Genomic DNA, 71,135 nt, shown 5'->3' on the forward strand with positions numbered 1-71,135 from the left:
AAAACCTATCGCAAAGTGTGATGGGCATACGGCTGTGAAATTCTTAAAAGATGTGATCTTGCGGTATGGATACCCGTATAGCATCATCACTGACAATGGCACAAACTTTGCTCAAGGTGAGTTCAAAAGGTTTTCTGAGGATAACAATATCCGGTTGGACTTGTGCTCCGTTGCACACCCGCAAGGCAATGGTCAGGTTGAAAGGACAAACGCTCTGGTGCTTTCCGGTATCAAGCCAAGGCTGATTGAACCGCTTGAAAAGTCACCAGGATGTTGGCTAGATGAGCTACCATCTGCGCTGTGGAGCATCCGGACGACACCGAATCGGTCTACCGGATACACTCCATTTTTCATGGTTTATGGGGCAGAAGCTGTAATCCCAACCGATATCATTCATGATTCACCAAGGGTTCAACTCTATACCGAAGAAGAGGTAAAAGAGGCCCGAGAAAATGATGTGGACTTGCTAGAGGAAGCAAGAGAGCTGGCTTTGGCAAGAACAACCATATACCAGCAGAACCTCAGACGCTATCATAGCCGGAAGGTTAACCCAAGGGTGTTCCGGGAGGGAGATCTGGTGTTACGCCTAGTGCAGCGCACTAAGGGACGCCACAAGCTCTCATCCCCATAGGAAGGACCTTTCATTGTGAGCAAGGCTCTGCACAATGATGCCTACTACTTAATCGATGCACAGGAATCGAATAAAGGCAAGGCGGATAGGTCTGGAGAAGAAACCAAGCGCCCATGGTACATAGCACTACTCCGTCCTTTCTATTCCTGAAATTGTGCTGTAAGAAGTTCCTTTTTGTACCTTAAGTACTATGAATAAAGATGCTGGCACCTTGAATGAATCTCGGGGACTGCCTCTACCGAAAATTGCATGTAATGTGTTTATTTTTTCAGTTTACCGGTTGCTTGGTGAACATTTTTTCATTTCGGTTTAGTAATGTGCTAAACCTACCGAAGTCTTCGACTATACTGTTGTCCGCAGACCGGCTTCATGGCAAGCAAGATAAACCGGTAGGAACTAAGCACGTGAAACACGAAGAGGATGAATGGGAACAATCAATCCGAAAAAAAAAATTAACTAACCCCGCTTATACCGGTTATTTGTGCAAAATTTTGAATTTTTTCTAAGTTCAAGAAAATGCTTGCTTGGCAAAAGAACTGTGCGACTCGTACGCCAAAAAACCCAGAGAGGTAGGCAGAGGCAAAGCAAAGAACCAAGTGTGCATCGGATTGGATGCCGAAAAATTCCGGAATCTTCACAGTGCAAGATCAAAGCAAACGATATGCAAAATGCTAAGTTAGCACATAGAACTTAACTTAAAAGCTTACCGGTAAACAGCTACCGGCATAAGCATAATTTTTGTACCACACGCAAAAGAGATGCTTAGTTTTATCTTACACCATAAACCCCGGCATACCGGGGTAGAATTTAACGAGTTTGAGACTCTAAGGCAACAGGCAGGAAGGACAAGATAGCAAGTTCAGGCGGAAGGAGGCTGCTCATCAGCCGCAGGAGCTTCCGGAGGAGCGTCACCTTCTTCCGGATGTGCTACGCCCTCTTCAGCGTCCTCATCCTCCTCGTCCTCGACGATCTCCTCGTCATCCGAAATAGCATCCTTGACGTCGGGAGGAGGAGGGATGAAGGTGCGCATGTGAGCATATTCGGCGATGTGATAGGCGCAGTCTTGACGCTTGGCAACGCGGACCGGATCTTTCTCGGAAGGCGCGTCGCCACGTAGGGCGTGGAAGGCATCCAACTCCAGGCCGTCATACCAAGAGCATGCGATGCGCAGCGCCGCATCCGCTCTGGCACGAGCAGCAGAGCACTTCCACTCACGGATCCTGCGGCCTGCGTCCTTCAGGCGCTTAGCAACCAGCGTGACGTTGTCGGGCACTGGCTCCCCGGGCCACAGCACCTTGAAGATTTGGAGCGCAGCATCCGGGAGGTCCTTCATATGCCGGTCGATGGAGCGCGCGTGCCGGATCCGAGCGGAGAGCGCGACCAGATAGTCGTAGCCATCCCAGGGCGCGTCCGGGCTTGGCAAAGTTTGCTTGGCCCTGTGCTCCGTGACCTTGGCAATCGCGTGCCTCTGGGAGTCCAGGAAGCTCTCTGCAGAAAGAACGAAAAGCAACCGGCATAAGAACCTACCGGTATGAACTAACAGTTCTAAACAAGAGAAAAAAGGGAAGATATCACTTACTGCAGGCAAGGGCATCAATCTGCATCACCATCTTATTATAATCGGCTTGATCAGAGGTGAGTTGGGTGATCTTGTCCTGCGCAGCCTTCCGCGCGGCAGCTTCCTCCTCCAGTTTCTTCCGCAGCCCAGCAGTGGAGTCAGTATACTCCTTCAAAGTTTCATCCAATTTGGCTTCTGTTGTGGCTTTGGCCTCTTGAAGCTCGCGCACATGCCGCAGCTCAGCATTCACGGCATGCTCCTTCATCTCGTGATGCGCGGTGGTGAGCTGCTCCTTTTCGGCTAAAATCCGGAAGAGCATTATTAACAAAGAGAAATCCGGTAGGATGAAACATGCAAAGGAAGTAAAAGCAAGAAACGGTACCCTTGAGCGCGGCAAGCTCGGCAGAGAGAGCCTCGAGCGAGACTTCCGGAATCGCTGGAGTGCAAAAAGTTAGCAAATGCTGAAAAGGAAAACCAACCGGGAAAAAGAAACTGGATGAGCAAGGACTAACCTTGGCACTTGCTGTGCGCTTCGGACAGCTTCTGGTGCTCCCACAGAAGCTCCTCAAAGAGCTCCTTCCGGACATCCGCCGTGCTCTGTTCAAGATGAAAGGACTTTCGGTAAGAAAGATGCCGGCAAGAAGAAGAGTTTCGCGCTAAGTGATGTGCTCTCAACCCGAAACTCGGGGACTGGCTATGTAGGTTTTTCATGTTTTTAGCAAAGTTTCGCGCGGAGAGCTGCGCTCTCAACCCGAAACTCGGGGACTGGGAGGATATACACAATCTTCAGATTTTGGAAAGAAAAGGCTTGGGCAAAAATGAAAGAAAGTTGAGGTTGGAAAGAAAAGGCTTGGGCAAAAATGAACTCTATTATCAGGCCAAGTTGGGCGGAGGCCGCCTCGGAGGCCACCACGGCGGCACGCCCGGTGTGCAGAACCATCGTCCGCGAACCGGAAGATGGATCTGCGGCCGCAGTTTCTGGCGGTGTGGACTTGGCAGAAGCCGGCATCCCGATGGAGGTTGCCGGAGGAGGAGTTGGCGTGGACTTGGCAGGCTCAGGAGCTTCCGAAGCGTCCTTCGCCGAAGACCTGGCTGGTCCGGAAGATTCCGGCACGGCCTTGGAGGGGGAGGAAGAGTCCTTCTGCTTCGAGGCGGGCGGAACCTCTGGTTCCGCCCGCCCGGCCTCTTGGGTTCCAGCGCCGGTGTTGCTGGCGCCGGTATCTTGGGTTTCTGGAGGGGAGACGAAGTCCTCCTCCACGCGGTGATCAGGAGATTTTGGGGCCGCGCGCCCCGAACTTGTGTTGCCCCCCACGAGGGAGGCGAAAAGCTTGGCAGCACCAGATGGTACCGGCCCTTGTTGAGGAGGAGGGGAGCCCTTGGCGGCGTCCCCTGAGGCCTCCGGCTTCATGCTAGAGCCGCTCTTGGAGATCTTCAAGGGAGGCCTGGAATGATGAAAAAGGAGGAAAGTTCAGAAAGGCAACCAGAAAAGGAGAATCCGAAAAAGAAAAGAAAATCTGGAAGCAAGAAAGCTCCAGAGTCAAAAGAAGTGAAAGCAGAAACTCACCCAGTAGCCACCGGCATCTCCCGTTTCCGGTAGCGCTTGACGGTCACCGGCTTCCCAGCGATCTCAACCCGGGAGCGCTTGGCCGGAGGGATCTCGCTGGAGCCGGACTCAGGCGTGGGCACCTTCTTCTTGCGGCTCTCAGAGGCGAGCTTCTCCATAAACTCGGCCCCGCACTCGGCCTGAAGCGGGGTGGCGCGCTCCACGACCTGTGGGTTGGTGTCGGTTGAGGGAAAGATACCTCCAGTATGGTAACCTCATCGTCAGAACCGGAGTCCTTGCCAGGAAAGTTACCGGGACGCGAGGCCTGGGAGCGGCTCATTTTGCTCTTGGTCTAGATCACGTAGGGATCCGGATCAACCTTGTCCAGATCGCGCCTCTGGAAAGGAGCGCGTACCTCCTCAGCGATGCGAGGGAAACGTTCGCAGACCTGAAAATGAGAAGAGTCGGTTAACTATGCGATGAGAAGTTACCGGAAAACAACCCGGATTACTTGAGTTCTTACTTCAGCTATTGGAGGATTCATGGCACAAAGAGGAACGAGGCCCCATTTCCAGTCCAAGGGCATGTCCGTATTATAGATTTGCCTGGCCTTGAGCGCTACATCCTCAGTGCTCAAGGTCAAGCCGGTGATTTTAGTAGGGTCGCGGGGGCCGCACATTTGGCTCATCTTATGAGCTCGGCGCTGGAGAGGAAGCACCCGGCTTGAGATAAACGCGCGGATGATATCGTTGGAGCAGATCCTCGTGTCCTTCTTGAGGCTCTCCAGGAACCGGACTATCCGGTTAGTCTCGATATGGTTGGTCCCCGGATGGAAGCCCCAGTTGGTCTTGGTGGGCGTCGCCGGATTAAAAGCCGGCAAGTGAGGAACCTTTGTTCCTCACATAGAAGAAAGTCTCCTGCAGGCCCGGCAAGAATCCAGGCCGGAGAACTTGAAGAAGGGGCTCCCTTGGCGGGCACCCACGATGCAGGACCGGCACCGCACTACAGGTTTGGGCTTGGGGATGTTTTTGCCTTGGACCGAGTTGATCCGAAGGCAGAAGAAGCGAGCGAAAGCTTCTTTGGTGGGAAGGAGGCCAACATAGGCCTCCATGAAAGAAACGTAGCAAGAGAGATAGAAGATGGCGTTGCCAGGAAGATGTTGGGTTGGAGTTTGTAAAAGTCAAGGAACTGACGGAAAAAATCGGAGGCAGGAAGGCCGAAGCCGCGCTCAAAGTGAGAAACGAAAACAACGAACTCTCCGGGTTCGGGCTCGGGTTCCACCTCATCGCATGGAATCCGGCAAGATACCTGTGCCGGTATCCTCCGGGAGCGGTACAACCAATCTATATCTTTCTGAGTCACATCGGAGCCTTTCCAAGCTCCCCGAGTAATGTTGGTCAGGTCCACGCCAGAGTCTTGGCGGGGGCTGCTAGCTTCTTGGCCTTGCTTAGAGCTAGAATCCGGAACGGATGAGGAAGCTCCCATCCGGTCTGGCTCAGCTTCAAGCCTACCGGAAGACAGATTCTGGCGGCTGCTGCCGGAAGATTCGGTAAGGTAGAGCTCGGTTGACATCTAAAAAAAAATGTCGGATGCTACTCGCAAACAACTTTCCCAAATCCTAGCCTCGTGCGAAGATCTACGAAAAGGGGAAAACCAAGAAAAAACAGAGATAAATATCCTAGCGCCCCAAGAACTGAAATGCCAAGAGAAACAAGAAGATACTGGGATCTAGAGACTAACCAGAGGCGGCGGAGACGCTGGCGAAGTTGATTGCCGTAGGAGCGACGGGCTGGAGGTCGTCGGAGAAGGTCGGCGGCTAAGGCGTGCAGAGGGCGCATGCGGGAACCCGAGGCTACGGCAGGCGAAGATCTTCGAGGAACCTCGCTACGGCGGAGGGTCCCCTGTGTGGCACGAGCAGCGGCTGGACTTCGCCGGAGTAGTGCTTCGGCGGAGAACGGCGACAGCGGAAGCACGGGAGGCAAGAAGCTGAGAGCGCAAAGAGAATGGGGGCAAGTGCGAGAAGAAGAAGAAAGTGGAACCGCTCCCCCCTTAAATAGGGAGAGCGCGTAGTGGGCCGAAAACCGCTGGGCCGCGGCGGTTCGTTTCTTGGGCCGCCACATGGCGCACGGATACATGCGCGGAAAATAGAAAACACGGGGAAGGCCACACGGATTCGGAACGGCCGCGCGGATCCAGTGCGGCGCCATAAATGTTGGCACAGAAGACGAACCGAAGTGACCACTGACACTGTCGCGCGCCAGGCACAGTGCGCATGTCACTGACAGGCGCGATACTCGAGATATTCTCGACTTCGTCGAGGAGAGGATTAATGACAAGAGATGCCGGAGAAAACCGGTATAGATACACAAGTTCGGCAAGGACGCCGAAGAGTTCGATCCGGATTCCGGAAGGGTTAAACCGGTACCTTGAGAGAGGAAAACCTGGCATGGTCCGTTGGATAGGATCCACCGGACTATACCAGCTTCGGGGACTAATGTTGGGGGGATGACCCCCGGTATGCCAAAGGCATGCCAAAACCGGATGGTTTAGGCCATCAAAGTACCGGTTTAAAGCTTATTCTGGATAGCAGAAGTTGATTCAGAGAATCATACCGGTATCCCAAGGAGGGGATACCGGAACTTGCTGAGAGCGTACCGGAATAACCGGAACAGGCTACACTGTAGCACGTCGGCAGAGACCAATCAAAGATGCTCTCCAGAGCTAGAAGACAAAGATGAGCGAAGCACTTCAGCTTTAATCGAAGCCATGACGCCAAAGGCAGGGGATGACGTAAAAGGTGCCGGAGGATGTCACAGCTCCTGATTAAAGACATACCGGCATCACCGGTAGCTAAAGTAGCTTTGTAAAGTATTTTGTCCAGTCAACGATTCCATTTCTAGGGTTTCTTCCCTTGTAAGCCACCCTCTCCCCTATATAAGGAGAGGGGGCACAGCCCTTCGCGGGCACGTTACAATACTCTAGGTTACAAAGCTTGTACACAGAAACTTGTAAGCACTTGTGATGAAGAAATAGAGATATCTAGTGCTGTTCTTGTTCTTGTGTTCATCATCTTCTTCCTTCGGCCATGGCCAAGTTCTTGAGGAATCCATCCGGAAACCTCTCCAACCATAACACAAACCCTCCCCCGAATCCACTAGCGTCCATTCGGCCCCAACTTAAGCCATCCCATGGCATCTGTCTGTTCACCACGATGACAGCGTGTGCTCTTGAAAAAAAAAGTTGCATGAACGGTACGGGACAACCCTGTCCTGGGCAAGGCAGTGTTGTCATCGTGGCCCAGTTAAGCAGTAGTAAAAGTCCACAGTAGTTTAGTGCTAAAAAATTATCATGCATGTTTGCTGACTATTTTGTGGCATCATGACGCTAGTTTATATCCGCAACTTAGCGTTTGAGCCCACCCTGCATTTTCATCCTAGAATTGCTACTGGTCCAAACCATGCATACTGATCTACCACCAATTTTAGCTCGTGGCTCGTTCTGAATATAAAATTATGCTTATACTGCTGCGCCAGTGAGACCTGTTAGATGTATATATCTGTATATTGTAGTTTCCCCATATGTTAGGGGCTTTCTGCATATGTGCACCTGTACATGTACTATATTTTGTGGCCTTTGGCCCCCTGGTAATACAACAAGCATATTACCTAACATGGTATCAGAGCCGAAATTGGTTCTCTAAATTTTCCCGACGTTGCTTGTCCGTCGCCCTTCTTCTCTCCGCTCCCGTCGCCTTCGTCTCTCCGCTGCTTCCCTGTGCCGGCCCGCGCCGGATCTCCTACTTTTGGCCCGACGCTGATACGTCTCCAACGTATCGATAATTTCTTATGTTCCATGCTACTTTTACGATGATACTCACATGTTTTATACATACTTTATGTCATATTTATGCATTTTCCGGCACTAACCTATTAACGAGATGCCGAAGAGCCAGTTGTTGTTTTCTGCTGTTTTTGGTTTCAGAAATCCTAGTAAGGAAATATTCTCGGAATTGGACGAAATCAACGCCCAGGGGCCTATTTTTCCACGAAGCTTCCAGAACACCGAAAGGGAACCGAAGTGGGGCGACGAGGCGCCGCCACACTAGGGCGGCGCGGCCCAGGAGGGTCCCGCGCGGCCCTATCGTGTGGGGCCCTCGTCAGCCCTCCGACTCCGCCCTTCCGCCTACTTAAAGTCTTCTTCGCGAATACCCCAGTACCGAGAGCCACGATACAGAAAACCTTCCAGAGACGCCGCCGCCAATCCCATCTCGGGGGATTCAGGAGATCGCCTCCGGCACCCTACCGGAGAGGGCAATCATCTCCCGGAGGACTCTTCACCGCCATGGTCGCCTCTGGAGTGATGTGTGAGTAGTTCACCCCTGGACTATGGGTCCATAGCAGTAGCTAGATGGTCGTCTTCTCCTAATTGTGCTATCATTGTTGGATCTTGTGAGCTGCCTAACATGATCAAGATCATCTATTTGTAATGCTACATGTTGCGTTTGTTGGGATCCGATGAATAATGAATGCTATGTTATGTTGATTATCAATCTATTATCTATGTGTTGTTTATGATCTTGCATGCTCTCCGTTATTAGTAGAGGCTCTGGCCAAGTCGTTACTTGTAACTCCAAGAGGGAGTATTTATGCTCGATAGTGGGTTCATGCCTCCATTAAATCTGCAGTGACAGAAAGTTCTAAGGTTGTGGATGTGCTGTTGCCACTAGGGATAAAACATCAATGCTATGTCTAAGGATGTATTTGTTGATTACATTACGCATCATACTTAATGCAATTGTCTGTTGTTTGCAACTTAATACTGGAGGGGGTTCGGATGATAACCTGAAGGTGGACTTTTTAGGCATAGATGCATGCTGGATAGCGGTCTATGTACTTTGTCGTAATGCCCAATTAAATCTCACACTACTCATCATAACATGTATGTGCATGGTCATGCCCTCTTTATTTGTCAATTGCCCAACTGTAATTTGTTCACCCAACATGTTATTTCTTATGGGAGAGACACCACTAGTGAACTGTGGACCCCGGTCCATTCCTTTACATCGAATACAATCAACTGCAATACTTGTTCTACTGTTCTCTGCAAACATTCAACATCCACACTATACATATAATCCTTTGTTACAGCAAGCCGGTGAGATTGACAACCTCACTGTCACGTTGGGGCAAAGTAATTTGGTTGTGTTGTGCAGGTTCAACGTTGGTGCCGGAATCCCTGGTGTTGCGCCGCACTACACTCCGCCGCCATCAACCTTCAACGTGCTTCTTGGCTCCTACTGGTTCGATAAACCTTGGTTTCTTACTGAGGGAAAACTTGCAGCTATACGCACGCACCTTCCTCTTGGGGTTCCCAACGGACGCGTGATGTACGCGTATCAAGCTCTTTTTCTGGCGCCTTTGCCGGGGAGATCAAGACACGCTGCAAGGGGAGTCTCCACTTCCAATCTCTTTACTTTGTTTGTGTCTTGCTTTAGTTTTATTTACTACTTTGTTTGCTGCACTAAAACAAAATACAAAAAAATTAGTTGCTAGTTTTACTTTACTTACTGTCTTGTTCTCCATATTAAAAACACACAAAAATTAGTTACTTGCATTTACTTTATATAGTTTGTTTTATTTACTACTGCTAAAATGAGTAATCCTGAAGTTGAAGTTCGTTCGTTTAAGCAACAAGGGGGAGAATGTTTAAAAGATGCTTGGTATAGAATTAGTGATGCTCATAATAGATGCACTAAGAAACACTCCACCACTATCCTACTCAGGAATTTTGATGTTGGTATCTCTAGCTGGAATAGGTATGTTCTTGATTGTCTCGCGGGAGGTAATTTCCTAGGCACTCCTGTCTTAGAAGCTAGTTGCATAATTGAGAGTTTATTTGGAATACCACCTGTTAATAAAGTTAAAATTGAAATCTCTCTTGAAGATGTCATGAAAAAGTTGGAGACCATAGAGCACTTCCAAGTATTGAGACTAATTTGGGAGTATTACTTGATAGCACTAATAAACTTGATAAATCTCTAGGAGGAATTAATGAGAGAATTACCATCTTAGAAGCTTGTGCTATTCATGATAATCAAACCCAAAGGATTAGTGAACTTGAAGAGGCTATGGGAACCTTGGGTTCAACTTTTTCTTCTATTAAGTTTAAGGAGAAAGCTTATGTGGGTAAGGAGCAAAAGTTCATGTATGTCTCTAAGGTGTCTAAACCAAAAAACCATTATAGGCCTAAAATTGATAAAGCTCTTAATACCACTACAGATAACGGAGCATCTAAGATACCTAATGTGACAAATTATGATGTTAATGCTTCGTCTCTTGATAATACTTGATACACACTTTCTGCGCCTAGCTGAAAGGCGTTAAAGAAAAGCGCTTATGGGAGACAACCCATGATTTTACTACAGCACTTTTGTTTTATATTTGAGTCTTGGAAGTTGTTTCTACTGTAGCAACCTCTTCCTATCTTAATTTTTTTGCATTGTTGTGCCAACTAAAGTCTTTGATAGTAAGGTTCATACTAGATTTGGATTGCTGCGCAGAAACAGATTTCTTGCTGTCACGAATTTGAGCAGTAGTCTTTGTAGGTAACTCAGAAAATTCTGCCAATTTACGTGAGTGATCCCCAGATATGTACGAAACTTTCATTCAATTTGAGCATTTTCATCTGAGCAAGTCTGGTGCACCTAAAAAATTCCTCTTTACGGACTGTTCTGTTTTGACAGATTCTGCCTTTTATTTCACATTGCCTGTTTTGATATGCTTGGTGGATTTCTTTATTCCATTAACTTTCAGTAGCTTTGTGCAATGTCCAGAAGTGTTAAGAATGAATATGTCACCTCTGAACATGTGAATTTTGATTATGCACTAACCCTCTAATGAGTTGTTTTGAGTTTGGTGTGGAGGAAGTTTTCAAGGATCAAGAGAGGAGGATGATACAATATGATCAAGGAGAGTGAAAGCTCTAAGCTTGGGGATGCCCCGGTGGTTCATCCCTGCATATTTCAAGAAGACTCAAGCATCTAAGCTTGGTGATGCCCAAGGCATCCCCTTCTTCATCGACAACATTACCAGGTTCCTCTAGTGAAACTATATTTTTATTCCATCACATCTTATGTGCTTTACTTGGAGCGTCTGTTTGTTTTTATTTTTATTTTGTTTGAATAAAGTTGGTTCCTAGCATTCATTGTGTGGGAGAGAGACACGCTCCGTTGTTGCATATGGACAAATATGTCCTTAGCTTTACTCATAATGTTCATGGCGAAGGTTGAACTGCTTCGTTAAATTGTTATATGGTTGGAAACGGGAAATGCTACATGTGGTAATTGGTATAATATCTTGAATAATGTGATACTTGGCAATTGTAGTGCTCATGTTTAAGCTCTTGCATCATATACTTTGCACCTATTAATGAAGAAATACATAGAGTTTGCTAAAATTTGGTTTGCATTATTGGTCTCTCTAAGGTCTAGATATTTTCTAGTAAGGGTCGAACAACAAGGAAGACGGTGTAGAGTCTTATAATGCTTACAATATGTCTTTTATGTGAGATTTGCTGTACCGGTTCATACTTGTGTTTGTTTCAAATAACCTTGCTAGCCTAAGCCTTGTATTGAGAGGGATTACTTCTCATGCATCCAAAATCCTTGAGCCAAACACTATGCCATTTGTGTCCACCATACCTACCTACTACATGGTATTTCTCCGCCATTCCAAAGTAAATTGCTTGAGTGCTACTTTTAAATTTCCATTCTTTGTCTTTGCAATATATAGCTCATGGGACAGATAGACTAAAAACTATTGTGGTATTGAATATGTACTTATCCATCTTATCTCTTATAAGTTGCTTGTTGAGCGATAACCATGTTCCTGGGGACGCCATCAACACCTTTGTTGAATATCATGTGAGTTGCTATGCATGTTCGTCTTGTCTGAAGTAAGGGCGATTTACCATGAGTTGAATGGTTTGAGTATGCATATTGTTAGAGAAGAACATTGGGCCGCTAACTAAAGCCATGATCCATGGTGGAAGTTTCAGTTTTGGACAACAATCCTCAATCTCTTATGAGAATATTATTTGTTGTTGAATGCTTATGTATTAAAGAGGAGTCCATTATCTGTTGTCTATGTTGTCCCGGTATGGATGTCTAAGTTGAGAATAATCAAAAGCGAGAAATCCAATGCGAGTTTTCTCCTTAGACCTTTGTACAGGCGGCATAGAGGTACCCCTTTGTGATACTTGGTTAAAACATATGTATTGCGATGATAATCCAGGTAATCCGAGCTAATTAGGACAAGGTGCGGGCACTATTGGTATACTATGCATGAGGCTTGCAACTTGTAGGATATAATTTACATAATGCATATGCTTTATTACTACCGTTGAGAAAATTGTTTCTTGTTTTCAAAATAAAAGCTCTAGCACAAATATAGCAATCAATGCTTCCCTCTGCGAAGGGCCATTCTTTTACTTTTATGTTGAGTCAGTTTACCTACTTCCTTCTATCTTAGAAGCAAACACTTGTGTTAACTGTGCATTGATTCTTACATAATTGCATATTGCACTTATTATATTACTTTATGTTGACAATATCCATGAGATATACATGTTACAAGTTGAAAGCAACCGCTGAAACTTAATCTTCCTTTGTGTTGCTTCAATACCTTTACTTTGAATTTATTGCTTTATGAGTTAACTCTTATGCAAGACTTATTGATGCTTGTCTTGAAAGTACTATTCATGAAAAGTCTTTGCTATATGATTCAGTTCTTTACTCATTGTATTTACCATTGCTTCGAATCGCTGCATTCATTACATGTGCTTACAATAGTATTGATCAAGATTATGATGGCATGTCACTTCAGAAATTATCTTTGTTATCGTTTACCTACTCGGGACGAGTAGGAACTAAGCTTGGGGATGCTGATACGTCTCCAACGTATCGATAATTTCTTATGTTCCATGCTACTTTTACGATGATACTCACATGTTTTATACATACTTTATGTCATATTTATGCATTTTTCGGCACTAACCTATTAACGAGATGCCGAAGAGCCAGTTACTGTTTTCTGCTGTTTTTGGTTTCAGAAATCCCAGTAAGGAAATATTCTCGGAATTGGACGAAATCAACGCCCAGGGGCCTATTTTTCCACGAAGCTTCCAGAACACCGAAAGGGAACCGAAGTGGGGTGACGAGGCGCCGCCACACTAGGGCGGCGCGGCCCAGGAGGGGCCCGCGCGGCCCTATCGTGTGGGGCCCTCGTCAGCCCTCCGACTCCGCCCTTCCGCCTACTTAAAGTCTTCGTCGTGAATACCCCAGTACCGAGAGCCACGATACGGAAAACCTTCCAGAGACGCTGCCGCTGCCAATCCCATCTCGGGGGATTCAGGAGATCGCCTCCGGCACCCTGCCGGAGAGGGGAATCATCTCCCGGAGGACTCTTCACCGCCATGGTCGCCTCCGGAGTGATGTGTGAGTAGTTCACCCCTGGACTATGGGTCTATATCAGTAGCTAGATGGTCGTCTTCTCCTAATTGTGCTATCATTGTTGGATCTTATGAGCTACCTAATATGATCAAGATCATCTATTTGTAATGCTACATGTTGCGTTTGTTGGGATCCGATGAATAATGAATGTTATGTTATGTTGATTATCAATCTATTATCTATGTGTTGTTTATGATCTTGCATGCTCTCCGTTATTAGTAGAGGCTCTGGCCAAGTCGTTACTTGTAACTCCAAGAGGGAGTATTTATGCTCGATAGTGTGTTCATGCCTCCATTAAATCTGGGACAGTGACAGAAAGTTCTAAGGTTGTGGATGTGCTGTTGCCACTAGGCATAAAACAACAATGCTATGTCTAAGGATGTATTTATTGATTACATTACGCACCATACTTAATGCAATTGTCTGTTGTTTGCAACTTAATACTGGAGGGGGTTCGGATGATAACCTGAAGGTGGACTTTTTAGGCATAGATGCATGCTGGATAGCGGTCTATGTACTTTGTCGTAATGCCCAATTAAATCTCACACTACTCATCATAACATGTATGTGCATGGTCATGCCCTCTTTATTTTTCAATTGCCCAACTGTAATTTGTTCACCCAACATGCTATTTCTTATGGGAGAGACACCACTAGTGAACTGTGGACCCCGGTCCATTCCTTTACATCAAATACAATCAACTGCAATACTTGTTCTACTGTTCTCTGCAAACAATCATCATCCACACTATACATCTAATCCTTTGTTACAGCAAGCCGGTGAGATTGACAACCTCACTTGAAAGTGCATGGAGCCCCCATGTGTGGTTTTGGTAATTAATGACAATCCCTATGGACTAATGTTTGCATTGAGTTATATTTGTAGGAGTTGTCCATAGGCAATGCTTGAACCATATGTTGGCTTCAAGGTTGCAATAAGAAGAAATTGATGAAGGATATCAAGTGTCAAGTATGTCTTGAAGATGAAGATGAAGATGAAGTGAGCCCTCAAGTTATCTCAAGACATCAACATGATGAAGAATGAAGAAATGAAGTGCAAGTTCAAGATGAGCCAACTCGAAGAGACCATATGCTTGAAGCTTGCCATCCATATGGTGTTCATGGATTTGTGAAGATGTGCCGAAGAAGAAGCTCTCCCATGGTGGATTATGGGGGAGCAATCCACAAGACTTCATCAAGCAAGCACAATCAAGAAAGGCGTTCCATCTTGTTGAGGTCAAGATCGTCATCATCGAGCTCAAGTGGAATGCGCAAGTATAAGGTTTGCTCTTGATAGGGTTTCTTTCTCACCGGTCTCATAGTGTAGTTGGAGACCGGTTTATAGGTTAGTTGCCGTACTATCAAGAGGGCTCTCGAGTGAGTAACTCGATCGTATCGTTTGGAGAGAGCTCAAACCTTTGCATCCTTGCATCACCTTTCTTGGTTGTTATTTGGTTTTTATCCATGTGATGTTTTAGAGCTTGTGCGTATTCTCATGACAAGCTCTAGTTCTTCGAAAACGGATTTCGCATAGATCACTTGTTGCGTTTTCGAGTTTGGTGATTTTCTCGGTTCCTCATGTTGAGGTGCTGCACCTTTTTGTAGGGATAGCTCTTGTCGACCTCTTTCCAACAAAATTGGTTTCATCTCGTTTGGATTCTCCAATCTCAAGATATTTGCATTTCATATTTGGGTTTAAAAGAAAGAAAAGTAAAAGAAAGGAAAAGGAGAGGAGGGGCAGCCGCCGGAGGCACGGGCGGTACCACCGGCCTCACCATGGCCGGAGCCTCCGGGCTCGGTACCGCCCGCGGTACTGCTAAGGCGCCGAGTCCCATAGAGAAGCTCCAGAGCTATGGGGAGGTTCGGCGGTACCCCGGCTGGTACCATGGCCGGAGGCTCCGGCCTCCCCCTCCCTGCCCGCAGCTCGCCTCCTCCGCCGCCTCCTGCCATCACTGGCCGGTAGTACCGGCCACCAAGGGCCGGTACTACCGGTCCCCTTCTCCCCCGCGCGAGCAAGTCTCCAACGGGCAGAAAATTTGGGGCATCCTTTTTAAGCCCCCTCTCTCTCCTGGTTTTTTACTGCTTGCTCCTTCTTCTTCCTCCCCTCTCTCTCAAGCTCACCACCATTGTTGATTGACTTTTTGTGAGCTTGATCTCTCTTTCCCCAACCAATGATTCTTGCATCTTTTTGAGAGAAAGATTGAGGGGATCTAGATCCACACTTTGACCAAACCAAATCACCTCTTTGTGAGTGAATCTTTGGGATCTAGATCTTGGAGAATTGTGTGTTCTCCTCTTTGTTCTTCCTCTCTTATTCCCCCAATAGCTTTTGTAGCTTTTTTGGAATTTGAGAGAGAAGGACTTGAGCATCTTTGTGGTGTTCTTGCCATTGCATTTGGTGCATCGGTTTGAGTTCTCCACGGTGATTCGTGGTGGTGAAAGCAAGAAGGTTGTTACTCTTGGGTTCTTGGAACCCTAGACGGATTCTAGACCTTTGTGGTGATTTGTTGGGAGCCTCCGATTAAGTTGTGGATGTGTGCCCCAACCTTTGTGTAAGGCCCGGTTTCCGCCTCGAAGGAAATCCCTTAGTGGAACCGTGACCTAGGCCTTTGTGGCGAGGGTCACCGGAGATTTAGGTGAGGCGCCTTCGTGGCGTTCGGTGTGTGGTGTGAGTACCGCATCTTGGGGTGAGGCCTTTGTGGCGTTGGTGTGCATCGAGCAACCACACCTCAAGGTGAGCCTCTTGTGCCGTTTGGGAGCACTAAGCCACCGCACCTCTCCAACGGAGATTAGCACTCGCAAGAGTGTGAACTTCGGGATAAATCTTCGTCTCCCGCGTGCCTCGGTTATCTCTATACCCGAGCTCTTTACTTATGCACTTTACCTTGTGATAGCCATCGTGCTTGAAGCTATATATATCTTGCTATCACATGCTTGCTTGTATTGTTTAGCATAAATTGTTGGTGCACATTGGTGAACCTTTGCTTAGAATAAGTTGTTGGTGAACATAGGTGAACCATAGTATATAGGCTTTGGGCTTGACAAAGTAAACGCTAGTTTTATTCCGCATTTGTTAAGCCCATCTCGTAAAAGTTTTAAACCGCCTATTCACCCCCCCCCCCCCCCTCTAGGCGGCATCCGTGTCCTTTCATCACTGTCACGTTGGGGCAAAGTAATTTGGTTGTGTTGTGCAGGTTCCACGTTGGCGCCGGAATCCCTGGTGTTGCGCGCACTACACTCCGCCGCCATCAACCTTCAACGTACTTCTTGGCTCCTACTGGTTCGATAAACCTTGGTTTCTTACTGAGGGAAAACTTGCAGCTATACGCATCACACCTTCCTCTTGGGGTTCCCAACGGACGCGTGCTGTACGCGTATCAGACGCCTGCTCGCCCCCGCTCCCCGCTCGGAAGATATTGGCCCGACGCCTCCTGCTCCGCTCCGCTCGATCCGATCCAGGCGCCAGGCCCGACGCCCTCCATCGATCCGGCCGCCCGACGCCCTGCATCGATCGCTGCCCGCCCGCCCGTGCGTGCTGCCGAGCCGCTGCATCGATCGCTGCCCGCCCCGCCCGCCCGTGCGTGATGCCGAGCCGCTGCATCGATCGCTGCCCGCCCTCCCGCGCGTGCTGCCGAGCCGCTTTCCCTTGCTGGTCCTGCTTCGATTGCTCCCTGGCTGCCGCCCGATTTCCCTTCTCCCTGGCTGTCGCGTCCTCCTGCTCTCCGATCGACCCGAGATCGATCTCCTTGCGTGGCCGTGCAGTTGACTTCCGGCTGAGGTAAAAAAAAACCAAAAAAAAAGAAAGAAAAAAAAAGAGCTATGTCTTCCTCGGGCTATGTTGCGATCCCTCGCTGCCCGGTGATTTTCGATGGCGCGAATTACCCTGATTTCGCTGCCTTTATGCGCGTCCACATGCACGGTCTTCATCTTTAGGGTGTTCTTTCTGGCGAGGTCTCCTGTCCGCCGCGCCCTGTTGCTCCTACGGTGCCTGTTGCACCGCCACCTGTTGCCCTTGCCCCTGATGCTACTCAGGCGGATAAGGATGCAGCCAAGAGTGTTGATGACACTGCTCTGGCTGATTATGACCGGAAGGTCCAGGACCACTCTACTGTCGTTGCGACTTACCGGCTGGATCTGACTGAGTACACTCAGTGGATTGATGAGGATGCTCGTGATGCTGTTGTTTTCACCTCCAGTGTTCTGCCTCAGTATGCTGCTGAGTTTATGGGTCTTCCCACCGCTGCTGCTCAGTGGGCTTTTCTTCGTCAGCGCTATCAGCCGTCTGGGGATGCTCTCTACCTGTCTGTGGTCTGCCAGGAACATGCCCTTCAGCAGGGTGATTCTACTATTGATGAGTTCTACACTCAGAGTGCTGCTATTTGGCGCCAGCTTGATTCTCTCCGTACAGCTGTGTGTGCCACCTGTCCCTGCTGTCTGACTGTGCGCGCGGATCTGGAGTTTCAGCGCGTTTTTGAGTTCTTGTCGCGGCTCCGTAAGGAGTTTGAGCCGCGCCGGGCCCAGCTGCTTGCCCGTGGTCGTGTTCCGCTCTCTGAGGTCCTTGCTGAGCTTCGTGCTGAGGAGACTCGTCTTCGTGGTGCTGGTCTTCTTGAGGTTCCCTCTGTTCTTGCTGCTCGTGGTCCTTCTGTGCCGTCTGCTCGTGGACCTCCTATGCCGCCGGCTTCGTTGCGGCCTCCGGCACAGCCGATACTTCCTACTCCTCCGTTCCAGGGTCAGCGTCAGCCCCAGCAGCCTCGTGGCTCGACATCACCTTCTTGCACCTACTGTGGCAGGCCTGGCCACACTATCTCTACTTGCTGGCAGAGGGATCCCAGCTTACGCCCGCCACATCTTACTCGTCGTCAGGCTGGTTCTTCAGGATCTTCTAATGTTGCGCTATCTGATCAGGACATTATCCGTGGTCTTCGTGGTCTGCTCGCTGGTACAGGCTCTTCCTCGACGGGTACTGCTGGTTCTGTGCCTGGCTCTTCTGGCATCGCGCGACCACCACCTTCCACACAGTCAGGTACGTCATCCCCGTGGTATCTGGATACTGGAGCTTCTTTTCATATGACCTCTGCGTCTTCTATTCTTTCTGCTCTTCGCTCTCTTGTTTCGCATGTTCGTGTTATCACGACTGATGGTACCTCTCTCCCTATTTCCAGTCGAGGCACCCTTTCTACTACCTCTTTCTCTGTTCCTCATGTTTCTCATGTTTCTAGTCTTAAGATGAACCTGTTTTCCGCTAGTCAGCTTACTGATTCTGGTTGTCGCGTCATTCTTGACGCTGATTCTTGTGCTGTTCAGGACCGCCGTACACAGGCCCTGGTTGGAGCTGGCCCTCGCAGCCTTGAGTCCCCGGGGCTCTGGGAGTTAGACTGGCTTCGCGTTCCTTCTGCTGCCACTTCATCTGCCAGTTCTCCTGCGGTTGCTGCTTCTGTCACTGGATCTTTTCAGCAGTGGCATCATCGGCTGGGTCACCTCTGTGGCTCCCGTTTATCGTCATTAGTTCGTCGTGGTCTTCTGGGGTCTGTCTCAGGAGATGTGTCTTTGCATTCGTGTCAGGGTTGTAGGCTAGGCAAACAGATTCAGCTTCCCTATCCTACTAGTGCGTCTGTATCTCAGCGACCTTTTGATTTAGTTCATTCGGATGTTTGGGGTCCGGCTCCCTTTCCTTCGAAAGGGGGTCATCGATACTATATTTTGTTTACTGATGATTTTTTCGCGATACACCTGGTTGTTTCTTATGCACTCTCGCAGTGAGGTGCTTTCTATTTATCAGCGTTTTGCAGCCATGGTTCGTACTCAGTATTCCACGCCTATTCGTGTGTTTCGTGCTGACTCTGCAGGAGAGTATATCTCCCAGCACCTGCGTGTTGTTCTTGCTGAGCAGGGCACCCTTGCCCAGTTCTCATGTCCCGGCGCCCAAGCTCAAAATGGTGTCGCCGAGCGTAAGCATCGTCATATTCTTGAGACTACCCGTGCTATGATGATTGATTCCTCTCTTCCGCCGCATTTCTGGGCTGAGGCTGTCGCTACGTCAACTTACCTCATTAACATTCAGCCTTCTGCTGCCCTTCAAGGTGGCATTCCTCTCGAGCGTCTTTCTGGTTGCTCTCCAGATTACTCGACACTTCGTTTATTTGGTTGCGTTGCTATGTTCTTCTCCCTCCTCGTGATTGGACCAAGCTGACCGCTCAGTCTGTTGAGTGTGTTTTTCTCGGGTACAGTGATGAGCATAAGGGCTATCGCTGTTGGGACCCCGTTGGTCGTCGGATGCGCATCTCTCGTGATGTCACGTTTGATGAGACGCGTCCCTTCTATCCTCGTCCCACCTCGGCTACTTACCCGGTGGATGATATCTCTTTTCTTATTTTTCCGGATGCACCCCCTGCTATCCCGTCTCCTCCCCCTCCTAGTCCTGATGCGCCCCCTTCGGCACCATCCTCTCCTCCGTCTAGTCCACCTAGTACTCCTCGTTCTCCGGCTTTGGATCCTTCTGATGCTGTCCCTTCTTCCGCTTCTTCTGATGAGTTGTCCTCTGCTGATGACCTTCCCCCTTCACGGCCTGTCCGTCAGCGTCGTGCTCCAGCTCGTTACTCTCATAGTCAGTATGGTCTCTCTGTCGTTTCCGAGCCGATTTCTTATCGGGATGCCGAGCGTCATCCTGAATGGAAGCTTGCCATGGCTAAGGAGATCGCTGCGCTTGAGCACACTGGCACTTGGGATCTTGTTTCTCCACCTTCTGGTGTTCGTCCTATCACGTGTAAGTGGGTCTATAAAATTAAGACTCGCTCTGATGGATCTCTTGAGCGCTATAAAGCGCGTCTTGTGGCTCGTGGCTTTCAGCAGGAGCACGGCTGTGACTATGATGAGACTTTTGCCCCTGTGGCTCATATGACTACTGTGCGTACCCTTCTTGCTGTTGCTTCTGTTCGTCGTTGGTCTGTCTCCCAGCTTGATGTTCAGAATGCTTTTCTTAATGGCGAGTTGAGTGAGGAGGTTTACATGCAGCCTCCTCCTGGGTATTCTGTTCCCGATGGGATGGTTTGTCGTCTTCGACGTTCTCTCTATGGTCTCAAACAGGCCCCTCGTGCCTGGTTTGAGCACTTCGCCTCTGTGGTGACTGCTGCTGGTTTCTCTCCTAGTCTTCATGATCCAGCACTTTTCGTTCACACTTCTCCTCGTGGACGTACTCTTCTTCTTCTCTATGTTGATGATATGATCATTACTGGTGATGATCCTGAGTATATTGCCTTCGTCAAGGCTCGTCTTCGTGATCAGTTTCTTATGACTGATCTTGGTCCTCTTCGCTATTTTCTTGGCATTGAGGTTTCCTCCACTTCTGATGGCTTTTCTATCTCTCAGGAAAAGTACATTCAGGATCTTCTTACTCGTGCTGCTCTTGGGGATGAGCGCACAGTCGATACTCCTATGGAGCTTAATGTTAAGCTTCGTCCTACTGATGGTGATCCTCTTCCTGATCCCACCCGTTATCGCCATCTTGTTGGGAGTCTTGTTTATCTTGCTGTCACTCTTCCTGATATTTCTTATCTTGTTCATATTCTGAGTCAGTTTGTCTCATCTCCTACCACTGTTCACTATAGTCATCTCCTCCGTGTTCTTCGTTATCTTCGTGGCACGATCACTCGTCGCCTTTTCTTTCCCCGTTCCAGCTCTCTCCAGCTCCAGTGCTATTCGGATGCTACGTGGGCGAGTGATCCTACGGATCGTCGTTCGCTTTCTGCTTACTGTGTGTTTCTTGGTGGTTCGCTTGTTGCTTGGAAGACGAAGAAACAGGTCGCAGTTTCCCGTTCGAGTGTTGAGGCTGAGTTGCGGGCTATGGCTTTGTTGATTGCTGAGGTGACTTGGTTACGGTGGTTGCTTGCAGATTTTGGGGTCTCTGTTACAACACCCACTCCACTTTTATCTGACAGTACATGTGCCATCAGTATTGCACGTGATCCGGTCAAGCATGAGCTGACCAAGCATATCGGTGTTGATGCTTTTTACACACGTGCACGGGTACAGGATGATGTTGTTGCGGTTCATTATGTGCCTTCAGATTTGCAGTTGGCGGATTTCTTTATGAAGGGGCACAGACTCGAGCGCAGCATGATTTCTTACTCTCCAAACTCAGTGTTGTGGATCCACCATGAGTTTGAGGGGGGTGTTAGATGTATATATCTGTATATTGTAGTTTCCCCATATGTTAGGGGGCTTTCTGCATATGTGCACCTGTATATGTACTATATATTGTAGCCTTTGGCCGCCTGGTAATACAACAAGCATATTACCTAACAACACCAAAATTAGCCCAGTATACCAAACACATCCCATGTGTTCTTAGCGCCATGTGTCATGTGAATTTCGCAAGACAGGATATGAATACCAACAAAACAAAGTGGACATGTATTTTGTTCGATCACTGAACTTATAGCGGCATGCCAACAGTTGGTCAATAGTCGTCTGACAAAAGTTGTACTGATCCTCGAGATCTGTCGCGGTTCGGTGGCGGCCGGCCGGAGGTCTGAGCGCGGGAAGTTGAGTGGTAGAGAGTTGAGAGCCAAGGAGGTAGAAATTTTAAGTCAAATCCTGCTAGCACCGAGTGCTCACTTGGCGCATGACACCATCCACAGATTGGTGCCTCATAGCTTCGTCGAACTTTCCGGAAGAAACTAGTTCACTCCTAAATTAAGTTTGCCGTCCAGCCCATAGACTCAGAGGTCCATTTCACAAATCCCCGACCGGGCCGACCGCTGATCCGCCGCGACGACGACGGCAAAGCCATATCGCCTGCACCGGTGAAAACCGCCTCGCTTGTCTGGTATACCACCCTGTCATTGGCTATATATACTACCATCCGCTACACCAAAGACCACTCTCAGAAATAACAATCATCTGCATATTAAAGCTTTCCCCTGTGTTTAATCAGCCATGAACACCGCCAGCTCTAGTTCCACCACTCTGGGTCTTGGATGCACGAGCTACGGCGCCGGCTTTGGCCAGAGTAGCGGCCACCGCCGTTGCACTGTCAAGGCGGCGGCGACGGCCACGGCGAGCAGGAGCACCGACTACTACAAGGTGTTGTCGCTGGACCACTCGGCGAACCTGTGCGAGGAGGATGTCAAGCGCGCGTACCGGCGTCTGGCGCTGCAGTACCACCCGGACGTCTGCCCGCCGTCGCGCCGTGCCGAGTCCACGGAGCTCTTCGTCGAGCTCCGGCGCGCATACGAGACGCTCTCCGACCCTGCTACGAGGATCCAGTACGATGACGAGCTGAGGACTGGCACGGCGGCGAGGCGACCGGCCGACGGGTTTCCGAAAGACGTGTGGGAGGCGCAGCTGTCCGTGCTGTGGGCGCGTTCTGAGCGGCGCCAGAGCGCGGCGGGCAGTTGCGGCGGCAACCGGTTCTAGGCATGGGCGCGCGCATGACCGTTCTGATTTCTGAACTTGCCGTCGACTCGAGGCATTGGTTTCTACTGGTGTTTATAAGATGTATGTATGTATGTATAAAGTGTAGATCGATTGATATAGTGCACTAGTAGAGAATGAATTACTAACTTTTTGAAAGTTTTATTGGTTATTTTAATATGGAATGCATTTTTCATTCCACCCCATACCAGTTTATTAGCCCATTACGTATTTAAGAAAACATTAACCAATAGTTTGACCAAAAATTATGAGATATATGACATAAAAAATTATGGCATTGAACTAGTGTTTAAAAGTGGTTTTTCAGTGGTATATATCTCATATTTTATTAACTAAATTAACGATGAAAGTTTTCTCGAAGTACATGGTGATCTAATAAACCGGTATTATAAGGGAGTAATGTTAAATATGCCCTTAGGTTTATTAGTCATGCGTGTTTAACTATATCATCAATATAATACACTTAGTATAAGACGCATGATTTTAAAAATCATTAGAAACATAAGACGTTGTATTCTCTAATATAACTTTATGTTATATAATTGATATTACGTAGCACAAATTGATGATCTAGAGATATGTGCGGCCGATACTAATAAACCCGATTCGGACGGAGCACAATGGAGAATACAATGTAAACACAAGTTCAAATGCACACTATTAAATCCACATACTTACACCTCATCTATTGGAGATTAAACACGTTGAACCAGTTCAAAAGGTCACCATACATAAGAAAACTATGCATTATATTATGTCAACACATAGTGACCTTCACCTAACTACATGATTAGCCTAGTTCTTAACTACTGATCATTTTTAATGACAATAAGGTTAGTCGTTGTTAAAGATAAATTAAGTCATTATCAGCTCACGATTGTTGTTATTAGCACTACTAGGAAAAAGCCTAGCCGTAAGATGGGTGTTAGTGGCGCACCAGGAGGGCAGTGCGCCACTACTACTTAGCAGTGGCGCACCGGAAAGTGGTGGGCCACTATTAAAAATGTAGTAGTGGCGCACCTCTCCTGCGGTGCGCCACCACTAAGTTGGACCATGGGTTTGACCCAACCTTATACATAGCAATGGCGCACCGTGCAGAGGTGCGCCACAGCTATTTTTTGTAGCAGTGGCGCACCTCTACATGGTGCGCCATTACTATGTAAAGGGGAGGATGGACATGTTTGGGCATCACTTAGCAGTGGCGCACCAAGCACCACCCACCCACCCCCCCCCCCCCCTGATCGCCTTTTCGAGTTTGGAAAAAATAAAAGAAATAGATAGAAAATTCAAAAAATTAAATCCTTTGAAATGCCCATGTAATATGTCATCTAGGTTTAGTGAAAATTGAAAAAAATGAATTTTGATATATTATGCAAAATGGCGTCATCTTTCGGTAAAACGGGTTTTCTGGTTGCATACGACCTCCGATGAAAAACTTTTTTATATCAAAATCGATCTACGCGAATTTCCTATTCGAATTCAACGGCCTACGGCCGTTTGGAAAAAAAATGGATTCGTCAAATTCAAAATAGAAACAGGACTTTTTTCAGGTTTTAGATTTTGGGCAAAAAATAGAAAAAAAAATAGCAGAGGAGCCGGCCACTTAACCCCTCCTCTCTCCTCCTCCACACATTCTCCTGCTTTCATTCTCCTCTCCTCCTCCTGCTCTCCTCCTCTCTTCTCCTCCTTTCACTCCGGCGACCTCCTCCTCTCCTCTCCTCCTTTCAATCCGGCGACCTCCTCCTCTCCTCTCCTCCTTTCACTCCGGCGAACTCGTCCACTATGTCGAGCTCCGGTGACCTTACTTTCCGGCGAGCTCCTCCACTATGGTGACCTCCGGTGACCTTACTCTCCGACGACCCTCCGGCGACCCTCTAGCCTCCATTACCTCTGGCCTTCGTCCTCTTGTTCATCCTCTCCTACATCTCCTCACCTCTCTTCACCTCTCCTACGTCCCTCATCCATCATCACCGGCGGCTAGGCTAAGAAAAATGAGAATGAACATTGCACAAATAATTCTAGCAACAAGAACGAGAAAAAATAACGAGCCAAAAAAATTCGAAACAAAATGTGCCAGATCCAGATCCAGATCCCGATCCAGATCCAGATCCAGATCCCGATCCAGATCCAGATCTAGAAATTTCAAATTTTAGTAGTGGCGCACCTTTTTTCTATCCAGTGGCGCACCTCAGACGTTTAGGAGTGGCGCACCATGAAGCTAGTAGTGGCGCACTAGCTGGTGCGCCACTGCTAAGCCAAATAGCAATGGCGCACCACTAGTGCGCCACTACTAAAAGTTAGCAGTGGCGTGATAGCAGTGGCGCACCACTAGTGCGCCACTGATTGCCCTTTTCCTAGTAGTGTAGGGTTATGTAGACTATGTTTACTGTTACAGTGAGATATGATATTTGTACTTTTTCTGCCAACTTTCATCTATATATTATCATATAGCTAACTAATTGGTTACTTGTTTCAAAACTATTTTTTCACAAAAGATTGTAACATCATCTCACCGCAACATAGTTCTTTAACCACAAATAACAGTGAAACGACGCATATTATCATTTTATCCAAGTTTCATTACAATAAAAAAAAATGGGTGGCATTATTGTTGTTTTATACCCCTCTTACAGACTGATTGACACCCCTCATTTCATTTTGTAGAAACAAAATAAAATGAAAGCAATGGAATGAAATGATGTCGGTGCTTTCAGTTCATTGTTAATTTGAAATTCAAGCTGAAAAATCATGTTTGGATGCCAGGATGATTTATGAAATGAAATTTTGTCCACAAGAACAACAGGGTTAGGGACATGAATTGACTTAACATACAATACCAATTCTTAGAATTTTGAATTGAAATGACAGATCAATTTCCATGGTAGCCAAACACATCGGATGTGGAATCTGGATCGGATTTCAAGATTTAGCCACTAAATGATGAGTGTGAAATGAGCTCCTACATGGGTGCCTCGCCTTCCTCGACCAAACAAGTACTTTCTTTCCATGTATCTTTTTTCTTACAATGCAGAACATATGAATCCAATTAGATGAAAAAAATATGTCTATCTAGGATGCCCTGTGGTAGCCTAAGGTTACAAATTAATAATATAGATAGAGATGTGAATGGTCCAATTTGGACCGAGTTACATTTATAGTGACTTTTACCACATTATATGTATAGAATTGACGACCGGGTTATTTTTTCCTTTTAATGAGAGAGACCCTGAGAGGAAATCAAGGGATGCAAAATAAGGAAATGATTATGACATGTCAACCATATCTTAGAATTCCTAGATCAAGTACACACCTAATGCGTAGACTCTGCGTGCACTGCTAGAATAAAGGTGTGCACATGCAACTTATCGATTAGGATAAGATTGGGTTGAATATAATCATGTATTTATTTTGATTTTGTCTTATGTATTGATATCATCTCATACAAATAAGGGTAAATTGGTTTTATGCCACTCTCTATTCCACAGATTGCACATATGCCATTACAAAAATTTGACTTGAGGATATGCCACTCTAACTATCCAATACTTTTACTTATGCCATTTTTGTCCAATACATAAATGTATACCGTGTGCTGTACGTAGGATACTGTATACAGACCTTTTTTTTTAACAGAGCTCAGTCAATTTGGAGGCCAACCACCCCGCTCGTGACCCAAATTGTGCCCGCTCGTCCCCAAATTGTGCCTGCTCGTCCCGCCCCCGACGAACCCTAAAGAAAGTGGAGGAGTGGAGGGCGGCAAGGCTGGCCGGCGTGGCAGTGGAAGGCGCCACCGACCTCCGCCCGGGAGCCCCGCCGCCGACCTCCGCCTGCGAGCTGCGCCGTCGACCTCCGCCCGGGAGCCCCGCCGCCGACCTCCGCCTGCGAGCTGCGCCGTCGACCTCCGCCCGGGAGCCGCGCCGCCGACCTCCGCCTGCGAGCCGCGCCGCCGACCTGCGCCCGGGAGCCGCGCCGCCGACCTCCGCCTGCGAGCCGCGCCGCCAACCTGCGCCCGGGAGCCGCGCCGCCGACCCGCGCCCCAGAGCCGCGGCCAGCGCTGCTGCTGTTTGGGGCGGCGCCGCTCGTCGTCCCCTGCACTCGCCCGCCGCTCGCCTAGTCGCACGCCCAGCACAGGCCCGCCTCTCGTCCGTGTGCAGGATGAATTCGGCTCCGGACTGCCCTTACGAGTGAGTCAAAATCATCTCTACACCTGTGCTTGAATGTGCACATAGTTTTACATTCTTTAATTTCGTTTTCCCATTGTTTGTAGGCTTGAATTGACGAATACATTTAGCTTAGATATTGTTGTTCAAGGATTTGTGCTCAAAGAACCGACCGGTAGGAAATCATATGTGAAGGGGAAAACAATTAGGTGGAATGTGAACTCAGATAATTTCACAATGGATGTGCTCATGGATGGGTTAAGTTCTGAGTTGAGAGTTGGCAGGGATCAGAGTATCACCGTGTGGTATTTTAACATGATAATGGCTCAAGATGTTAAACTAACTCAGTCCGATGATTTTCATCTGATGTTTGATATGTATAGAGCAGAGAGGCGGCTTGCACTTGTTGTTGTTGTCGTTGACAACTCATGTTCTGAAACTTTAGACCCTATGCTTGACAATGCTGATTATGTCCCTGAGGCAACAATTCCTGATAATGATGTTCTTCTGCTGGGTCTCCAAGGCTGTCCTCTAACTCCTAGTAAAAATGGAGCATCTTATTCAACCTCGCCATTAAAACAATCTGCTCAAGTGGTTCCATCTACCTCAACTATAGAAACTGATCCATTTGACATGTTTGTGAAACTATGTAGCTTGTTGCTTTTGGTACTTCTTCCGCATTCCAACATGTTTAAAGTCTTATGTGAACTTATTAAACTGTGCTTGTGAGACTATCTACGATTTTATTTCAGTTCTGATTGCTAATTTGTGACAAATTGAGGGAAAGTGCTGCTGAATTTTTCTGTATTTGCTGTTGAAGTTTCTGGACAGAACTTCGCACCTCAGTTTGCTGGACCATATGTGCCCAGAAATGACTCGAATTATAACAGTACAATCATATTGATGTTTATGATTTTCTGTAATTTTTTCAGATTTTTCTGAGAAGATTTTTTTTCGGCCAAAATTTGACAAATTTCAAACAGAAAATGTTTGTTTAACGATGCAAATCTGCCCAGAAATTTCTCAAAATGGAACAATAGACTCGTTTTAATGGTTTTGATTTTCTGAAATTTTTCCAGATTTTTCTGAGAAGTTTGAATTTTTTCCAAAATTTGAATTTTTTGAATTTTTCGGGTGCCCAGACCTGAAAGTGCTACCTTCCTTTTGAAACCAGGGCTATTATGGTAAATACTACCGTATACACTGAAATACATATAATTCTTGAACAGTTATCCTTTGAGGTGTACAAAGTGGCATGGATGAAGGTATTGGATAGTTAGAGTGGCATATCCTCAAGTCAAATTTTTGTAATGGCATATGTGCAATCTGTGGAATAGAGAGTGGCATAAAACCAATTTACCCTACAAATAATGGCAACCCTTCAAAAAAAGGGAGTTTGAACATTGTATGTCTATGTAGATTTATAGTTTTAATTGTATATAGATTCATGGAATCATGGAAACTTCGACCCTTACTAGAAAATCTAGTATGCCTAACCTATGATAGACGACCGGAGGTTGCTGGCCCTCACTGTCACGAACTCAAGACGCAGCCATGGGACCTTATAATATACTCAAGACGCTTTCGGCCGGCGGCGATTTGGTGCGGCGGTGTGGTTCCCGCGCACCGGGTGGTGCGGAGATGCGGTGGCGCCGCTGTTAGCGGCGGATCAGCGCGGTCGGGAGGGACGGCGGCTCTAGCTCGACCCAGATCTGGGCCCCTTTGGGCCCGGTCTTGGCTAGGGCGGGCCGGAGCTTCCCTGCTCGACGGTGGTGTTCCCTGGGCGCCGAGTTGGTGAGTTGGCGATGGCAGGGTGGTGGCGGTGCTATGGCCGGCTGCTGCAGCACGCCGGCGGGGACTTAGCGGGCCAGTGTGGGCTCGGCCGAGCCAGTAGGGGCCTGGTTTGTCCCTGCTGCCATGTCCGGTCGGCAACCGAGCTCGCGGTTGGAGGCAGTTCCCTCCCCTGGCTGTGGTGTTGCGATCCCTGGCCAAGTTGGCTCCCTCCTCCTCTTCTAGGCCTTGCGTCGATGACCACAGGGAGACGGCGAGGATGACGTCAAGACCGTGGTGGCGTGTGCTGGTGGGTGGAAGGCTGGTCGGGGCACTTCGGATCGACCGGGATGGTGGTGGTGGGGTTGGGAGAAATCCATGTCGGCTTGTCTGACACCGACACGGTGACGCCTGTGGGTGCCACCTTACCTTCCTGAAGGGTGTCGGGTGTACCCCCCTCCCCAATCCCTTCCGCGTACCGGGGGAAACCCTAGGATTAGTCCGGACAATAGCGGCGTCATCGTCGTTCCCCTTGCTGAAGGTGTTGTTTGGTATGCGGTGATTCGAAGTGCTAGGTGTGTGGTAGGACTTCTCCGGAGGGCGCAACGGTTGCGGGTCATTCTCGTTTTGTCGATCTGTCGGTGTCGGCATTCCTTTTCTCTTTCCTTTCTTTGTAGTTTCGTTTGGGCTTGGTTGTGCTGCGGCCCCAGCATGCTTCTTGTATCATGTGGTTGCTATATTAATATAGCGGGGCGAAAGCCTATTTCGAGGAAATTTTGTCAAAAAGGACCACCTGCCCCACTGAAATGTCAAAAGAGACCACCTGTGAACGGAAATGCCAAAACTGCCGTGGCGGCAGCACGGCCAGGCGACGCGTGGCGCCTGCCGCCGTCAGTCCTGGCGGCACGTCGCCGTCCCACGGCCGGCCGTCAACGGTGCGCATCCTGCCGCCCTAGCTGGTGGCGGCACGCTGACGTGGCGGGCCTGCCGGTGGTGGCATGTGCTGCTGGCCGACAACCTCCACAGCGCGCTCACGGCGCTGACTCCGACGCTGATGGCGCTGATTCCCACGCAAACTTTGTCAGATTCGCGCTGTCTCTGATTTTGAGGCTGTTTGCTCCGGTTTGAGTCTATTTGGCACTAGTTTTTGCACTTTCAGCTATATTAGAGACTGTAGTTGTACAGAAAATTGATTGTATGATTCTCCGACATGAGTTGATGTCCGCCGCTGATACAGGAACGTGACCACCGAAAGTGGTAGTTTCACGTCCTTTAAAAGGAGCAGCTGGGCAGGCCACTTCTCATACGTGCACATGCTATTCTCATCGCGTACAAGAGCTCACAGAAGACAAGCTCAAAGCACTACAGCCAGGCCATTGTTTTTAGTGATTGATTAGCTGATTGAGTCACTGATTGAGCCGCTAATTGAGTGCACGAAGCAGTAGAAGAAGAAAATTAAGGTGAGTTCTTGTAGATCGCTAAATATTGATGTCTATTACTTACAACTAAATTTTTTTACGCAGCAATCTTTTGATTCTGCTTAGCCCAACATGATAGCTGGTTTCGGCCACAATATGGCCCCGCCACAGGGTACTGAGCATATGCAAGAAGAATACTATCCCGGAACTTCTAGTCAACCTGAGAATCAAGGGATATTTAATGAATTCTTTGGAGCTGACATTATAAGCACACAAGGCAGTTTAATTCCTCCGACGACACAATCTCAACATGTATTACAAACTCCACCACAGAACTATGAGGCCCACACTGATGAGGAGAACGAGCAGTACGGTCGAGGTTTGCACCAACATCGTATACCACATCCTTGGTCGCCTTCTGGTGCTAAGAAGAGACCACCACGCCGTCGTCGACAAGGGTGATATGTTGACGACTCTGCCATATTACTATTATTTCTAACTATGTATGACCTATGTATGAGACATATTTCTATAATTTTGAATAATTATTCAACCAGTTTTTCGAAATAAGATACATGAACATGCAAAAATACAACATAAAATTAAGTTACTATCTGACGAAATAAATATGAAAACATAACTTAAATTTAAATACGGCTAATCACTACTAAGGAATTTAAGATACAACGATAAAGCAAAACACAAATTAACATAAGTAGTTACTACAACAGATAACTCTACTTGCCCTGCGTCCAGCGTGGCCATTTTTCAGTCTTGTCGCCGCGTTCTTCTGCTGCCCGCGCCTCATCAGCCCTTTCTCTTAATCTCTTCCTTTCCGCTTCACGGGCCTCCCTGCGCACCACTTCCTCCGCATACCTACGTGTAGCCTCATCATCCATCCGCTTCTGATTTACCTCGCGATTTCGAGCTTGCTCTTCCCTTAATTTTTGTACCTGTCTCTCTCTTTCTGCTTTATCATTAGCAATAGCCTTTTCGAAACGCTCCTCCTCGTGGAACCTTGCCCATGCACGCCTCTGTTTTTCCTCCACCTCACGGCGCGCCCAATTCGGCTGCTCCTGGTCTATCCAGTGAAATCAGTTGCAAAGGGGCGGAGGAGACTGCAACAACAATAAGACGGTTAATAAACGAAAATTAATGACATACAAATATGATTTTTAATCATGTTGTTACAACATACCGCAGGTCTCGAGGACGATGAACTTGTATGTGCGGGTGGATCATGATCGTAGTATGCGCACATGAAATATTTCATGCCGAACTTATCCGAAAAATCCACCACCTCCTTCACCTTCGCAAGGCGGCCGCACCAACACCTCTCTGCTCTAACCCCCGGCGGCAAAGTTGCATACTTTCCCTTCATCGGTCTAAAATCCTGGTCTGAGCAAGACACACTCATATTGGCTAAGGTATGAGCACTTGTGTACCAAATAATATCGGCGAACTGAGCGAGAGAATTAGGCACACTCGACGACGGCTCTTATAGCGAACTGAGCGAGAGAATTAGGCGGGAAAATTTAGCGGGAACATGCCTCAATCAGTGCAATCAGCCAAAAAGCAGTACAATAATTCGAAAAAATACGTGCGAGACAGGTTGTCGGAGGTGCCGACGCATGCCGCCACCGGCGCCGGCGGCAGGCCCGTCACGTCACTGTGCCGTCACCAGCTAGGGCGGCAGGCTGCGCTCCGTTGACGGCCGGCCGTGGGACGGCGACGTGCCACCAGGACTGACGGCGGCAGGCCCTACCGCCACCGGCTGCGGCGGCAGGCGCCACGCGTCGCCTGGCCGTGCTGCCGCCACGGCAGTTTTGGCATTTCCGTTCACAGGTGGTCTCTTTTGACATTTCAGTGGGGCATGTGGTCCTTTTTGACAAAATTTCGGAGGAGTAATAAAAACTAACCACATCTTGCTCCCTTTCCTACCAGCCCAAAATTTGTTCCCTAGTGTACACCAAAGGGTATTTTTGTTACTCAAATAATAAATATAACAACATCTGCGAATCCACTCGCAAGAATGGAACCACGGGTATAGCTTACCTTGCATTTGATTTGCATGGAAAGTAAAAGTGAGAGTTGTCATCTTCATTTTTTTTCGAGGTTGAGAATTGTCATCTTTACTCTATGTGTCATGTGAATTTTACAAGACCGAATCAAAACACACAAGTAGAAAAAGCCTTATAGATGAGATCTTATTTCTGTAGCGCACCAACTCCCTGTGCATCACAGAAACAATATCTGTGGCGCACGAGTCACAGTGCGTCATAAAAATAGCTTAGTTTTGTGGTGCACTACTAGTCCATACACCACAGAAATAAGATGGGGCCCACATCCTGCCACCACCAATAATTGGCGTCGTTATTTTTGTGGCACAGGGCTAGCAGTGCGCCACAGTAATTAGTTGTTCTGTGGTGCACCGCTTCGGGTGCGCCACAAAAATATTGGATTCTGTGGCGCACGTGTGCTGGTGCGCCACAGAAATTGTGCGATTATATATCTGCCGTACCCCCTCCCTCGCCCGTACGCCTGCACTCTCTTCCTCTCCCTACCACCGCGTGCCGCCGCCTTCCATGGTGAGCATCGCCATCGTCATCGCCGTCGTCATCGCCGCCGCCTTCCTCCGCGAGGGCCGCATGCCACCACGCTCCACCCATCCCCGCCACCAGAAGATAAGCCGATGCGGCATGGAGGAGGAGGGGCCGCCACCGCATCAAGGAGGAGGGGCCGGCGCCGCGTCAAGGAGGATGAGGAGCCGCCGCGTCCTCCACCCCTGCCGTCGTCGTCAACCTCCTCCTGCACCCCTATCGTCGGTGAGGTCTCTCCCCTCCCCTCCCTCTTCTTCTCTCGCGCGAGCACAAAGTGCTCGACAAAATGCTTCTATGCCATCTGAGAGAAATAGTCATGCAAATATAAGAACAGCTGCCTGATCTAGTTGGTTTATACCTGTGGCTTGCTTGCTCCTCACTGCTTTATCAATTCCCTACTGATCCTAAGTACCCATGAATATTTGGTGGTGTTCTTGTGTTGTTTAGTTACTGTCAACACATGTGAAATTTGCATGTGTGTGTGGGCTGCTTGTAGTGTCACTTGACTGTTCAAGTTTCAATGTTGGTTACTTTTCCTCTAGTGCAAGACATGGTTGAGCTGATGTTTATCCACTGTTGGCCTTTATTCTTGGTAGCTCAAAGTGTCATGCACATGTGGCTTTACCTTATGGGTGTACTATTATTCCGGGCCTCTCCTATTTAATTATATGGTTAAATTATCTTTTTGTCTTTTGTTAATCTCTCAGTGGCTGACAGTAACTAAATAAGCTTATGCTTAATTAGTCAGATGTTGAATTAGTAAGGTCAAGTAGTGGCTTGAGTTCCTGTTGAGCTACTTTATTTTAAGTAGAATTTCTTTTAAGGACTCTAGCTAGATTAGAGGGGAAAAAGATTGCTGCTTTGTTTCCTATGATAATGGATCATCAAATGTTTCCCTTTGTCCCTGGTTGCCTCCTTAATTGATGCCTTATGATCCAAATGACCCAAGTCCCTTGCATGATCCCATTTGTCTCTAATGTTGCTTAAGATGAATAAATTCCCTCTAATCACCATTTGGAGATAAAGACTAGTTCTTGATTTCCATTAGCTAGACTTTAATATTAAAAATGTCTCCCAAATATGGAGACAAACATTTTAACATTACCCCAATGTTATTTCTCTCAAATGGACAGTTTCTGGTGGTTTTTAAAAAAACCAAGTGATGAATAATCCCTTGGTTTATACCAAGTGATGAATAATCCATTTGGAGCATTTGCTCCATGCTATGTGTGTTTGAGCATCTTGACTTATGTCACCATGGTTGCTGGTTTGGTGGTATTTTTGTACTTTCCGATGATTAGAATGTTTGGTCGATCACTACTCTCTGGGGTGGCGTGAGTGAACCTGGTGTGATGGCGCAAATATCAATTTGTTGTGCATCCTACTTGGCTTCGCTTACGCCATCCCGGAATGTGAATATTTGTTTCGACCAACAAAGTATGAGGCATATGCTATCTAGTTGATACCACTTGTCTCTTTCTTCCATTTTAGTGCCGATGATTAGAATGTTCGGTCAACTGTACACTTCGGGGTGACGCCAGTGAGCCTGGTGTGATGTCACAAATATCAATCTCTTGTGCATCCTACCTGGCCTCACTGACGCCATCCCGGAATGTTCATATTTGTTTCGACGAACAAAGTATGAGGCATATGTTATGTAGTTGATACCACTTGGCTATTTCTTCCATTTTAGTGCCGGTGATTAGAATGTTTGGTCAACTGTACACTCCGGGGTGACACCAGTGAGCCTGGTGTGATGACACAAATATCAATCTCTTGTGCATCCTACCTGGCCTCGCTGACGCCATCACGGAATGTTCATATTTGTTTCGACCAACAATGTATGAGGCATTCCATTTAGTTCATACTAGCTACTTGTTTCTTATTTGAGTTGGCACTTCTTAATTGCATTGGACGATGATTAGAATGTTTAGTCACTTGTACACTCTGGGGTGGGGCCAGTGAACCTGGTGTGATGGCACAAATATCAATCTCTTGTGCATCCTACTTGGCTTCGCTGACCCCATCTCTGAATGTTAATATTTTTTTCGACCAACAAAGTATGAGGCCCTTGTCATTCCATTTGCTTTGATATTTCAAAATGCCAATGATTAAAATGCTTTGTCACCGTACACTCGGGGGTGGCGTAAGTGAGCCTGGTAAGATAGCACAAATATCAATATCTTGTGCATCGGACTTGATCTCACTTACCCCATCTCTAAATGTTAATATTTGTTTTGACCAACAATGTATGAGGCCCTTGTCATTCCATTTGCTTTGGTATTTTCAAAATGCCGATGATTAAAATGCTTGGTCACCGTACACTCAGGGGCGGTGTTAGTGAGCCTCGTGTGATTGCACAAATATCAATCTCTTGTGCATCCTACCTGGCTCGCTAACTCCGTCCCAGAATGTTAATATTTATTTCGACCAACAAAGTATGAGGCCCTTGTCATTCCATTTGCTTTGGTATTTTCAAAATACCGATGATTAAAATGTTTGGTCACCGTACACTTGGGGGTGACGTAAGTGAGCCTGGTAAGATACCACAAATATCAATCTCTTGTGCATCGGACTTGGTCTCACTTACGCCATCCCTGAATGTTAATATTTGTGTTGACCAAAAATGTATGAGGCATTTATTCCATTACTCTTATGCATCGGACTTGTTGGTCTCACTTTCTTCCATTTTAATCATAGTAGAAACCGGATGAAGACCCCGATGCAAGCGAGTATGGTGGGTAGAGAGGAGGGAGCAAAGGAGGAACCGGATGAAGACCACTTTGTATCTCGAAATTGTGAAATTTGTATGAATTAAGAGTTGTATGTAAAATATTTGACACTTGCCACTATATATGTATCTCGATCGGGCTCTAAGTAATGTGATGATGATGTCTATATTATATTTGTGCAATGTACATGCTATTTATATTATATCTGCATATTTATGTATGTTACTGTATATTGATATATATTGTTGTATATAACATGTATGTGTATAGCAGGCAGCACAAAATCGTGTATAATATGAGAAAATTCTGTGGCGCACTGAAAATCAATTCTGTGGCGCACCTTTTTCTGTGGTGCACCTAAGACCACGTGCACCACAGAAACCTTAATTCTGTGGCGCATGTACATGTGCGCCACAGAAACATTATTTTGTGGCGAAGTTTTTGTGACGCACCCCCCGTGCGCCACAGAATCATTTTTTCGTGCGCTACAGATGAGGCTTTCCTACTAGTGATATAATAAGGTGGACATGTAATTTGTGTGATTACTAAATTGATAACAGAATGACAATAGTTGCTCCATAGTTGTCTAACAAAAGTTGTATTGATCCCAAGGTTTTGGTTTTCGGTAGAAAAAAAGTCCCAACGGGGTCAACATTTCCGATTACCGTGGTAACCGAAAAGTCTCACTGATTACCGCACAAATTTAAAATTTTAATTTTTTACCCTCAAAATCAGGATTATTTTTTCACGATATGACCGGTCGCATGAAATCTGGTTACTGGGCGGTAACAAGATTTCCTGACCGGTAACCAAACCTTGAATTTGATCCACGAGAATCGGGATCTGTCAGTGCTCAGCGGGGAGTGAAAAGTTAGGTGCCAGCCCTTGGACAGCTTGAGGGCTGTGAACACCGTAGCGATGTTTTTTTAACAGGAAAGGCCCGAAGGACCTGGAGCATGAATTTTTTTTTTTTTGAGCCAAATATCTGGATTATATTAATTAAGGAAACATGAAGATACACGAACAGTCCAGAATTTGGACAGCTGACCCAAGAAAACAGAAAGAACCCTAGGAAAAAAGAAAAAAGCATCTAGGTCCTCGGGATCTTCTGCGCACACCACGATCCGCCGTCGCCAGCACCGGATCCTCCATGCCGGAGCAAAGGAAGAAGCACCTGCGGGCGCAGCTGTGTCGCCGGGGAAGTCCTTTAGAGGACATCTCCTCGTTGAAGTCGCCGCTTGTATCACTCGACGCAACCGTCGAGATCTTGCAGAGGTGATGAGCGTGTCGGCGGGGGCACCGCCCCGAACCCCACCGGCGGTCAGGCCCAAGCCAGAAGCCGGAGCCTGCTTGAAGGCCTGCATCAGCACACAAAGCAAAACGAGGGCCAGCCGGAAGCCCGCCCCACTGGAGCATGAATTTACATCGGCGATGGGAGTCCAATACATCGAGTACTCCAAAGAAAGAAGAAGATTACAACTGAGTCCCTAGCTTTTACATAAAACATCCCACAAAGATGCGCGAAAATACGATCAATTCCAGAAATGTCACTGACGGTTGTTGACTTGCCGGCGTGGACGCCGCTACCTCCACCGGGGACGAGGCCACTTGGGGAAGTAGCGCCGCTCACCGCCACGCCGAAGTCGGAGAATATCCTCTAGTGAAGGAGGACGAGAGAGCTTGAACCGATTTGTAGGTCGAGCGCAGCAGGACGAGCCTGGTACGTCTCCAACGTATCTATAATTTCCGATGTTCCATGCTTGTTTTATGACAATACCAACATGTTTTGTTCACACTTTATATCATTTTCATGCATTTTCCGGAACTAACCTATTAACAAGATGCCACAGTGCCAGTTCCTGTTTTCTGCTATTTTTGGTTCCAGAAAGGCTGTTCGGGCAATATTCTCGGAATTGGACGAAATCAACGCCAAACCTCCTATTTTTCCCGGAAGCGTCCAGAACACCGAAGAAGAGTCGGAGAGGGGCCAGGGGGCCACCACACCACATGGCGGCGCGGGCCAGGCCTAGGCCGCGCCGGCCTAGGGTGTGGCGCCCCCAGGTGCCCCCCTGCGCCGCCTCTTCGCCTATAAAAGCCCTTTCGACCTAAAAACGCAGTACCACTTGACGAAACTCCAGAAAGACTCCAGGGGCGCCGCCACCGTCGCGAAACTCCAATTCGGGGGACAGAACTCTCTGTTCCGGCACCCTGCCGGACGGGGAATTGCCCCCGGAGCCATCTCCATCGCCGTCTTCACCGCCATCTTCACCGCCATCGCTGCCTCCATGATGAGGAGGGAGTAATCCACCCCCGAGGCTGAGGGCTCCGATGTAGCTATGTGGTTCATCTCTCTCCCATGTACCTCAATACAATAATCTCATGAGCTGCTTTACATGATTGAGATTCATATGAGTTTGTATCACAATTTATCTATGTGCTACTCTAGCAAAGTTATTAAAGTAGTTCTATTCCTCCTGCACGTGTGTAAAGGTGACAGTGTGTGCACCGTGTTAGTACTTGGTTTATGCTATGATCATGATCTCTTGTAGATTGCGAAGTTAACTATTGCTATGATAATATTGATGTGATCTATTCCTCCTACATATGCATGAAGGTGACAGTGTGCATGCTATGCTAGTACTTGGTTTAGTCTTTTGATCTATCTTACACTAAAGGTTACTAAAATATGAGCATCATTGTGGAGCTTGTTAACTCCGGCATTGAGGGTTCGTGTAATCCTACGCAATGTGTTCATCATCCAACAAAAGTGTAGAGTATGCATTTATCTATTCTGTTATGTGATCAATGTTGAGAGTGTCCACTAGTGAAAGTGTAATCCCTAGGCCTTGTTCCTAAATACTGCTATCGCTACTTGTTCCTAAATACTGCTGCGTTACTACTGCTTGTTTACTGTTTCACCGTGTTACTACTGCTGCAATACCACCACCATCAACTACAAGCCCGCAAGCTATTTTCTGGCACCGTTGCTACTGCTCATACTTATTCATACCACCTGTATTTCACTATCTCTTCGCCGAACTAGTGCACCTATTAGGTGTGTTGGGGACACAAGAGACTTCTTGCTTTGTGGTTGCAGGGTTGCATGAGAGGGATATCTTTGACCTCTTCCTCCCTGAGTTCGATAAACCTTGGGTGATCCACTTAAGGGAAAACTTGCTGCTGTTCTACAAACCTCTGCTCTTGGAGGCCCAACACTGTCTACAGGAAAGGAGGGGGAACGTAGACATCAAGCACTTTTCTGGCGCCGTTGCCGGGGAGGAAAGGTAAAAGGTACTCACACTCCGGACCTCGGCTACCAAGCTATTTTCCGCCGTTGTAAGTACTCGAAGCTATTTCCTTTAGATCCTGCAATTGCATCTTTTTGTTTCTTGTTTACACTAGTTAGGCATAATGGACAACAATGAGCTTTTTATTCTATTTCCTGAGTTAAGACATGGATGGTTTGATCCGAAAATTAAAAAACCCATGGAACATGTTAGCATGAATACTTTGAACACCATTGTTGCTAATAATATGGAAAATTCTAAGCTTGGGGAAGCTGGTTTGCATGATATTTTTAGTCCCCCAAGCATTGAGGAGAAAATTTTCTTTGATGATACTTTGCCTCCAATTTATGATGATTATAATGATAGTAGTCTTTTGTTACCACCTGTTATGGAGGAGAAATTTGATTATGATTACAATATGCCTCCTATATATGATAGCTACTTTGTTGAATTTGCTCCCACTACAACTAATAAAATTGATTATGCCTATGTGGAGAGTAATAATTTTATGCATGAGACTCATGATAAGAATGCTTTATGTGATAGTTATATTGTTGAGTTTGCTCATGATGCTACTGAAAGTTATTATGAGAGAGGAAAATATGGTTGTAGAAATTTTCATGTTACTAAAACACCTCTCTATGTGCTGAAATTTTTGAAGCTACACTTGTTCTATCTTCCTATGCTTGTCACTTTGCTCTTCATGAATTTATTTGTGTACAAGATTCCTCTTCATAGGAAGCATGTTAGACTTAAATGTGTTTTGTATTTGCCTCTTGATGCTCTCTTTTGCTTCAAATACTATTTCTTGCGAGTGCATCATTAAAACTGCTGAGCCCATCTTAATGGCTATAAAGAAAAGAACTTCTTGGGAGATAACCCATGTGTTATTTTGCTACAGTACTTTGTTTTATATTTGTGTCTTGGAAGTTGTTTACTACTGTAGCAACCTCTCCTTATCTTAGTTTTGTGTTTTGTTGTGCCAAGTAAAGCCGTTGATAGAAAAGTAAGTACTAGATTTGGATTACTGCGCAGTTCCAGATTTCTTTGCTGTCACGAATCTGGGTCCACCTCCCTGTAGGTAGCTCAGAAAATTAAGCCAATTTACGTGCATGATCCTCAGATATGTACGCAACTTTCATTCAATTTGAGCATTTTCATTTGAGCAAGTCTGGTGCCATTTTAAAATTCGTCAATACGAACTGTTCTGTTTTGACAGATTCTGCCTTTTATTTCGCATTGCCTCTTTTGCTATGTTGGATGAATTTCTTTGATCCACTAATGTCCAGTAGCATTATGCAATGTCCAGAAGTGTTAAGAATGATTGTGTCACCTCTGAATATGTTAATTTTTATTGTGCACTAACCCTCTAATGAGTTGTTTCGAGTTTGGTGTGGAGGAAGTTTTCAAGGGTCAAGAAAGGAGGATGATATACTACGATCAAGAAGAGTGAAAGCTCTAAGCTTGGGGATGCCCCGGTGGTTCATCCCTGCATATTTCAAGAAGACTCAAGCGTCTAAGCTTGGGGATGCCCAAGGCATCCCCTTCTTCATCGACAAATTATCAGGTTCCTTCTTTTGAAACTATATTTTTATTCGGTCACATCTTATGTGCTTTACTTGGAGCGTTTGTATGCTTTTGTTTTTGTTTGTGTTTGAATAAATGCTTGTGTGGGAGAGAGACACGCTCCGCTGGTTCGTATGAACACATGTGTTCTTAGCTCATAATATTCATGGCGAAGGTTGAAACTGCTTCGTTAAATTATTATATGGTTGGAATTGGAAAATGCTACATGTAGAAATTGGTGTGATGTCTTGAATAATGTGATACTTGGCAATTGTTGTGCTCTTGTTTAAGCTCTTGCATCATATACCTTGCACCCATTAGTGAGGAAATACATAGAGCTTGTTAAAATTTGGGTTTGCATGAGTGGTTTCTCTAGAGTCTAGATATTTTCTAGTAAGATGTTTGAACAACAAGGAAGACGATGTATAGTTTTATAATGCTTGTAATATGTCTTTTATGTGAGTTTTGCTGTACTAGTTCGTGCTTGTGTTTGCTTCAAACAACCTTGCTAGCCTAAACCTTGTATCGAGAGGGAATACTTCTCATGCATCCAAATCTTTGAGCCAAACAACACTATGCCATTTGTGTCCACCATACCTACCTACTACATGGTATTTTCCGCCATTCCAAAGTAAATTGCTTGAGTGCTACCTTTAAAATTCCATCATTCACCTTTGCAATATATAGCTCATGGGACAAATAGCTTAAAAACTATTGTGGTATTGAATATGTAATTATGCACTTTATCTCTTATTAAGTTGCTTGTTGTGCGATAACCATGTTCACCGGGACGCCATCAACTATTCATTGTTGAATTTCATGTGAGTTGCTATGCATGTCCGTCTTGTCTGAAGTAAGAGAGATCTACCACCCTATGGTTAAGCATGCATATTGTTAGAGAAGAACATTGGGCCGCTAACTAAAGCCATGATCCATGGTGGAAGTTTCAGTTTTGGACATATATCCTCAATCTCATATGAGAAAATTATTAATTGTTGTTACATGCTTATGCATAAAAGAGGAGTCCATTATCTATTGTCTATGTTGTCCCGGTATGGATGTCTAAGTTGAGAATAATCAATAGCGAGAAATCCAATGCGAGCTTTCTCCTTAGACCTTTGTACAGGCGGCATAGAGGTACCCCTTTGTGACACTTGGTTAAAACATGTGCATTGTGATGATCCGGTAGTCCAAGCTAATTAGGACAAGGTGCGGGCACTATTAGTATACTATGCATGAGGCTTGCAACTTGTAAGATATAATTTACATGATACATATGCTTTATTACTACCGTTGACAAAATTGTTTCATGTTTTCAAAATAAAAGCTCTAGCACAAATATAGCAATCGATGCTTTCCTCTTTGAAGGACCATTCTTTTACTTTTATTGTTGAGTCAGTTCACCTATCTTTCTCCACCTCAAGAAGCAAACATTTGTGTGAACTGTGCATTGATTCTTATATACTTGCTTATTGCATTTGTTATATTGCTTTGCATTGACAACTATCCATGAGATATACATGTTACAAGTTGAAAGCAACCGCTGAAACTTAATCTTCCATTGTGTTGCTTCAATGTCTCTACTATGAATTTATTGCTTTATGAGTAACTCTTATGCAAGACTTATTGATGCTTGTCTCGAAAGTACTATTCATGAAAAGTCTTTGCTATATGATTCACTTGTTTACTCATTGCATTTACATTGTTTCGAATCGCTGCATTCATCTCATATGCTTTACAATGGTATGATTAAGATTATGTTGGTAGCATGTCACCTCAGAAATTATCTTTTATCGTTTACCTACTCGAGGACGAGTAGGAACTAAGCTTGGGGATGCTGATACGTCTCCAACGTATCTATAATTTCCGATGTTCCATGCTTGTTTTATGACAATACCAACATGTTTTGTTCACACTTTATATCATTTTCATGCATTTTCCGGAACTAACCTATTAACAAGATGCCACGGTGCAGTTTACATTTCTGCTGTTTTTGGTTCCGAAAGGCTGTTCGGGCAATATTCTCGGAATTGGACGAAATCAACGCCAAACCTCCTATTTTTCCCGGAAGCGTCGAACACCGAAGAAGAGTCGGAGAGGGGCCAGGGGGCCACCACACCACATGGCGGCGCGGGCCGGGCCTAGGCCGCGCCGGCCTAGGGTGTGGCGCCCCCAGTGCCCCCTGCGCCGCCTCTTCGCCTATAAAAGCCCTTTCGACCTAAAAACGCAGTACCACTTGACGAAACTCCAGAAAGACTCCAGGGGCGCCGCCACCGTCGCGAAACTCCAATTCGGGGGACAGAACTCTCTGTTCTGGCACCCTGCCGGACGGGGAATTGCCCCCGGAGCCATCTCCATCGCCGTCTTCACCGCCATCTTCACCGCCATCGCTGCCTCCATGATGAGGAGGGAGTAATCCACCCCCGAGGCTGAGGGCTCCGCTGTAACTATGTGGTTCATCTCTCTCCCATGTACCTCAATACAATAATCTCATGAGCTGCTTTACATGATTGAGATTCATATGAGTTTGTATCACAATTTATCTATGTGCTACTCTAGCAAAGTTATTAAAGTAGTTCTATTCCTCCTGCACGTGTGTAAAGGTGACAGTGTGTGCACCGTGTTAGTACTTGGTTTATGCTATGATCATGATCTCTTGTAGATTGTGAAGTTAACTATTGCTATGATAATATTGATGTGATCTATTCCTCCTACATATGCATGAAGGTGACAGTGTGCATGCTATGCTAGTACTTGGTTTAGTCTTTTGATCTATCTTACACTAAAGGTTACTAAAATATGAGCATCATTGTGGAGCTTGTTAACTCCGGCATTGAGGGTTCGTGTAATCCTACGCAATGTGTTCATCATCCAACAAAAGTGTAGAGTATGCATTTATCTATTCTGTTATGTGATCAATGTTGAGAGTGTCCACTAGTGAAAGTGTAATCCCTAGGCCTTGTTCCTAAATACTGCTATCGCTACTTGTTCCTAAATACTGCTGCGTTACTACTGCTTGTTTACTGTTTCACCGTGTTACTACTGCTGCAATACCACCACCATCAACTACACGCCCGCAAGCTATTTTCTGGCACCGTTGCTACTGCTCATACTTATTCATACCACCTGTATTTCACTATCTCTTCGCCGAACTAGTGCACCTATTAGGTGTGTTGGGGACACAAGAGACTTCTTGCTTTGTGGTTGCAGGGTTGCATGAGAGGGATATCTTTGACCTCTTCCTCCCTGAGTTCGATAAACCTTGGGTGATCCACTTAAGGGAAAACTTGCTGCTGTTCTACAAACCTCTGCTCTTGGAGGCCCAACACTGTCTACAGGAAAGGAGGGGGAACGTAGACATTAGAGCCCTTTTGCCGGAGATAGCGGCGGCAGAAACTTGTCATCGCTTGGAATCTGCTCCTGAGGTATCCTGCTTCAGGGACCTCGAGCACCACCTCTGCAAGATCGTCGCAGTAGCACGACCGCTCCTCTCCCTCGTCACCGAGGCTAGCTGAGAGGATAAGAAGGCGAGCTTGGCCACCATAACAGAGATGGAAAAGACGCTTATTGAAGCAGGGGCTCATCGCGGAAGCAGGCTTCACCGTCTCCCACCTCGGAAGCACGACGGAGCCATCCAGAGGCGATAGCCTGACACGGCGTCGACACGCCAGGCTAGAGGAAGACCCCCCACCTGCTTCCAGATCCCCCTATGCTGGCACCATCCTTCCTCATCCCCTCGCCTCCATGGTCGGACAGAGGAGGAAGAATCAGCATCCCAACATCGTAAATCCAGGGGCAGCAAGCACGAACCCGGACCTTATTGATGGAGATCCCTGGGGTGGGGAAGCTCACCGCCGGAGCACGATGAGGAAAAGCCACCAGCTCAGGATGCACAAGATCTGGCCCAGGCGACCTTGTGTCGTACTCCAAACTAGCGGCAAGCAGCCGAAACACCTAAAGCTAATCCTACCACCTACTCCGGTGCCCCTCCTTCGCAAATCTCCGGCCGGCAAAGCCGACGGAGAGGGCTCGGGAGCGGCCCGGGCTCTCTCGGGAGACTCTCAAGGAAGATGGAGGAGAGAGAAGGGGTCGGGGGGAAATGAACCGGTCGTAGTTTTTTTTCGAGGTTTACGGGGGGGAACAAATCCCCACCGCTTGTTGCATTCCACGAAAGTAGCCATGAAGGCCCATGTTCTTACAAACAGCTTGACAGAAATACAGGGGGATACAGGGGAGAGGAAACACAAACAAAATACAGAAAAACAAAAACTAGAAAATGGGAACACAAAGGGAAGGGGAGGTTAGCATCCGAAGCGAACCGAACCCCCCGGGAGGCCAGCACCTCAAAGGAAGACCCCTACGACTTCATGGCGAGCAACGGGCAAAGACGAAGGACCTGCAGAAACCGAGACCAAAGCTCAGTCGAAGGGCGTCGGATAGCCGAGACTGGGGCGACGACACCGGTGTGCCGACCCCATGGTCGAAGGGCGACGCAGAAACGAGTCATGCCACTAGCTCGAACCGAGCAAAGCCACAACTAGGGGCCACCTCGAGGACCTGAAGCAAACCGCCAGACGAGGATCTCCGGTGAGAACCACACCGCGTGCAGGCGAACCAAGGGAGTAGGTAGTGGAATACTTGGACACCAACAGAAGCACACCAAGAGGCGTCCCGGCACGGTCGAAAGGCGTCGGATAGCCGAGACCGTGCGACGACACCGGTGTGTCGTCGGCGAAGCCAAACGGCGATGTGCTGCCGAGACCAAGCACAGTCGAAGGGCGTCGGATAGCCGAGACTGGGGCGACGACACCGGTGTGCCGCCCCCGTGGTCGAAGCACAACACATGCCGAGGCCACCCCGGAGCATCTAGGCGGCCCGTCGGAGCCACCATGACAACAACCTGATCCCACAGGAAAGCTAGCAGGCGGCCAGCGGGAGGCAAGAGGCAGACGCTGCCCCAAGCGTGTGTGGGAGGAGCACAGAGCCAAGAGGACGCCTCCACTGAGGAGCACGACGCCCGCGGCGTCGTCGTCCGAAGGCTTTCGCCCGGATGTGCACCTACACCACAATCATCGGGACGGGCCGACCTCCCCCACTCAGCAGGAACCGCGGCCAGGAGGTGGACATGGGCCACCGGGGCGGCCGAACTGCAGAGGACCCAGGGGCGTCAAGGGCCTAGCCGAGCCACGCCGCGCGCGCCGGGATCGACGGCCGGACAGCCAAGGGCGAGGGCTCGGGGCCAGAAACGCCGGAGAAGGGCCTGGCCGAGCTCAGACGACGGCGGCGGAGAGCAGCAGAGGCGCCAGAAGGGGCGGGCAGCCGACGGGCGGCGCAAGGTCAGCGGGCCGAGTCGCGCCCGCGCGTGGCCGAGGCGGGGAGGAGGCGAGCGCGCCCAGCAGCGCGACGCCGGGAGGTGGAGGCAGAGGCACCACGGCGGCGCCGACGACGCCAAGGCGAGCGGAAGGGGCAGGCCGCGCGTCGCGGATAGATCGAGACTGGGGCGGATTTTCGGGGGGATTTTGGATTTGGGGGAGGAGGGAGACCTCCCGCCGTCCGCCGTGGGATGGCCTCCTCCGGCGGCAGCGGGGGGTAGAGGGAAGCGGGGAGGGCGGGCTTTGGTGGCGGCGGCGCGGACGCCCCGGGGTCGCCTCGGGAGCGACCCGGAGGCGGCTAGGGTTTTCTCACCGGTCGTAGTTTGGTGGGATTTGGGAGAGAGTAAAGAGGTAAGGTAGAAATTTCAAAGTCAGTTCCCCGTTAGCGCCGAGTTCTCACCATGGCGCATGGGCGCACGCTTCTTGTCACCAGGACACGGTTTCACACGTCGGACCTTCCCGAAGAAACAAGCTCACTCCTAAATTAAAGTTTCTCGTCAGTCGTCAAGCCCAGACTCGCACGACTACATTTCACCAGACGCGACGGCGACGGCAAGACCCCTGCAAAACGCGCGCAGCCTCGTCTGTCTCATTCTTCCCCACCCCTCCAATCGGCTATATATATGGGTTTCTCCATAGCCCATCACCATCTGCCACACCAAAGAACGCTCTCACAGATCACATTCGCTTCAAAATTAAAGCTTCATCCTCTGTTTGATTTGATCAGCCATGTACACCGCCAGCTCTAGTTCCACCACGCTCAGATGCACGAGCAAGACTGCTAGCTTCGGCGCCAGCTTTAACCAAAGGAGCGGCCACCGCCGCTGCACGGTCAGAGCGGCGGCGGCCACGGCTAGCAGGTCGACGGACTACTACAAGGTGCTATCTCTGGAGCCCTCGACCGACGTAGGCGAGGAGGATGTCAAGCGCGCGTACCGGCGTCTGGCGCTGCAGTACCACCCGGACGTGTGCCCGCCGTCGCGCCGGGCCGAGTCCACGGAGCTCTTCGTTGAGCTCCGACGTGCATACGAGACGCTCTCCGACCCAGCTACGAGGGTGCAATACGATGCCGAGCTCAGGAATGGCACGGCAGCAAGGCGACCGGCCGACGGGTTGCCGAGGGACGTCTGGGAAGCGCAGCTGTGCGTGCTGCAGGCGCGTTCCGAACGGCGGCAGAACGCGAGGAGGCAGGGTGGCAACCGGTTCTAGGCATGGCTGGGCGCATGACCATGTTCTGAAGTTGTGATATTTAGACGTGGATTCGTGTCATTTGTTTCTACGGGTGTTCAAAATGTATGAAGTGTCGATCGATTGATGTAGTGTGCACTTAAATTAAATTGATTTATTGAAAGTTTGTTTCACAAGGAACTATGCAGTAGTAGAATATTGCCCCAAGACTTGTGCTTTGGCGGATGGCGTTGTCAGTCACCAGAGACCGAGGAAGACTAGAGAAAATAGGTTCACAACTTTTGATGCCAACTTCTAACTACTCTTATATGACTGCAAACATCCAAATACATTAGATCAAAACTTTGGATTATCATATAAAAAAAAACTTTGGGTTATGTATCTATAAACATTCAGCTATATGCGTACAAACTTCGGATTATTTGAAATTGAACTTTCGGATATATAAACGCCAACTATATGTTCCTGAAATGCCAACTATCAAATAAAACATGTTTCTAGGAAAGAATCTTTCCCCTGTACTTGGAGATTTCTAGTAACTTCTATGTTTAATAAGGAAAACAGTCTCCGATATGGGACTGAACGTTCGGAATCCAACTTCCAAGTCTACCGAATCTGAGCCTCTAAACCAAGATCCAAGCACCTTATTTTGGAGGAATGCTTCGACAAGTCGTGATGAACATAAGAGACGTGGTCAGAATCGGTGGACGACCAAAATTAGCATTTTACATGGATAGACACTCTAATTAGAGTAATGCTACCCATACGGACAGTTTGCTTACGGAAATGACTTACAGAATGAGGTGGACAGCAGGGGTGCATCGTGATTTGCTAGAAAAATTAACCGATCCCAATAGTTATCCAACCACAACAAGCCACGTTTGTCCGTAGGCATAGTCTGTAGCATTCAGTCCGTAGGTGTAGGATTATTGCTCTAATTATTCAGTCAAAATAACTGCAATCTATTTTTCTTTGAGCTACTCAAATGCACATAACCTGACGACAAAGCATTTAAAACACATGAACCAATATATGAAATTTCATGTCCAAGGCGTCCCTTTGGGCACATCTAATAAGATTGTCAAAACAAGAAGGCAACACTAATTATTTTAAGTTCTGTTAGAAATTTGAAGCGTTGGTTGGTTATTTCCATCCAAATATCACTATGCATGTCGAGTTACGGAGTGAATCTTTTTAATGTAAAGACAATTCGCAAAATAAAGCACAGTGTAAACACAAGAACACAACTACACATGCACACTATCATCTATTTAAGACTAAAGTGGTAGCAAACAAAGCTTGGCTCTGGTGGTTAGGTCCCTTGTGGTGGAACCAGTCCACTCAGGTTCAAGTCCTAGACTTAGCATGGGTGTTTGATTTACCTGGATTTAATTTCAGGATTTAATCGGCGCTATGCTTTCAGTGGTAGGTGACGTGTCCGTCAACAGCGAGGCGCCAGTGGTGACTTAGTAAACATCAAGATATGTCGTCTCAGTCCCTCGGAGGTGCTCATAGGGGTAGACTGTGCGTGCGTAAAGACTAAAGTGGTAGACCTAGTTGGAAAAAGTCACCATAGATTGGTGACTATCAGTGAGCCCACTAGGAAAAATGTCCGTCTTAGTGAGACATTTATGCATTATAAATTTTGAGATCACATGGTTATATTCACCTAACTTCATGTTAGGGTAGTTGTTTGTGACTAATGATTATCTTCAATGTCAACAAGGATAGTCGTTATTAAGGATTGGATAACTTATTATGCGTTCACTATTTTCTGTTATTAGGGTTTTCTAGATTATGGGATATGATATATGTACTTCCGTTACCGACTTTCATCTATTATATCCAACCAACTTCTTCGTTGTTTCACAACTATTTTCTCATAAAACATTATAACATCATCTCAACACAACATAATTCATAAACCAAAAAAATACCGTGAAGAAACATATGTTATCAATTTATCCAAGTTTCACTACAATTAATAGACATGTGGTATTATTGGTGCATTTGTTTTGTATGCAGGGTGCGTCAGTTTTGCTTCCGTTTCGTGTATCGTTTTTTTTCTTACAAAGCAAGGATACAGCAAATATTTCTGATCAGATAGAGAAAACATGGCTAGCTAGGATGCGGTGTGGTAGCTTAAAGTTACAAATAATTTATATATCTATGTGTATGGTCAAATTTGGATGGAATGTCATTTGGAGTGCTTTTTTTATCACCATAGGATCCCTTAAAAACGATCTAGTTGTTTTGTCCTATTGATGAGAGAGACCTCGAGAGGAAATTAAGGGATGCAAGATAAGGAAAGGATTACTTACCCGTCAACCATATCTTAGAATCTCCTGATCAAGTACGTATCCACCTAATGTGTAGACTCTTTGTGCACTATAAAAGGTGTGCACATGCATTCATGCAACGTATTGACCAGGATAGGATTTGGTCGAATCTTTATTTATTTAAAATTTTCTCACGTATTGGCCTCATCTCAGCGAAACAATGACAACCCTCCAAAAAACAAAAGCTCAAACATTATATGGCTACGTAGATGAATAGTTTTAGTATAGATTCAAGGAAACTTCGCTTCTTACTAGAAAATCAAGTATGCCGCTAACCCGTGATCGAAGAACGGAGGTTGCCGGCCTTCACTGTAACGCACTCACAGTGCAGGCATGGAACCTTATAATATAGATGCACAAGTAAACAAAACTAACCACATCTTGCCCCCTTCCCTGTAATAAAAATACCCTCTAGATCACCAAAGGCCATTTTTATTACTTCAACAGAATGGTGGCGGCATTTGCAAAACCACTGGCTAAGAATGGGACCACGGGTTCAGCTTAATTTGCCGGAAAAATAATGCATCGAAACCAAAGTGATGGAGTTGTCTGAGAAGTAATGTAATACATAGACGTGAGAACCAGTTTGGCAGTTTATGCTACCTTCACTTTGCCGTCCTAGACTCCTAGTTGATATGATCCCTTGGTTAACACGTTCCATTTTATTTTCTCCCGTACACGCCACCGCGGGACACGCTGACAACGTCGTCACCGAGGAGGTCAAGTGGGCGAACCGACGGCCGGCAACCATCAGGCAAATGGTATGCACTATGCAGTCCTACGCTGAGCTGACCACATAATCTTCTTCACGGCGCATCATTGGCGCGACGACTGCCCCTCTTCTCCCCTTCCTCTCCCATCCTATTCGTTTGTGGGTCTCATGCTGGCATAGTTTTTCTTTCTTTCTTATTGAATAGTTTTTTTCCCAGGATACGCCGATGGCATACCTTAACATTCCAAGAAGTGCGAACTCAACTCTACAAGCAAAGTGAGTAGCACTGTGGTGCCACTTGATTTCAATGTACACTTGGTCGCCTAAAACTGGTATTGCCTTGCCATAAGCCGGAGCTAGATCAGGGCCAACTGAATGAGTCGTCAGATTAAGCATCCCTTTGAAGAGAAGTAATCTGCAGCCATAGCTGTACACATTGTCGAAGGCCTTCCTCGTTCAGATCTGCCCTGATATCTTTCATCCAATTGTTCTCATGCAAAACCTCCGCTACTGTCCTCTTGTTCTTTCTTTGTGTGCCGACCGCTTGTAAAACCAATGGTGCAATGTCTCCAACAGTACGGCCATCCACCCATCAATTTGTCCAAAAGAACACTGGCGCCATTACCCACCTTGATACACGCTGTCATAGTTTACTTGCGGGAAAAAAAACTTCAATTAGATAGATCACAGATATATATCTTTTATCATAAATCAATCCAGTCCTCAAATACTAGTAACAAGCGACAGATTGCACTCACTGTCGATTCAACAAAACGTGTAAGCTAATCAAGCAATACAATGCATCTTTTCGATGCAGAACCCAGGGGGTCTCAACCTTCTTTTCCAAAAAGGACGCAATACAAAAGGAGTTAACTATTGAATAACCAATAAACGTACAAACTACAGTGAACTAAGAAGCTGCAAAAAAAAGCCTCTGCTTAGACGTAGACTTTGAATTTAGATGTAGTCCCTGCTTTAGTTTCATACATACAGCCGCCAGAAGCCAGTCAACCCTTTACTTGCCAACCCAGATACATAAATGTCACTTTTGTCTCCATGTTTGTATAACCATGCACTATTCTCCAATCTTGTGGAAGATTTTTTTGCAAGAAACTCTAAAATGGACTTCAGATTGATGCACCTATTGAGGTTGCATACGAACATCTGATGAATACCTCTATGTATGTTCCATCCAGGGAAAAACTTCCCCACCTTTGACATCAACCCAAACTGTCCAAAACTTGACTGAGGTATGCACATTATGACCAGCCACTGATCATGAATGGAGTTGCACATCACCCAAACTCAATCCCTAGTAGTTGATCTTCTTGAAAAGGATTTGGTGGCAAACTGCTCTCATCTTTCATCTCAATGTCAATGGTTTCTGTGTTAATGACCACCCTGCATAGTCCAAGATACCCTCCATTGAAGAGCTCGCAATTTTCATAGAAACCGTCAGCTGGTGGCATGTTCAACATGCAAGATTTAGGGACTATAATGTTTTTCCGTTCCTTGAGACTGTATTCACTCACTGTTAGAACAAGGCGGTGTTTTCTCCCAAGTAATTTGGAGACGTATTCAATGTCACCAACCGACAAAGCATGGCGAACACGACTGGAAGACACCTGTCCTTTATCACTTGAATTTACAGCAGGTGATGCTCCATTATAAGATCTTTTTGCTGTGTCCATGACAGAACGTACAATAAAGGCACTTAAACCGAATTCCTCGCATAGTTTCACTAACTCAGCTGCATCACCAGATGCTTTATAGCCGAATCTGTAGTTTTCACCTGTCATAGTACATGGAGAAACTTATTAGAAGTAGGATACTGCAGCACAATACTGAGCCTGCAAGACAAAATAATATGTTTGTACCTGCCACGACACCTTTTATTCTAAGATCCGCTGATAACTTCTCAACAAATTGGTGTGGAGTTAGGTACCTGACCTTTGAAAACTCAACTTGATATTCAAGAGGCACCAAATTTCTACAATACGTAGCCCAAGAAGAAAGGACTCGTTTCCGATCACAATGAGCAACTATCGGAGGCCTGTACAAGCAGAAAACAATAAGGTTTTGCTAGACTTTATAATACCCTCCTCGATGTTAGTCTACTGTTGCCAAGGGTAAGTCTATTGGGAAGTTATTGAAAGTTTCCTGGAGACTCACCTATACTCCCAGCCAAGTACTTCAGCCATTCCCACAAAAGAAAGAAGAAAAGGATTTCCTGATTTAGAAGCATGCATTGCTAGTTCCCGATGGCCAATGTGAAGGGCATCAAACTTTCCCAAGGCGACTATCCCATCTGAAATGTGCATGTGGACTTATTAAGTGAAACTGTAAAAACAGATGAAACAAAAAGCTGTGGACAACACTGTTTAGTGCAATAGGTGATCATAAAGAGTGAAAACCAGTGATCTAGCAACACGACAGCACTGAGAGAACATCCAGGACAATGTTCAACAGCCAACAGATGGAAGTGTAGAAAAATATAACAGAAAAATTGCAACCTCTAGTATGGAACTTCAAATATGTATTGAGGGAAAATTAAACTTTGGATATTTGACTGCAATTATTCTCTTTCTTTTTCCTCCTGTTTAAGATGTAAAATTTCTCAAATTCTATTGTTCTATCCTCTGATGTACAAAAGTGGCGTACATATTCAGAGAAGCGTAAAAGATATAGTATGAGCCCCTTAATGGTAAGAGCATACTTCTATTAGAGGTGAGTCTGAACATATAAACTTGTGCACTATATGACTTCAAAAAATCTGCATAATTAGTTAACCAGGGTGATTGATGTGGAACTGGCAGCCATCAAGATTAGAGTGAAATGCTAAGGAAATATCATATACTAGTGCATAGCTAACACATAAATTCCTCAACTCAGCAGTTCTTCAGTGCTCTTCCAGGCCTTGCAAAGATTTGAAAGCACTTTCTGTTAATTATTCTCAGGGGCAAGTACATAAGTTAACGTTCTATCTTCTATGGGCTGGTAACTGTATTCCATATTAAGACTCAACATTTTTCATATCCCAAGGTGCTTCAGTGTCGCTATGACAGTATGACCCCAACAGCATGTCATGAGCAAGGGTGCATCTTGATTCTTCGATGGCATGGCATGGCAGAAAGACGCTAAATGAAACAACGGACAGGTCTCATGATACAGATGTGCTTTTGAAGGAGACAATTGGAGGAGCAGAGATGGTTTTTCATTAATAAAAAACAGAGATGGTGGCGATTGCCGAACTAAACTAACCATGAAACGAAGACATATAATGTATGATTAAGCAATATGATCTGGATGCTGAATCACAGAGATGAACTCATGCTGAGTTTGGACTTTGAATGGGAAAAATTCTTTGCTCAAGCCTGTCAACTCCAAACCACCCTCAGTAAACAGTATGTAAACAGAGTTTCTCAGAAACAATTAGACTAAGTCTTTAACTATGTAATAGGCTGTTTCTGAGCTGCCACAACATACTTTGGATGAGATAGCCATTACCAGAACATAATGGTATTTGTTTAAGCATGTAATAACATAATATTTGGAGCTTGAAGTACAAAATAAAAAAGGACATACAGAACTTACCAAGCACGCAATCTTGATCTTCTCCGCAGTCTATTAGGAGCTTATCTTTCACCAAATCATCATCGTTCAGACTAACCCCTGGACGTCCAAACGAGCTGGATGTCGTCAATGAGAACCTTTTAAGCCCCTTGCTTGTGTCTAAAAATCTTTTTTGAATGTAGTAGTAGCTAGAAGAACATAATAAAGTTAAACATTTGAAAAAAAATGTTGAATAACAAAGCTCAAAGTTTGCACTATTTGCATGCAAACAAGGGGGCTAGAAATCATGGTCTGCTAGCAGGATAATGTCAATGTTTGCCCATCTCGCTTAAGATTAATCAATTGTAATAAACGATAGGTTAGTTATATGTTTTTATAATCTGATTTTTTTGTTACAAGGCATGAGCAACTTTAAGGAGCTACTTACATTAGGGCTACCTGTTTGCACCACAGCATTAGCAAACAGTAAGTTAATAGTGAACCTGGCTCAAACATGTCAATTCTGTTCTAGCATATGCGTATTTTGAAATCTCAATCCCCTTTACCCCATATCCTTTGGTTGACTACACCAGCCAAAAAACCTAGCTTGGTTTTAGTCACGCCAACCTAACTTGAACCTGTTTCTTAATTTAGCAATAACATGGAAAATGGCTGCATACAAGTTCCTTAGCACTACTTTTTGCGAAAACGCAAAAGCATTGCATTTTGATGCATTGATATAAAAGAATGATGATTACAAGCCTAAGACTAGGTCAAACACCCGAAACACCCGATCACTCAAGAATAGGTCAAAAACGACATGACAACTTACAGACCAACACCACCCAACTATCCTCGGCCTAGGTGCCAACCAAACAGACACGCAAGACACCACAACCCCCAAAGCGCTCAGTGGGAGAGAGAGGATCTGATTCTGCGAAAGAAGGGCAGAACCAGAGCAATCCTGGTTTGGAGAGTCAATGGCGTTGTGGACAGCAGGGCTCGCCTCAAATCCGCCAACCGCCATCGGCGTCATGAATGTTGCACCGCCAACATCACCACAGTGCCATAAAGTTGTAAATGAAAGAGGCTAATTTCGACTCACTGAAGCTTACCCCAGATTCTTGTTTCATCCCATCTACTACATGAATTCCAGACATAGTGTCTCGACATCTATGGAGCGCTTGGTTATGGATTCATCATGAACGCCAATACGTTTTTCAGCGAATAACCAAACCCTAAATAACTGTCCAACTAGTAAAGTTCTCTAAACCAACATAACGACAGCAAAAGCTACAAGCCTACAACCACCTCCTCCAAAGTCCAAATTCACCGGCACCCAACCTCATTCCTGACATGTTGATATAAAAAAAAATGCTGCAATAGAATTCTAATTCTACTCCAACGGCGAAAGGGTCTACAACCCGCGCCACAGTTGAAGCATTCCATCGAACAGTTTCCGAGCGCAGACGCGAGGGAAGCGACACCACATCACAAACTAACACAAAGGACAGAGAAGACAAGGTAAAGCAAAGAGAGCGTGGGGCGGCTTTATCGTTATACCTGCAGCGCCGGCCGGTGGTTGGCGGGAGGAAGTGAGGAGCCCTGGCAGTCGCAGACGGACGGATGCGGGAGTGGAGGAGAGGCCGCCAGTGGGAAACCGGAGAGGGGGAGGGGGAGGAGGAGCGGAAGGTGCAGGCGAGCGCGGCGGCGCCGCCCCGCTCCATTCCCCCACGCGGTTGCGACCCCCTCTGGCAGGTTCGCCGCCGGTGTGGTGTGGCTGCTTCTTTGCTCGCTGGCTGGGCTTTGCCTCGCTGGCCTTTCTCTGCCCGTTAGATAACCGCACCTCGGGTCGGAATGGAGGCGCTGGTAGGGTTCAACGGCAGCAGAGTCAGGATTAAATATATCTAATCTATAACCAAAATGTAAAATGTGTCTAGATATATTTAATTTAATAATAATTAGTATAGAATAGTGAAAATATTAATTTGAGCATTATTTACAGGAATCCAGCTCTTTCTTCGGTGATCGTGGCCATGATCACTCTAACCGACCTTCTGCGCCTCACCATGTGGGCCCTACCCAAAATATGTGCACCCTTTATCTTTGTGTGTCTCTTGTTTTTCTTTCCTTCTCTTTGCCCAATCAAGATAGTCGTCGTCCTCCATGCCTACCCTGCACCACCTAGATGTCCACCTCGCCAAAGTCGACAACGCCGCACCACCTAGCCTTTCACCTCACCGGAGTCGACAACGTCACGGTTGTCTACGACGAGAAGATGACGACAAGCATGTAGCGAGCCATCAACAAACAAGAGACTTAGGGGGTGGGGGTAGGGCTTGCTGATGTCGGAGAAGAATGAGTGGGGGCAAAGCTTAGATCATACGATGGAAGGTCATACGATGGATATGAACCTTTTAAGGAGCATGAGGCGGCCGCGTGTGGTTGTGGCAAGCGATCCGGTGGATCCGCAACGAATTTTGAACCCAATCATGATATCACAAAAGAGGTTCAAACGACTAATTTTTAAGTGGACTTTTATATGCCACTTTCTTCCCCAAAGGGCTACCTACCTCCTGAACACAAAAAAAAAAAAAAAAAGTGGGCTACTCTCCTCCACTTTTCAGCACCACCAAACTTTAGAAATCTCTCATTTCCTCCACCCAAAATCAAATCCCTTAGAGGAATCAAAAGAGAAGATCGAGGTCTACATTTCCGGCGAGCCTAATCATGATTTCCCGTCGAGTTCATCAAATTTCTTGTTACTCTTGGGTTTGTTGGAAAACTCTAGGCGTGGTAAGTCGCCTAGAAGCTTCCTGGTTGTGGATTGTGCTTCGAAAAAGTTTGTGAGCGTTTGGAGGTCACCTTAAGGCCTACCACTAGTGATTGAGCTCTTTCTTCAATGAGAAGAAGGTGACCTTTCTTGGTGTACGGAAGGCCTTCGTGGTAACACACATCCCCCCCCCCCCCCCCCACACACACACAACGAACTGAACATCATGATATATATTTGTATCCATGTGGCTCGGTTATTCATATATGAACTATTTTACTTGTGAAATTTTATTTGTGATAGCTTTCATGCTCGAAGTACCTTACTGCATCATATAGTTTGTTTCACTTAGTTGTTAGGCAGGCCTTCGTTATCTAAATAGTTTAAAACTTGTGAACATAAAAGTAAATTTGTATACGCCCATTTTTAAGTTATCATCTCTATCCTTGAGATGGTTTGGTGCCTTCTCACTCACGTGAGTTCGAGTCCTCATGGGGGCAATATCAGCGGCGTTGCACCATTCATCTATGAAAATTTCAACAGGTCCATCCCTACAAGACTATTTTTGATAGAATACATGTATGTCTTCTTTTTTTATTGCTTATAATTATAACTTGATTGAATTTTATTGGAGCTCACCTTTGTACCATCAGTACAACATGGTAGGCGGGCCTTGGTGGTTTTAAACGTCGAGGCACACACGTCGCCTCGCTCGCGGGGACCTCGCAAATAAAATATACGAGGGATAATGCGTCGGGGATTCTACTGACCCAACAATTTTTTTATGCAGCGTATAGCAATACACCGATCTAGTTCTAGGGCGGTAGATATGGCTAATGCCGCGCTACCATGTGTAGGAATTCACACAATAGGTGTTGTGGCATGTGTTTGTAGGCCGGCACAGTGCCGACCTATGTAATTGCGTGAACGACATAAAATTAATTCCCCTATGATCTTTTTTATCGCAACATTTTAGCATGATGTTCCCATATTTACATTTTTCATTTACTAGAAGTCACATAAAATCACTATATAGATCTCAACATCATAGCACCACAAAAGACATAAGTGATCGTAATAAGTTTTGGTAGGTACAACCATCACATAAATCTTCATCACAAAGTGTGAAGTCATACAATTTGACTCACACAATCCCTTGACCACCAGGAAACTCATTTCGTCCAAGGTAGAAAGTGCTATGATGAAGAAGTGTTGATTGCTTGGCTTAACTGTAAAGGCAAACTCCTGATGAACAAGGAATAAAATGAAGTGTAAATCTCTTTGTTTCAATGAAAGAAACATGTATGTGTGGTTTATATACTAGCTAGACGCTCAGGATTACTTTTTCCTAATCCAAGAGTAGAAGTAGTAGAAGTAGTCTTAATGTTCAACCCAGGAGCTCCATCTACCTTCTCAACCTACAAGTTAATACATGACATAAGTCAGGGTTTGTATTTGGTAAATTTAAAAGTTGACACATAAACTTGCAAATGTCCAAGAAATGGTGATGCATTGAGCTTGGCTCAGTTGTGTTATCTTTGTAGCTGACTTAGGAAATGGCACATTTTTGTCCAGGACAGTTTCAATGAGGATCTCGTAGTTATTCCCTAAAGGTTGTCCATCATCCCATAGTGCATGCATGTCTGCATAAGTTAGTTCCCAATTGCAACTATTTTATCACTTTCTATCGATCGCATACTCATTATTTGGTCAGAGGCAATCTAAGGAAAGTAAATGTAGAATCGAATATGCATTCCGGTAAGCAAATATAAATACTCCAACAGCCACACATATAATTTGAACTACAATTCACATATAAGACATACATACCCGAGTTCCACAATTAGTCGAACACAAAGACTTGACAATTTCATCTTCTTTTTTAAAGTAGGAGAGGCTCCTAATGTGGTATTATATCAATACACAAAAATATTTACATAGTTAGTTGTAAAGACCTTACAAGCTTCAAAAGATTAAAAGATAACTAAATGCTCTCTATAAGAATATTGATGGTATCTATCAGGTTTTGATGTATCCTGAATCTAAGAAGCAAAAGATCTTTTACTCTAGTTCTCCAGGAATCCGCTGATGGCCTAATGTTGTTGAAACTATTATTGTTTCGTTCTTTCCAAATTCCCCACGCAACAATAATTATTTTTTTGTAATGGGGAATACCACGGCCTTGCATCAGTAGATGCACACATCCTTTTATTAAACAAGGTTTACAAAATATAGTTCATCAACCGGTTACACGTATCATGTGGCAATTCAACCCTTTTTAATCTCTAACCCTATATATAAAAATCTTAGCATACCAAGTCAGTATCGGAATATCTATCATGATAATATTTTGATAACATGTTTATTAGGTATTGTAGATATATTTTTAAATAAAGTTGTTCATAGTTAGAAAAATATGACTTATGACAACATTAGTCGGTCTTACAAACCCGTATGGAGTGAGTAGGATTTAGATGTTATGGCACATCGGGTATGTAATGTTTGAGAATACATGAACGTTAGGTAGAAATTGTTTGCTTGCATCTCTTGAAAATAATAAAAGAACTTTTCTAGAAACATTAACTTGCCACTGTCAATGTTTTCATAGAAACTAAGGAAAAAAAGATAGGTGTTCATGGATTAGATTAATGTAACGAAGCAAAAAAAAAAGTGTAGTAATAGAAAAAAAAATCATATGTTCTCAAATCTACCGGTAAACAAAGCAAGTTCTGTAGAGGAAAAAGTGACAGGAGCGGACTACTCCCAAATTCACATGAAATTCATGTGAATCACGAATGCCCTTGCCCGACTGATCCATAGTCGTCGGACCATTAACTTCTCTTTTCCCTCAAGTCTGCTACTTGATCCATATGTTTCTAACTCGTTCTCCGGTAAGGGTATGCGGTCTCAACGGTTGGTACTAGTTTGAAAATGAGTGTTGAGTTTGTGAAGGAAAATGAACTAGCTCCCACCGGCCCGGTTTCCACTCGTTTTTTGCGGATTCAGTTTTGAACACCCCTAGTCTTCTGTTCTGTGTCTCTTTCAGGTGTTGCAGTCTTCCAGAACATTTGCAACCCTTGGGGGAACTTGTGAATTATAGCAGTGTGTATATAGCAGTCGGTCCAGTTTCTTGCTGTACAGAGCATAAGCACCGAGATGGAGCTAAACACATGAAACTTAGCGCAGCGCTTACGCACCAGGTCTTAATATATTACGCCCTGTCCTCGCAAAAGAAAAAAGAAACATGAGGGTCTGAGCTGGGGGCCTGGGGCTATGAAACTGGAGATGCGCTTCGAGAGAAACAAGGAACAATGCGATTCAGAGAGCGCGTTAGAGCTGTCGCTCACCTGGACTTTTTGCACAGTTGCACGTACGGGTGAATGAATCTCAGATAAACTAAGATCTCCGTGACAGCCACAGGGTCAAACAGCCGAAACCACAGTTTATAGATTCTTCTTTGTCTCCGTCCAAGTGGCGCCTACCTTCGCCACCAGTTTTCCCAAAACGCGTTACAGCACCGGCCGGGCGCGCTGTTTGTCTCGTCCTGCCGGCTCCCGTGGTCGGCCTATATATACGCTGTTCTTCTTCACCTCCACACGACCACACCTCGCTCTCGATCACCTGCTAAGACTCCATTCTTCGTCTGTTGGATCAACCATGAACACCACTACGGCCAATGCTGCCATTGGTGCCGTCTTCGGCAGGACGAGCCGCCGCACGGTGAAGGTGAAGGCGGCGGCGGCTGCGAGCGCCGGTGTCCGCCGCACGGCGAGCAGGTCGAAGGACTACTACAAGGTGCTGTCACTGGAGCACTCGTCTGACGTGGGCGAGGAGGAGGTCAAGCGCGCGTACCGGCGGCTCGCGCTGCAGTACCACCCGGACGTCTGCCCGCCGTCGCGCCGTGCCGAGTCCACGGAGCTCTTCGTCGAGCTCCGCCGCGCCTACGAGACCCTGTCCGACCCGGCTACGCGGATGCGGTATGATGCTGAGCTGAGGACGGGATACACGGCACCGAGGCCGGCCGCCGACGGGTTCACGAGGGACGTGTGGGAGGCGCAGCTGTGCGTGCTCCGTGCGAGGTCTGAACTGCGGAAGAGCGCGAGCAGGCATGGCGGCAACCGGTCCTAGGCGCTGGGCGATCTGAAATTCTGATAGTGTTTGGGAGCTGCAAGCTCAAGTTCATTTATTCTTTGCGTTGGTCTGATTTGACAGTAGACACCGCGAGACTCGTAGCACATCTGTTTTTATTGGGTGTTTGAGTTGTGTAAATTGTAAAATGATTATGGTACAAATAACTTGATTCTTATAAAGTTTAATTGATGAGAAACATAACATCCGTTCAGTTTTGTGTGTGTTGTTTCTGCGAACACTAAAGTTTTGCTCTCGTTTTTAGTGAACTCAATATTTACTATTTTTAAGCCCGGGAGAAACCCACCAAGTTACATATATATTTACAACATTCATTCATATCTAGATCAAGTTTGATTGATGAGAACATAACAACATCCTTTCAGTTTTGTGCGTGTTGTTTCTGTGAATACTGAAGTTCTTCTTTCGTTTTTAGTAAACTCAACGTTAACTCAACTTTCAAGCTTAATAGATTTGCTATTTTTTAAGCCCAGGAGAAATTATCATTTCTAAGCACGTCAAATTACACATTTACAACATTCATATCTAGGTCGACTATTTCTCGCTGCCATAAAAATTGTTGTGTATACTTATCCTTCCACCCGACATCCTTCGGTCCAAAGCATATCTGGACACCGTCTTATGTGAGCATAGATTAGCGTGGATGACAACAACATGCTAGTATATATGTTCTTATATGTTCTTACCCACTGTATTTAGAGCGAGCTTTATATATAGTTGGCAGTAGTTTTTAAATACAAAAGCATGGGCTAGAAGAAGTAGCAATAAGATTTCCACAACATTATGAATCACATGCTCGACAGATCGAAAAACAGCGGAGCCATTAGCACAAGTCAACACCACTAGCCGAAGCAATAGCTCCCATCACCCCGACTAAGTCGTTCTTGACCGCAAGATATGAAGGAGAACGTGCATGTAAAAAAATAAAAAATTGTCGTACACGATCTACCAAGATCTATACTATGTAGATGTAGTAATGGGATTCGATCAAAATCACTCAAGCAGTGCAGAAGAGTTTGATGACGGTGATGATCTGGGTGATCCTTGTAGTTAGACTAATTCCTCCAACCACGATGATATATATGTTCCACGTGTACAGAGGTATGATACACGAGGGATTCTCACACGGTGAGTGGGGTGCAGCCTCACATCGTGCGTATGTGGAGTTGGAGAGAAAGGACAATCATAGGGCCAAGAGAAAACTACACGAAAAATCATCGGTTACCCCAATATCTATCTCCACAACACACTGTCAGGTGATCTACCACCTCTGCTTTAAAGCTATACAACATCCTAAGAGTAGTTGCCCAAGAACCATATTATTATGTCATTTAACTTCACTTTTTAATTCCTCACTATTGTATTTAAACTTAAGTGGGTAGTCTTTTTCCAAGTTTGCTTTTAGCTTTTTGCAGCACTGTTTAGTGTCTTGGCTAAAATAGGAGTGATATTTTTTGCAACCTAAATTTGTATTGTCATTATTGATAATCTATGTGAATTAGTAATACAAGTATGTCCCAAGGGGATTTTATTAACCCTGATGGTACTTCCATCTGGTTAGCGTATAAAAGAAATTTAGCATGTGCAAGGCTTGACGCCTCTATCAAAACCACTAAATCTCGCATAGAACTTCTTTTTTATCAGTCCACTTAGTTTTGGCATCAAAGTCCTTCTTGTTTGGATAAGTCTTGAAATACATTCGAAACTCACCTATGTTTCGAAATAACTTCCCTACCGCCATAACAAAATTTTGCGTATCATAGACAGTTACTAGCTCATCATCATGCGCACCATCTAAATCATTTGTAGAATCTTGCATCAACTCTCTGTCCACATCTTTAGAAAAATGTTACCATCATGAGTCAAATTAGCTTCTTCAGTCTCCTTCTCCTAATCTCTATCATCTACTGGAATGCCAATTGTTTTTTTTTTGCCATTTCAGTGTCAGTCATTGGTGTTATGACCAAATCAGTAGGTTCATGTAACACCACAACATTCCAATCAAAACATACACCACCATCTGCATGTATCATCCCCCTTAGCTAATAACGTCACTTCGGTGCATATGGGCACTATATGCCTCTCTAAAGCACAATCATCGTCATCTTAGATCTGTGAAGCTAACTTTGAGGGCATATATCCAACCTTGGAATCTGATTTCAGATCAGCGAGCTCCGCATTAAAAGTAACCTCTTTGATTGTCCAGCCTTCTTGCCGATCAATTTCATCAACCAACTCTTGTGCATTCTCAGTTCTCAAATACTCGCCCTTTAAACTTTTAAATTGTAACAATAATACTTCTTGATGTGGGCCCAAAAAACACTCTGCCCAATTTTTTCCACCACATTCTTCATGGCATGCTCTTCCATGTTCTGTAGCTCTTGTGGATCAATCTCTGCAAATACAACCTCACATCTCACAATTGTACCTCTCTCGATGTTTCGCATGCTACCATCACCTAGCTTTGCCTTAGATGTAAAGAACTTGACATTGGAATGGAAGTTTCTTCGCGCAACATCACATCTATTTTGAATGGCGGCGGAATTTGTGAGGTAGCGGAATTGGATGAGGACCAAATTAATTGCAATCAAATTAAGCCAAAAAGATTGGAAGTAGTTTGTCACGGCTCCATCTCGTTGCCCCTCGTTTAGCCCACCTACCCACGTCAATCTAGGTTATAAAGCGGTGAGATGACTGACTTCGTCATATCCAAATCGAAACGCGGAGGAATGGAGCTATGCTCCAAAATCACTCAACAAAGATAGGACTGCCACCGAGAACCAAGGGTATGTCGCTGCCGAGAATGAACTAGAAGGCGCCACCGCCGGAAAAGAAGAAGGGTATGGTGGGGAACGGTCGGGCATGTGCGGGACGGGACAGGAGGAAGTTCCACTGCTCGATGCCGTGTGCAAATGTGTGGAACCCATCTGAATAACAATTGTCTTAATTTAAGCTCACACTATCATGTCGCACCACAATGTTAAGACCATCTAATGATCAGTGTCGTGTCTTGGCTATTTTATCCACGAAGAGGATTGCGCGGGTAGGTATTGTAGCTAACAATGTTACTTTCCGTCGAATTCCACTGAAAGATGTCGCATAGATCGAAGCTATTGCATGGACCAGCAGTGGGAGGCACGATAGGGAGGCTGATGGTGGGAGGTGCGGGCGCGGCGAGAGGGCCTGACTGAGGCCACGCGACTTTGGAAACGATGGGCGGCGGCATAGGGAGCTCCATGGCGACGATCGGGCAGCGCAGAATAGATGGTCGGCAATTATCTATGTGGGTGGGGCCTTTGGCAGAATTCTAGAGATCATCTTAATATACCAGGCCCCCGCAAAAGAAATGAGACCAGAGATGAGATGGTCCGAGAGAAACAAGGGACAGTGTGATTCCGAGCGTGTTCAAGCTGTTGCTCACCTGGAGATCTTGCACCGTTGCATGCACGGGTGAATCTTGCACAAACAAAGTTTTTCGTGACAACCTAAACAAGCGAATCTGCGTCTTCCGGCTTCCGCACAGGGAGCTTCTTTGTCTCCGTCCAAATGGCACATCCTTCGCCACCAATTCACCCAAACCTGCCTAAAACGCGTGGGAGCACCGCCCGGACGGATCGACCTCTGAACTTTTTGTCTCGTCCTCCGGCGCACCCCTACGATCGGCCTATATATAGGTCGGCGCAGATTTTGTTCTTCTGCGACGGCACACACCTCGCTCCGCTACGAATCACCTGCAAATATTTCTTCCATCAGCCATGAACACCACCACGGGCAATGTTTTCAGCGGCGCCGCCTTCGGGTGCAGGGGCAGCCACCGCACGGTCAAGGACTTCAAGGTGAAGGCGGCGGCGTCTACAAGCGCCGGTGTCCGACGCACGGCTAGCAGGAGCAAGGACTACTACAAGGTCCTGTCGCTGGACCACTCGGCGCCCGTCGGCGAGGAGGAGGTCAAGCGCGCGTACCGGCGGCTGGCGCTGCAGTACCACCCGGACGTCTGCCCGCCGTCACGCCGTGCCGAGTCCACCGAGCTCTTCGTCGAGCTCCGCCGCGCCTACGAGACTCTCTCCGACCCGGCCACGAGGATGCGGTACGATGCTGAGCTAACGACGGGCTACACGGCGGCGAGGCCGGCGGCGGCGGATGGGTTTGCGAGGGACGTGTGGGAGGCGCAGCTCTGCGTGCTGCGGGCGCGGTCTGAACGGCGAAAGAGCGCGAGCAGGTGCAGCGGCAACCGGTTCTAGGCGCGCGATAACCCGTCTGGCGTTTGGGCGTTGCCAGCTCAAGTTTCTTCGTTGCTTTGACCTCACTGATTAAGTTTGATGGTAGAAAGACTCGTGGCATCTGCTTTTATTTGGGTGTTTGAGTTGTTCGTAAGCTGTAGTAAGATGATGATAAAAATAACTCCATTGTTGAAACGTGAAATACGATACGAACATGCAGCATTACATTTAGTACACATTCGCTCGTAAAGTTGAGTAGTGTTTTGCATGAGGTTTAGTGAAAACTGAACGCGGGACTAAAGATTTTTTTTGGTCAAGTAAATCTTGTTTGAGGTTTACGGTCCTCTCTATTACCTCAAGCTTAGGGTTTAGGGTAGATAAAGGTGAAGGGGTGTCACTGTTAATATATTTCTCTCTCCTGTGAGGCTCAAAAGGAGATGAGGCCTAGGATTTGACCCCAGCCATCACCCATCCTTTGCATTATTGTCGCCCCCTTCCTCGGCAGGCAAACGTCGGTTCCCGCTCCTCTGCTTGCCGCTCGTGGGAGCCCAGATGTATGCTCGGCGATGTACACATTCGCTCGTAAAGTTGGGTTAGGTCAACCAGTAACAAGCTATGGCCGCGATGGCAGGGATCATCTGGTGTGGTGGATCGAGTTATGTCTTCGTGTTTTGCAAGTTGTCTATGTGTCTTCAATTGTTCGTGTCTTCCTTGATTGGAGAGGTTTTGGTCGGATCTATGGTGGTCGTCCAACCCTTTTGTCGATTTATTCTCCGAGGTGGCGATGTGTCTCTTATATCATTGTTATCGGCGTGTCCTGGCTCCTGGCTCTAATTGGTGACTTCACGACTGTCGTGTCAACAATTTCCATGTCTCTCATGGGGTATGGTGGTCCAAAGACAGCATCGAGCTTCGCTCCTCCGCTTGCGTCTCGTCCTCCTACGCTGCTCCTCTCCTCCCGCCATGGATGCCCACAGTTGATAGCTCAAATCTGAAGTATTTCACAACATAGTGCTTGGGGAAGGGGTGGGCTTGAAGGGATTGTGTTCGGAATCATTGGATGCGACTTCGAGGAAGCTTCTGCATGTCGAATTCTTCACCTTTTGCCGACAAGCCCGATCCAGTAAGGTTGGCTCCAACACAAAATTAGGTTTTTTATGGATATTTAATGGTGCGTACATGCACTGAAATTAGAACATACTTATAAGCATTTGTTGTGAAAGAACAAGCGAGTTGATGTAAAGTTTTCTGTTCTCCTCTGATTGTCGATGTTGCGTTGCAAACACATGTTTAGCATTTATACTTTTCAAATATTGCAGAATCTTTTTTTTTTTTGCATAGTTTTGTAACATGTTCCTCAAAAAATGCGGCTTAAACACTTTTTATTCCATAACGTTTGAAATGCTGTGAAAGTATTTTGCACGGTTGTACCATCTTCCTGAAAATGTCGCATATCTAACTTTTTATTGCATTACTTTTTCAAAGTTTTGTGCTATTTTCATTGTTTTAAATATCTTGTTAAAGAATGTTGCGACAATCTGTTGCAATAGCATATTTTTTGCTATGGGAGGTGAGGATTTTGTTGCGAAACACGAACGAACCATGTCTGCCCTAGATGGTCGACCAGATGCTGGGGAAAATGAGCAACCAACGGCTACCACAGCCCTTTTTTTCGAATGAGTCGAAGAAAAATAAGCCAGTTAATTATGAAAGCTGGTTGAAAATCAATTATGCAAAGAACACACATGGGTTCGAAACCCAATCGCCCACGCGGTGAGAGATATGTGTAAAGGCGAGCCTCGCACGCGCGCAAGAGATTGACCACTGATGCACGTGCAGGGTATAAGCAGCGATGGATCAGCGTCGAGCGCCGGCGGTGGCTTAGGCAAAGTACCAACCCACGCCGGCGTCGGCATGGCGTAGGAAAGCACCAACCCAATCGCTACAAGCCTACAACGGCCAATACAGGAGCAATCTGCTTGACTGCTTCGCTGCAGCTTTGGTTGCCGGCGGTGGACGAGTAGAGTACTTAACGTACGGTTAATGCATAATTCCGAGCTGACCTCGTTTTACCCGGACGACAGTTGTCCGTACTAAGAATATCAGGTCTCTGGCCGTCTCCCGACAAGGCCTCCAGTAGCCCTTTTTTCATCCGGACAGCGTTCGAATCCGTTCGGATTTGGTGTTTCATCCATCCGGAGAGCCCATATCATCCCCAGCGCCCTGGGGCACGCTCGGGGAGTCTAGAGGAAACAAAAGCGCCCCGACTTATCGGCGAGAAATGCCGATCGTCGTCCTCATCCCATCGTCTTCCGCGTGCTGTAAAAGCCTACCGCTGATCAGTCTTCGCCGGACGCGTAGCTTCCACGCGGCGAGTTAATGCCATCGTCTTGAATTCACGCACGGCTCCCTCTATTTATCGCGGACCTAGCGCATCTGGCCGCATTCACCACCGTTGTCTCCCTTCTCCCCAGTCTTCTCTCCCCGAGAACTCCTCGAGCAATGGCGGGCTACAGCGATGGCGCGGCGAACAACGGCTTCGGTCGGCAGTTTCTGCACCAATGGGAGGCGAGGCTGCTGCACATGGCGGGCTACCCGGCGCCGCCAGACTTCCGCGCGCCCGGAGGCTGGCGCCTAAGCGCGGGGGGCGTCCCGATCCCGCCGCCGCCAGTGGGAGACGTCGCCCTTGACGCCAAGATCGATGCGGTGCTCGTCACCCTCAGCGACGAGCAGCAAGCCGAGCCACGCTACTTTCCCGACAACTACGTCGCGTGGAACGAGCTCTTCCGGCGCAGGTACGAGCGTGAACTCCCCCTCCTCCCGCGCGCAACAACGCGACCGCCGTCGCTGGTGGAGCGCGCCGGGCAGCACCCTCGAAAACGTGCTCGCGCATATCGAGGGCGGCAACTACCCCGTCCTTGGGATGCCGCCGCCGGCGGCGGTGCCTTTCGTGTCGTGCCGACACGGAAGCCCATGGATGCCACAGCGAATGGCATCCTCGTCGTCGTCCGGGTCGGCGTCGAGGTCGGCATCATGCTCCTGCGGGTTGGCTCCTCTAGCAGCAGCGACGCCGAGGACGGTGAAGAAGGAGCTGCCGTAGACACCGCCGACCAGAGGGCGCAGCAGCGGCGCCCTCGTCATCCACGAGGGGGCGTGTGCCTCGTCATCACCGGCGCGCGGCCAAAGAAGGAGGACGCAGCGGCCGCAGCTACGTCTAACCTCGCTGACGAGGAGGCCGAACGGGCCGAGGACGCGGCGGTCCGCGAGGCGATCGCGAGGTCCCTCCAAGACCTCGTCCCCGCCGACAACACCCTGCCGATGGACGCGGCGCTCGCCTGGTCCAGGCAGGACTGGGAGAGGGAGGAGGCGGAGCAGCAGCGGCGTCTCCTGGACCTGGGCGCCGCGACGCTGCCGCACCCGCCCACGGGGCGCTGCTCATTAAGCTGGAGGACTCCAGCGAGGATGAGTGGTACCGGCCGACGCCGTCGCCGCCACGCCACGATGACCCTGGGCAGGGGTCCAGCCGTTGCGCCCCCGGCCAGAGCAGCAGACAGCAGGCGCCGCCACCCCAGGACGGTGACGACTCCAGCGACGACGATGATGACGATGACGGCGACTAGACGGTGTTCTACCGCAATTTCGGCATATAGAACGCCGTGTTTTAAGTTTAGTTTATGTTTCCCTCTGGCCGAATTCAAATATATTACGAATTTGGCCTATATATGTACGAACTATATATATTAAATATCTCGACATTTCACCTAAGTTTGAACGTTTTTCGTCTGTTTATGTTTGAATTCATGTTCTTCCTCCTGGGCTCGTTGCTGGAAAAATAAGCCTCTTCAGGCAAACTTTACATCCATCCGGCGCTAAATAGCGCCGGATTTCGGTCTCGGGAGCTCCAACGACCGGAGATGCTCTTAGGAACGTTTCATATCTAAAGTAAAAGCTCAATGCCTGTCCCAGAAAACAGAACTCAAGGTCTTTCAAGTTCTGTAAGTAAACACGTCAAAAAAGAAGTTCTCTAAGTAAAAGGGGAAGTATTCGGGGCGCGGATTTTTGGCTCCTGGGTGCGCCAGCACCCGATTTTAGCAATAAAATTGAAAAAAAATACTAAAATTGATTCGAAAAATTCGGCATAAATCATGTGTGTGGAGTACATATGTAGGTATGTGCATGTCAAGTTTCAATCTAAAATATGAAAGTATGTAGCCTACACAAAAATAACAAATTGTACTGTTCATAGTATAATGATTATACGTATACTATTCACAGTATAACAAAACTTCATTTTCACTTTTTTGTATGAGTCACGTACGGCCGTATTTTTTCTGAAAATTTTCCCAGATAAGTATTGAGATGAAATGTACGCGAGGTAATTATTTCAATTTTTTTAAAACATCTAAATAACGTTTTTCAAAATTTTTGAAATCAGGTGCGCTGGTACCCAGGTTCTCCACCATATTTTTGGAAGTATTCGTTCTTTCTTAACTACAATGGGAAAATTTGGGACGCGCATTTCGCCAGGACCGTATGTCCATTGCATCAAGATTGGTGATTCATTTTTGCAAAAGGTCCTACATTTTGTCAACTTCGCTGTTACAAATCCTTGCTACTGTTATAAAGTTCTTCACAACTGATGTATGGATCCATTTGTGTCACTGAGGAGCGTGCTCCTCGATAGTGTCCACTATGAGGGGCTTAAGGTTGATGGAGCTAACACGAGACATCGGATACCAAACAACACGGAGAGAGATTTACCTATGTTTGGGACCCTCGATGAGGTAAATTTTTTAGAGCATCTCCAATCGCGTCCCCCAAACCGTCCCCCAAACGGCGCCGGATTGAGCGTTTGAGGGACGAGTTTTGTTCGTGCCGCGTTTGGGGGACGTCGCTCCCGAGTCGCGTCCCTCAAACGCCATCCCCAATGAGGAATTCAAATAGTTTGCATTCAAAAGAGATCGTTCCCACCGAATTCGTCGCGATCAGAGTAACGGTGATCAAAGTACTGGGCGCGCGATCATATTACAGGCCGACGAAAGAATTAGAAGAAGGGGTTGGGGTAGGACGACGCCGACGCCGACGACGCATCCTGAGTCGACGTAGGCCTGTCGATCATGATGAACTCGTTGTGATCAGCCCGGTGTGCATGCTCCGTCACCGACGTCGAGGCACATGCCGACGCAGGTGTAGTAGCAGATGCTATCACAGACGTGTCTGCCGGCTCTTGCTCCGGGGTTGGGGCCGCTGCCGCTGCCTGGGCCGCCGCCGTTTTGGCTTCGATGGCGTCGATGATCTAGCATTTGAAGAAGTTGTGCGCCACCCGCGTCCAGGGAGATATTCCTTCTGTCGACGCTCTCAGCAGGGACATGTCGTCCCTGCGTTTCTTCAGCTCCATCTTCTCCTCTTGCCTCTTTAGCAGCGCCGTTGTGGTGACCCTGCATACCACTGCATGTTGTAGTATGCCAGTCGTTGATATAACATTCACGAAGTACCAATTCGCAAATATTACATCCCTCAGAGTAGTACAACAGAACATAGCAGGTCCATAACTCATTCATTTATTATTACAAGCAACATGTACATATCATCTTGGAGCTCCTCTTGGGTCCTAAGAGGGATACTCCTGGGTTCGAGGTGAACCCGACTTAACTTAAAATATAAGAGTCTTACTAAGTTATACATTTTATTCTCCTCGAGCAGATAAGTACTAAGAGTTTGTACTGCTCGGATATTACTACTACTCGGTAGGTCTAAGCTTGCTCTCCTCCGGAACCCTCCCCGGTTCCGTAGACTATGAGGTAGTCTACACCTTCAACACCTCCAGAGAGGTCTGGTTCTTCATAGCCGATGACTTCGGCTCCTTCAGGGTCGTCGTTTTCCTACTCCAGTCGATTCAGACAATCTAAGTAGGGGATTTAAGAGTGGTATGAGTACGAGCGTACTCAATAAGTTCATTATAGGAAAGAGGTGTTTAATCCACTAGCTACGATATCAGACCAGAAAGTCTAATACCAATGCAGGTTTTGATAAACATTTCTTCAAGAGGTTGCTTTTATTCCAAAGAACTATGTCCGTCAGCCTTCACCGGTTTACTAGAACTTCATGGAGTTCCTTTCCGGCAGCGTTCACAATTCCAAATCCCGGAACAGGGAGTGACAGGTCACGATTCATTACACTCTGCAGAGGTGTGTTGCTTTACCCATAAGAGATCTTAACCTTGGTGCCAACCAGGCAGCTTTCCCGTCCACACTTCCTTCGGTGTGAGGCCCGGTATAAGGTCTAGCCAATCATGTTCCTCAGCTACCTCGAACACCCACCCTTTGTTGCAATCTCCGACCCTGGGTCCTCGCCGGTCCTCTTACACCAATTAAGGATGGACCCCGACCACGACATCAATTCAGGGCTCTACCATAAATTCCTTCGCCGGCAGTTGCAACCCATCATAGACCACATTACCGTGGGGACTTCTACGGGTTCCCCACCCTGCATCTTGTCTCTCAAGATCAAGTGCCTACAGTAATGCGCATCCATTGATGAACGAGAGGTGGAAACACTTTTGACTACTCCGTCCCACTCCGGATCTTATGGTTAACACGGGTATTACGGCACAAGAATCACTGGAC

The 71,135-nt window shown here is 46.8% G+C and overlaps 6 protein-coding genes across 7 annotated transcripts; 5 read left to right on the forward strand and 1 right to left on the reverse strand.

Moving 5' to 3' along the window:
* Positions 1-22,173: 22,173 nt before the first annotated feature.
* Positions 22,174-22,653, forward strand: LOC127303876 (chaperone protein dnaJ 20, chloroplastic). The gene has a single exon (XM_051334588.1). It carries the CDS (start codon positions 22,174-22,176, stop codon positions 22,651-22,653), a length of 480 nt encoding a protein of 159 aa, XP_051190548.1.
* A 2-nt stretch (positions 22,654-22,655) lies between these two features.
* On the forward strand, positions 22,656-27,589 carry LOC127303877 (uncharacterized). Its single transcript, XM_051334589.1, has 4 exons — positions 22,656-22,721; positions 26,305-26,855; positions 26,939-27,497; positions 27,584-27,589. The coding sequence occupies exons 1-4, from the start codon at positions 22,656-22,658 to the stop codon at positions 27,587-27,589; spliced, it is 1,182 nt and encodes a 393-aa protein (XP_051190549.1).
* An 18,716-nt stretch (positions 27,590-46,305) lies between these two features.
* LOC139831679 (chaperone protein dnaJ 20, chloroplastic-like) lies at positions 46,306-46,785 on the forward strand. Its single transcript, XM_071820996.1, has one exon. It carries the CDS (start codon positions 46,306-46,308, stop codon positions 46,783-46,785), a length of 480 nt encoding a protein of 159 aa, XP_071677097.1.
* A 3,737-nt stretch (positions 46,786-50,522) lies between these two features.
* LOC127301156 (FAD synthetase, chloroplastic) lies at positions 50,523-55,221 on the reverse strand. 2 transcript variants are annotated; one of them, XM_051331378.2, is made up of 5 exons: positions 54,931-55,221; positions 53,410-53,504; positions 51,988-52,123; positions 51,693-51,868; positions 50,523-51,607 (listed from the first exon to the last, which is right to left on the reverse strand). In XM_051331378.2, exons 1-5 carry the CDS (start codon positions 55,092-55,094, stop codon positions 51,111-51,113), a joined length of 1,068 nt encoding a protein of 355 aa, XP_051187338.1. In that variant the 5' UTR covers positions 55,095-55,221; the 3' UTR covers positions 50,523-51,110. The 2 variants fall into 2 exon arrangements, with proteins under 2 accessions (XP_051187338.1, XP_051187337.1); XM_051331377.2 differs by having other exon boundaries at positions 53,410-53,576.
* A 4,576-nt stretch (positions 55,222-59,797) lies between these two features.
* Positions 59,798-60,268, forward strand: LOC127301157 (chaperone protein dnaJ 20, chloroplastic-like). Its single transcript, XM_051331379.2, has one exon. It carries the CDS (start codon positions 59,798-59,800, stop codon positions 60,266-60,268), a length of 471 nt encoding a protein of 156 aa, XP_051187339.2.
* A 3,776-nt stretch (positions 60,269-64,044) lies between these two features.
* LOC127303878 (uncharacterized) lies at positions 64,045-64,530 on the forward strand. Its single transcript, XM_051334590.1, has one exon. The coding sequence runs from the start codon at positions 64,045-64,047 to the stop codon at positions 64,528-64,530; it is 486 nt and encodes a 161-aa protein (XP_051190550.1).
* Positions 64,531-71,135: the final 6,605 nt, after the last annotated feature.

The sequence above is a fragment of the Lolium perenne genome, chromosome 5 (assembly GCF_019359855.2).
Source record: "Lolium perenne isolate Kyuss_39 chromosome 5, Kyuss_2.0, whole genome shotgun sequence".
Classification (NCBI taxonomy): domain Eukaryota; kingdom Viridiplantae; phylum Streptophyta; class Magnoliopsida; order Poales; family Poaceae; genus Lolium; species Lolium perenne.

Coding starts and splice junctions, on each gene's coding strand:
- LOC127303876 (XM_051334588.1), top strand. CDS start 22,174: ATGAACACCGCCAGCTCTAGTTCCACCACTCTGGGTCTTGGATGCACG.
- LOC127303877 (XM_051334589.1), top strand. CDS start 22,656: ATGGGCGCGCGCATGACCGTTCTGATTTCTGAACTTGCCGTCGACTCG. Junction 22,722..26,304: donor CGAGGCATTGGTTTCTACTG/GTGTTTATAAGA, acceptor TTTTTTTAACAG/AGCTCAGTCAATTTGGAGGC. Junction 26,856..26,938: donor GCTCCGGACTGCCCTTACGA/GTGAGTCAAAAT, acceptor CATTGTTTGTAG/GCTTGAATTGACGAATACAT.
- LOC139831679 (XM_071820996.1), top strand. CDS start 46,306: ATGTACACCGCCAGCTCTAGTTCCACCACGCTCAGATGCACGAGCAAG.
- LOC127301156 (XM_051331377.2), bottom strand. CDS start 55,094: ATGGAGCGGGGCGGCGCCGCCGCGCTCGCCTGCACCTTCCGCTCCTCC. Junction 53,577..54,930: donor ACCACCGGCCGGCGCTGCAG/GTATAACGATAA, acceptor ATGTTCTTCTAG/CTACTACTACATTCAAAAAA. Junction 51,869..51,987: donor GTACTTGGCTGGGAGTATAG/GTGAGTCTCCAG, acceptor CTGCTTGTACAG/GCCTCCGATAGTTGCTCATT.
- LOC127301157 (XM_051331379.2), top strand. CDS start 59,798: ATGAACACCACTACGGCCAATGCTGCCATTGGTGCCGTCTTCGGCAGG.
- LOC127303878 (XM_051334590.1), top strand. CDS start 64,045: ATGAACACCACCACGGGCAATGTTTTCAGCGGCGCCGCCTTCGGGTGC.